This window comes from Seriola dumerili, unplaced genomic scaffold (assembly GCF_002260705.1).
Source record: "Seriola dumerili isolate Sdu_G_001 unplaced genomic scaffold, Sdu_1.0 BDQW01000331.1, whole genome shotgun sequence".
Lineage (NCBI taxonomy): Eukaryota > Metazoa > Chordata > Actinopteri > Carangiformes > Carangidae > Seriola > Seriola dumerili.
The window spans coordinates 316,914-381,043 of NW_019174586.1; the positions used below are offsets into that span (position 1 = coordinate 316,914).

Sequence of the window (64,130 nt, forward strand, 5' to 3'; positions counted from 1 at the left end):
GAGCAAGCAAGAGAGGAGGTGGCAGAGAGGCAGAAAGGGGGAGGCTGGGAAGGAAAAAAAAAAGAAATGACAAGAAAAGACTGGGGCTATTTTAAATCAATGCTACTGTTCTCTCAAGTAGCACAGTAAAAGTTCATTAAACTTCTAGCTCAAACAAAATCAGCTTCATCTATTTAAATACTGGAAGTTGACATTAAAGTATTAGGTGGCTCAGTGACCTACTCACACCTACACATTCTCCACCTTAATCTAACAGTCAAACACCATGTAACAGCTAACCAACATTTGCCGTATTGTCACCAGTTGGCCTCAGTTTCAACACTCCAGCACATTAATTCTTCCCCTGTCTTTTATCAGTTGTATTCCTCCCACTCTCCATCTACCATCAGCTCATCTCTTCCATCTAATCAGCTCATCTGGCTCCATCTCTCCACAGGATGATCTCCCTCTCTCCAGAGATGAAGAGATTTAACTTCACACAAATTAACAAAGTGGGAATAGCGGAGGGAGTGAATGAGAGGTTGAGATAAATGTGAGAGAGAAAGAGTAAGAGAGATGAAAATGGGGAGACTTGCATCCAGGTCACACCACCCTGTAGGGTAGAACCTATCCTCTGTCTCATAAACACCCCTTCCCAGCTTCCTTCATCCTTCTATCCATGCCCTAACACTTTTTTCCATTAACACACGACTCGGAGAAACATGTGTTCCATGCCGTCTGCCTGTCTGTTCTATTATTCATGCAGTTTAATGCATGCCCAAAGTGTGTGCATGTGTGCGTAGCTCATGTTAAAGAGCAGGAACGTGTCACTGCATGTCTGAAGACCAGCTGATGTGTTGGTCACATTGAGCTTTCAGTGTTAACAGTGAAAAAGCAGCCAAAGAACGTGCATGTGTGCGTGCACATGTATACCAATATGCACACAAAAAGCACAACTTCACACAGCAGCATTAACACGAACACAATCACGAACACACTCTCTCTCTCTGTCTCTCTCTCTCACACACACACACACACACACACCCACTCAAATTCAGACTGCCAATGAGGCACATGAGGAGTGAAAGGAGTCACATTAAACAGCCAAACTTGTCCTGTTTCGCTTTCATAGCCTCAGTCCATTTTCATAATGCATTAAAACCACCGCTGAGAAGAGAGGGAGACATGGGAGGGAGAGGAGAAAGATGAGGAGGGGGAAGGAGACACAGAGAGAGAAATGGAAAAGGAGGGAGAGGGGACAAGAAACATTCTCAAAGTAATCCAAAGCTGGTGAATGTATGGGGGTGCGAGGAAACAAGATAAGGATGAAGGGAGTGGAGGAGTAAGAAAAGAGAACTCATCTCAGAGGCAAGATATGGGAATAGAAAGTGTCTGATAGAGGCACAGACAGATTAGGGAGGTGGATAAAAGAAGATGGGATGCACTGATAAAAACAAGTAAGGATGACAGCAAGAGAAGGGGAAGATGATTTAGTCACAAATTTTGACTGTGTGTATTATGAATGCATGTGGGTTTCTTTATGTGTGCATGTGTGTTTGTAGTACTCTATGTTGGTTTGTGTGTGTGTATGTGTGTGTGCTTGTACAGTGGCAAGGGGCAGAAGGTTCTCTGTTTCAGCACCAGCAGGCTGATGAGAGTTTGGGGCCAAACAGCCTGGAGGCAGAACTGGCCTTGTTACTCTTCTCTCTCTCTCTCTCTAACACACACACACGCACACACACGCACGCACGCACGCACGCACGCACGCACGCACGCACGCACGCACGCACGCACGCACGCACGCACGCACGCACACACACACACACACACACACACACACACACACACACACACACACACAAGACAATCTCAAATTTAAACCAAAGCTACCACCACTGCCGAGGATTTTGAACAGTGAACCTCACATATTAATGATATGGTTAACACATTTTAACAACAGTAAAGATGTTAAAATTTCCAGAATGAATGTTATAAGTAACGAATGTTAGTAATTAATGCATCTTGGTTAAATATATCTTTAAGTCACAAGACAATTACTGTACTAATCAATACTAATCAAAGAGCCATTTCTGTGGGTTTGTCACCATGTCCTGGCCTGGTAAACCCAAAGCTCCATTCCAGGATATTTTTGACACTAATATTGAATCCTTTGATCCTTGTAATGTTGAATAATTTCTAGTTTCTAACTAGCATCCTATTCTTCAGCTTCAGCTTTGAGCTCATTGTTGTGGTTAATCAGATTGTACCAACGATGTCCTACCTTACCAACTCAGACGAGGACTATGATATCTGGTCGGGACAGAATATTGGGGGACAGAGTAAATGAGTCGCTGAAGAAAGTCACAAATATCTAACAACCTAAAATGATAATACACTCCATTTTGTAGGGAGTGGTCCTGGGATAAAAGGCAAATTTGGAACATCTGCATATCAAGTGCCCAGATATACGACTCCAGTGAATTCCCCATGTCTCTGTTTGCTGCATGTGTAAACATGCTAATGTTTGCGAGCACATTAGCTATAAGAATTTGACAAGCTGACAGAATATGGAGGTTTGGTGTTCTGAGACAGTTTTGGAAACTTTTTCAATTTAGTACAGGATAAAAGTCAACTTGCAAAGACTTGAAACTTGCTTGAGGTATATAATCCATCACAGCTAACACTATTCCTGCTTATTTCCCGTCTGTGACAAAGTTACATTATTGTCATCAGTGAAACTGCAAGTGTGATGTGTTATGACTTGGAGAGAAGCTATCTAAGTCACAGTAACTCAAATTATCCTTACATTATGCTTATCCTATTGTTTGTCTTCAAGGTTTGATTTTCTGACAAAGCCTCTGATATGTCATGAATATATTATTGTGTAGCAACCAACTCTAAAACCATCTTTCGCCAACATCACTGTACAAATACAACTTTGGCAAAAATAAAATTCATGAAGTTTACTGATGAATGACTTATCTAAAACAAATTTAAAATCGCTCCAAGTACATTTTTATACCCTGCTGGAATAAGCAGAAAGAAACAGACGCCTTTAAGGTAAGAAAACGAAAAAAAACATGAAAAGGGATTTTTTATGGTATATGATTTTTCAGTGGGATAAACATGCCGTGCACCCAGTTTGACCTATTAAATGTCTAATAAGCTACAATCAAATCACAGACAGACACCAATTAGAAGAAGTGACTGTCTGTTTATGAGTAGGAAAGGGAAGCGTTAAGGAACCAGTCGAACAGGGGCTGAGGCATCCAAAAGCCTATTTCCTCCAAGTCAGTGGTGTGAAGGCTATCTCACACACACCTGACAGAGACAGAGCGCTGTCAATAGTGTCAGAGGGAACAGGAGAGAGGGAGGGCAGCAGACAGTAAGAAACAAAAGGGGAAGGAGGGATAACTAGGATGACTATTGCTTGTTTTGATTCAAATACTTGTTGCTCATTATGGGAAAACCTGACAGAAAATGAGTTGGGAGAGGCGGCATTTTGTATTTTTGTGTTAAGTGGGCCGACAACTGAGAGAGGCATAGTGTTATAAAAGCACAAAGCAACCAAACGCTAAAAGTTTAATCAGGCATTAATAAAAACAATATCATTACTGTCTGCCTAAGGATGTATCAACACACACCTCACTGAACATGGCAGGCGGGCACACACACACAATTAGAGTCCACAAAACACTCACACAGACATGTACAACTTCAATGCCCATTGGATTTTTCCCGTTTTTACTCCATCTCCATTTCCCCCCTCCTCTCTATCCTCCTGTTTTTTTTTTATTGCCTTTCATCTGCCAATCTATCTTTAAAATCATTGTGTAAGCTAAAGCACAAACAGAGTATGGGTATACAAGTGCACACACTTCCTCAAATGAGCAGCTAGATGGGAGGAGTGAAAAAGCAGGAAGACTGAAAGCATCATCTCAAGGACAAAGGTACGCCACTCAACTCTTGTCCGAAAGCAGAGCTGCTTCATACAGCAAAGGGGCTGAGACTTGAGTCAAGCAATTGTAAGTAGAAGCTCCCCAGCTGTACTCTTCACAACAGAAATAAAGAAATACTATGAAAAATGGGAAGCCAGACACAAAATGGACATCCATAGTGGCACACCTGAATGCCGTAGCCTTCTTGAAAGAGTAGCAGAGCTATAGAAATCTCTCACACTCTCTGTCTTTGACAAAGCTGGGTTGGAAGGATGAAAGCACTGAATGAAAGCCTACACAGGACCTTAAAAGACAGGATAATGGTGGCACAGAAAGCAGAAAGGAGTTGCAGAAAACAAGGGCAAGGAGAAGACTGAAAAAGTAATTTTATGGATGTCCCTTGAACATACAAAAGGAGGCAAGTTGAAGGGAAAAAAGAGTGTGGGGATGGATGAAGAGTGAGTGGGAGAGGGTAACAAGTAACAAGGAGGATAGTAAAAAAGCAAGGCAGCCAGAGAAAGAGGGAGAGATGGCAGAGGGAAAATGAAAAGAGGGAAAAACTGAATGAGAAAGTAATAAAGTCAAAAAATCATAAAAAATGACTTTACTTTTCTTTCTTAGTTCTGAATAATCCGTGCCCTATATACACACTCAAACAGAATGAGATATGTGTATGTGCACGCATGTGAACGGATCACGCACCGATAACATTACACTCCTTAATTCCTAATTAATCCTTCTAAACTGGATTATGGCGCAGAGCATGACAAGGCCAGGATTCCACCCTTCGCCCCGTTGACTCTGTGTGTGTGTGTGTGTGTGTGTGTGTGTGTGTGTGTGTGTGTGTGTGTGTGTGTGTGTGTAATGTCACTTTGCTGTTTTTCAGCTTAAGGTCTCATAAGGCCGGCCTGTCCTCGGTTACATGATGTTGGGAAATGAAGCTGACAGTGTCTGTGGTCCCCTATGACACAAACACTCATATACACGTTCACTTACACTCTCTCACACACATACAATGCCTCTTGTACACATACAGGCGTACACACATACACAATTGTGCAAGGAGTCCCTAGACTACAGGTCTGGAAACACTTATGAATTATTGTGGTGAGTGGCAAGAACTCTTAGCATTACTTTACACATTTTAAGTAAGGACTCGTGGGGGATATGTGCTTACTCACATAACAGACACATATCCCCTGACACACACACTTGTCCTGGTTTGAAAACTGCCATACAAACTGTCCCATGTGGTGTATTCTGTATTATACTGCAGTCTGAAATCAAACCAGAGGGCTCTACAGACACCAAACTAATGAATTCATTTTATGTTCCATAGTACTTTGTAGACAAGATGACAAATGTGTTATAAAGCAAAATAGCTTCAATTTGTGTTCACTCCTAAAATTTCTTTTTAGGGAAGCCTTGAGCTACATACCACCAAGAACAAACTATGTGGTTAATGTCCTGAGTAAATCCTGGTAAATGTACACTGTTTTTGATACCCAAGAGGATGTAGTAGTGATTGCAGCATGATGTACAAATGTGGGGTACTAAAACTGGAGCAGGATATATTTACAAAATGTCATTAACTCTACACACGGCTATGTACTGATGTGAGAGTGCTGTATGCTAAGACACAGCCTATATAATCACAACATTATTGTGGATTTTGAATCTGGCCAGGGACCTTTCGCACACCACCACCCTTCTCTCCCCACACTTCCCACACTTCCCATTGCTCTCCACTTTCAACTGTTGACACTTAAGGTTTTTGTATTTAAAAAAAAAAAACCTAACTACTGTGAAATTCCATTGCTCTATGACAGAAAAGGCAGGACAAGAAAACAGACATGATGCAAATAGTTTTCTTCATAAATGACCAAAAAGTAACAAGTTCTGAATAAGATGTAGCTGTTTTTATTGTATTGCAGTTGTGTCATGAGCTTACACTATACAAAAAAGTACCCAAATTTTTGCTGTAATATACAATAACCCATTTGAGGTGTAGTTGGATGGATGGATGGATGGGTGGATGTAGCAGGGTTACAAAGGGATAGATGGAGTGAGTTGGGGGGAATTAGCATGCTTTCTTGCGTTCTACGCCTCAGTGGAGCACCACAGGGCTTGTTGATGCCTCTAAGTGCTATGCAGTATTAAGTAGACAATCTCTAAGGAGGCCCAGTGGCAAAGTGTGTGTGTGTAGGTGTGTGTGGTGTGTGCTGACTGACCGCTAACTGTGTACAGTTAAGTACCAAGCCCTAAATAACCTATTTGGGAAACAGAAAGAGGGAAGGGAAGTGGAGAGATTCTGTGGAGAGCCAAACATTGTAAGAAGAGTGAGGCATTAAAATGCTTGCTGTGATGTGTTCCACCCCTCAGAGAGAGAAAGCATAGAGAGAGAAAGACGCAGAGCAGTAAGAGAAAGAGCAAGATTAAGAGGCGGTGAAAGGTCTTGTCCAGTCTGTTTTCTCACATACTGTATACTGACTGAGAAAAGGGCATACAGGACACACATGTTGATCTAGTCACCTTTTGCTAAGAGCAGGAATGTCATCTCTCCTGCAGAGAACCCCTACTGTAATCAGCTATTACAACAGCCAGCAATGCAGTCGGTCACTGTGACCAACCTGAGCACCTCAACTCTTTGTCCAGCTCTCTCATTTCACCTTTTCTTGCTCTGAAGCTATCAAATTTAACTTAACTCAGTTTCCTCATTTTACCTCTCCTCTATCGCCATCACTGTAGTCGCTTCATGTCTCTTCACCTTTTGATCATTTGTCATTCCTTCATTCCCTCCCTCAGTGCTCTTTTCAGTCGTACACAGATCACTCCTGTCTCCATTCGTCCTTCTCCAGGCCTCATCCATTCTGTGCCTCTCTCCTTCACTCTGCCCTCAATAACACCATCCATCTTTTCATCTACTGAACCAAGATTAGTGTCCATCCATGTGTACCTTTGACTCAAAGCTCTGTGCTTTTTCTCTAAATAGTATATGCAAGTTTCTAAAGTCACATTAATGATATCTAGAATAAATTGAGCGGAATTTAACAAATAAACAAGATCAATACAGAAACTGAAAAGCTTACTACTGAACCTTACTATTGATAAATACTGACTACTGACCTACTAGCTTCAGAATTCAAATGTGAACCCACCACTCTCCTCTGCCACGTTATGTTTTTGTTTTTTCCTGGCAAACAGTGCGCTGGCCTTCATGTCTGTTTCCTTCAACTGGCTTCAATCAAGCAGCATACTTGTTATCATCAATCCAGCTCTCAAAAATTTGCACTTTCCCATAGTGGCGGCAAGCTTTTATCTTTCTTACGTTAGCCAACTACCTTGTGAGCCAACAAACAACTGCTTAGTAACTTTCTTTTAAAAACAAGCTGCAATGCTGCATCGAGTGCTACCCACATTCTTCAGAATGCGAGGAAGAAAGGGAAAGCAGAATGTTTGTAGTTCTACTGAGAGGCCTTACAGCCCTGAATATCCTTAAAACGTAACTGCCAATAACACTTTAATTTTAAATTTCTGTTGAGATGAAATTCAGTTGAAAAGAAACCTGTCTTTATGGGCAGAATACATCACTGTAATGACTTAAAGTCATTTTTAATCTGCCAATACTTTTTTATACATACTTTTTTTATCTTAGTATTATTATTAGTATTATTTTCAATGCTGTTATGGTCTGTTGCTCTTGCAGTATTAAACTGCAATCTTCTTTGAGGCTAGCAACAGTGAGAGAGGAAATCTTCAGAGAAAAAAATCAACATGAAACTTTGAAAGCACAAACTCTCTGGGTTCTTCAAAAACTTTCCAGAACAGACTTAAAAAAACCATTCTCAGAGAGATCTTTAGATGTCTCCGGCGTACCACACTATTCACACGAACAGACAGGAGTTGCTGTTGATGCCATGTGCATGCACAACAAGTCCTGAAAGGTTCACTCTGCTCGCTGCACATCTACAGTGTAACAGTTCTAGCAGACAAAGCACTTCTAAGTTCAATACATACGAAACAAAAACCAGAGACGGTATACATGCAAAACATGTGACTCGCATCAGTTATAGGCATCGTATGTGCCATGCACTGTAGCTTGTTATATGTGTAATTTAATCTCAGTTGAAATGGCACTGCTTAAAGTCCTCCATATGACTTCTTTCTGCTGTCATGGTGCGTCATGGTTGTACTGTCTACACTGGTATTTCATATTCTTGTCCCAGTGAAACAAGAAGAGGAAGATTTGGGGTTAGGCAGGGATAGTTTTATCTCTGAAAGTGGTCAAAAACAAGCTAAGAAATATTTAGAGAATTCAACAGGGTATTAAGTCACTCCACAGGCTTTGAGGTTTTGGGTGAAGTTGGACTCGAAATTTCAGGCGCAGCCAAGCTCTACGGCAGCTCTGAAACGGTACAACTCCAAAGCCCACTCACACTGATCGATACTAAAAGTAGGAACTTCATTCACACAATGACAAATTACTCATCTGCTTTCCCTCTCTTTTTCTTTCACTGTCAGTCCCTGATGCCCTGCTACCATCACCCTGCTTTGCCAGTCTCAGTTTCACCCTGCAGTTAATCTGCTGGGTGAAGTGATGAGCGCTTGGGGAACCGACAAGAGGAAGATGAAGGAGATGAAGGAAGAGGGGAATGAGAGGAGCGGGGAGGCGATGGGGAGTGAGAGATGGCCATGCATTATTGAGCATACAGAGTGGAGTTTTTAGGGGATAAATGTGAAAGCGTGTTTAGGGACAACCTTTTCCTTTCTGCCTCCCCCCGCCTTCTCCTTTCCTTCATTCCTTGCCCTCCCTCCAACTTTCCTTTCCCCACGAGGACGGCCACATCTCTTATTCAGTGGGGAGGTTAAAAATTCAAAGCTAGGAGGGAGGAGGTGGAGGGGAGAAGGAAAGAGAGTACCTGAAAATGGTCAAAATGAAGGAATGTCTTAAGGGAGTTTTCTCAAGTGCTAATCTAGAGAGCTCCTTGCTTTGATTAGGCATGTGCGTGTGTGTGTGTGTGGCGAGGGGTGGGTGGGTGTGTGTGTGGTGGGGGAAAACGAGGACGGGGGAGGCAGATGAATAGAGAGGGAGAGGAAGAGGGAGCAGGAGAGGGTGTAGACATACACTTTCATGCAGTGCAGTGTAGTGTAGCACACAGCATGGTGAAAAATTAAGGTGCCTGCAGGGTGAAGCAGAACCCACGTCTCACAGAACACGACACATGCAGATACTGAGTAATGGAGCAAGGGCTTCAGCATGCAAATACACACACACAAACAGGCTGCTATAAGCACAAACACAGGAGCAAATCAACTGTAACTGACCAAGTAGCATATACATACAGCATAATTTTACTCACATAAACTATGCATACAAGTCTAAGTTCTTGTGCCTACACATTCATGACACACAAACACATACATTTTAGTCCACATACACAGGCACACAGTAACTGGCAGCAGATTAAGGTCAGAAAGTGGAGCATGGCCTGGTCCACCAAGCCTTGTAAATACCATCGGTGTCTGGTGTAAATGCCACTGGGTTATCCATATTACACACAGGCTCCACTGCTAGAGACCTGGGGCCCTGCTACACTGACTGGTGGCAATAAAATATGGGCAGGTTACAACACACAGACACACAGACAGACAGACACACAGACAGACAGACACACACACAGACACACAGACAGACAGACACACACAGAGACACACAGACAGACAGACACACACACAGACACACACAGACACACAGACACACAGACACACACAAAGACACACACACACACACACACACACACACACACACACACACACACACACACACACACACACACAGAGCCTTGCCAAGTAAGGAGTGCATGCACATACATATGGATATAAACAAGATAATGTGCACCTTAAGAAAGTTGGGACAAGTGTGTACAAAGTTTGGGTGAAATTGATAGTTTTAATATGTGTGGTTGTGTGAGAACCCTGAAGACACGGTCTAAGCCATCAGCATAATGAGGAAGATAGTCTAATAGCACCCTAATAACTCACTAGCTAGCTAACACCGCATCAGTAGCAGCTTAAGGCTACTGTTAAACAATTCGAATGAGATAGAAGCTTTGGACTTTAAAAGGACACTTTCAAATGCCTTTGTTGCAGCCATCTATCTTTCCTTTTCTCATTTCACAGCTTGCTTTATCTTCACTCCCCCCACCCCCCACAAGTCTTCCATCATTTTTCTGGTTCTATCCCTCGCTCATTGTCTCTTTTCATAAGAACCCCTTTATCAGGCAGAGATAAGAGAAGAGAGGTGAGGAAATCAGGAGAGAAGAGAGGAAGAGGAGAAGAGGGAAGGGAGATGGGGGTTAATGCTCCTATCTTGTCAACTCGATCTTTGAAGTTGTTGCTCTTTACCGCTCCATTTTTTTAATGTATGATATCAGTGACATCAAAGTGGGCTAAGTCTCCTGTGTGTGTGTGTGTGTGTGTGTGTGTGTGTGTGTGTGTGTCTGTGTGCGTGTGTGTCACTGCCCTCAGGGATAGGTAGCTAATATTGCAAAAAATAAACAGAGGGGGAGATGCTGCTGCATGGCAGAAGAGTCAATCTACACTTTTAGCAGCACTACACTTTGACTCTTTCGTCTCCTCTCTTTATTTTTCTCTTTTTTCTCACGATAAACATGCTTTCTATGCTTGTCATAGATACGGCCTCAGTAAAACTTCCCTTCCTCCACAACCCATCAATACCAAAATTAAAGCACCTTTACCTTCAAGAACACTGACGCTTCAGAAACGCTGGCATGCACACATGGGTACACACACGCACAAAGCATACATATATAAGAAAAACAGAGGGGGAGGAAAAAGAGTATGCTGCTGTGACCAAGAGGAGCAAAACAGAAAGGAAGAGTAGGTGGAAGGAGTGTAGGTGTGCATAGATATATCCCTTCATCCCCCATCTCTGTTCATGTTTTTTCCCTCTTGGCCTGGGTGAAAAGAGACAGAATCACGAACATTGGGGATACTTAGCATCTGTAACAAGCTTTTGAGCTTATCAGCCAATCCCTCAATTAAACACACACACTCACAAAGATTACAAATGTACTCACAAGCACAAAAACACATGCACACACAGAGGTTCTCTCAGCCCCTGCTCAGCTGTCATATCACTGGGAACATTTAAATGGTAATGGTGTTGGGATGAGAGATTGGAACGCTGGCTGGCTGACCGACTGGCTGGCTGGTTGGGAGAGGAGCCAAGTGAAGCGAAGAAGGCCTATTCCGTTTAAAAACAGGATAATCTCCAGGAAAGAGAAAAGGCAGCAAGGAGATTAGGCACACACAGCGGTAATGCTGCGGCATGAGTACACAGCTCATTTGCATGTAAAACAGAGGAGAGAGAGATGTAACGAGGGAGGGATGGAGGGAAGGATGGAATGAAGAGAGCGAGTGGGACAAAAGCATCTGCGAGTGTGTGTGTATGTGTGCGTGTGAGAGCACGCTTAATGTGTATGCATAAGTGTATGCTTCTGTTTGTGCATGTGAGTGAGCTATTGCAGTTGGCAGTGAGAGCCAATGTGAGCACACACAGATGTGTTTGAACCTGATAAGGCCTGATGAATGAGCGTCGTTTTGCGGCTGTTCCTCAACCATAAAGAGATGGTGAATGAGGGAACGCTTGCTATTGCCGCACTGAGAATACACACCGAGGCTTAGAGAGCAAGCAAAGCCAACCTAATGCACTGGTACTGTTGAGGGCTTAAGAGGTATAGTTAGTATTTAAACTTAAGCACTGGTACACATAAACACTTAAATGTACACACAAACACACAACAACAAACACAACCTATAACCATCCAATCTTCCAATTACAGGTTATAGCTGCATATTGAAACGCTAGTCTATATATGGGCTATAGGTTCTGTTTAGATTTATATATCTCAGAGAAACCACTGTACACAGACCCATAGTCATCCAATCGTGTGGCCATTTGTTGGTGGCAAAAAGGTGGGGAGAGAAAATGGGGATCAGAGATATAAGTGGAGAAATGGCTGCATCCAGAAATGAAATGAATAAGGGAGAATAGAAGGAAAGAACAGTGTGATATTTTTTCCAGCTCTTTCTACAGCATTAGTGACCCTTGCATTAACCTGCTTCTCCTTCTGTAGCCCCAGCCTGAATACTGCATGATTTATTAACAAGGCTTGCTAGTGTGGGCTACACAAGTACAAACATACACACAGAGATGTACACACACTCACAGAGAACTTATAACACATTACACACAAGCTTTTCAAAGCCAGTACTAATTCAGCACAAGCGTGCACAAACACTCTTATGGCTTAATAAAGTGTGCCCATTTCTCGTTTAGTCATATAAGTGCTTTATTAGTACATATTTTAAACAGTCTCAGGAGACTGCAGCTCTGAGTCTACACATCCCATAACCCGATATATAAAACTCTCCCTAATTATACACAATTATACACGAAAAGGAACACACACACACACAAAGAAACTCACAAATGCTTCTTGGCTGTGACCTAGAGGGGAAGCAACGGTGGGAAAACAAACATGATGGAGGAGGAGGAGACAGGGAAAGGCGATCTAACCACTGAAGTGAAAAGCAGGGTCTTCCCTTTTCTCACCTGTAGTGATTTTCAACAAAAACTTGCAAGTCATTTATCAGGCCTGTGTGCCTTGTAACTGACCAAAGGGTAAATCTATATAGACAATATTTCATACAATCACATAGATGACATTTTGTATCAGGTTGATCACAGTAAATAACCCTGCAGTGTGATTAAGTTATTTCATTTGCATGGAAATTCTTCTTTGTCTGACGATGACCTTGAGTCAGTGCAGTGTAACAAAAACAAGTCACCAAATGTGGTGAACCCTGTTTAGCAGAAGATGTAATGAACTAATGAACAACATGGCAACAGTAGTTCCCCCCATGCCTCTTGGACTTTTATTGTTAATATATTACATCTCTCATCTCTTTAACTGATTGGTCTACAATTCAAGAGAGGCTCCAGGCAAGCACACACGCACACACACGCACACGCACACACACACACACACACACACACACAGTAGACTGATTGGTGAATCATTAAGGTGAAAAGTGAATGGAATAGACCCAAGATTAAACTGCAACACAAATACACGTACATCATACACACACACACACACACACAGAGACACACACACAGAGACAAATACCTACAGAGAAGGAAATTGATTTCTTTAGAACATAGGGAGATCAAAAGACTTGTTATAATTGGTTTGTAAATGTGGCTGAGCTCACCCACCCACTCTCTCGAACACATACAGCGGTATACAGACACCCTTGCACTGGCAAACATGCATTCATCTGCAATAAACTTGTCCATATTATCATAGGAAGCAAATGTGTTACAGGAAGGTTCTGTTGCATGTGTAGGTGTGTTATTCAGCGGTGCCCAGTGGATGGCATCACAAAATGCCTCCTCTGGATAGGTGGCTTGGGGATCTCTCAAAAAAAGATAAATGAGGTCGCCTTACTACAACAGACCACAGAAACACAGCGACAGAGACTGAAACACCAAAGAGGGAAGGGTGTAAAGGCTGGAGAATTGGGATATGAAAATGATCTTCCCATTATGAGGATTAATAATCATATATGCTCCTGGCCCTTTTCTCTTCTTTTCTCTCCCGAATCAAATTAATCACCAAGGCTCCCCCTAGCCCAGCCTTTCCATCCACTCACTTTTCTTTTTTCACCCACCTCCTCCTCTCTCCATCTCTCACTCTCATTCTTTCACTAATTGGGCTATCTGAGGTGCCGACTTCAAAAGGCACCTGCTATCAAACACAAAGTGAGTCTAAAAGAGTGAGAAAAGGACAGTTCAGGTTATATATGCCCTTATAAGATGAACAGTGTACAAATTCTTGCATTGTCACTATCCTCCTGCACTTTCCAAAACAACTTTGCATTAAAGCAAGCTCTGTTTGGATTCTGTTCACCTGTTATTATTACTATGATTACAATTATTATGATTAAAAGAAAGAGAGAAGAAAACAAATACTACAAAGTAGAAAACATACATAAGCACTTTAAAGTGAGGGATTAAGAACCAGTAGCTTAAGGGGGAATGTGGGGATAAGCTTGCCACCTGAAACGGTATACACTACACTAACTGCTTTACAGCCACACATACTTGCTCATGTCAACAACTAGGATGTTTATAACTGCAAATAGTCATATCAGGTCTCTGATTGTAATCCCTTACATCCACAAAGTACAATGATGGGAAAATATAATAGTCTTTTTTTGCAGAGGAATCCAGTATAAAAGCACAGTTCCTCCACTACAAATACTGCAGTAGAATCTGACTGGTTACATACTATTAAATTCCTGTGATGGAGATTAAAACTGAATTTTTTCATCACACAAGCTGTAAAAAAGTACAGTGAAACAGCTTGCCATTATCTCAGATCCGATCAGTTCAACCACATACAAAAGCTTAGTTACAAGACATAACTGAGATCATCACATGTTTTCTTTTCAAAAGGTAGTGTTTAGGTCAAACAAAGACACTCACTTAACCTCATTATGATTTATCAATAGCACACAAATTGATAACCTGGACCACAGAGGTAAAGCTAGTAGGCATCCTGCAATAAAAAAAAGAATATTTCTCATTTCCCATGTTAACGGCTTAGTTTGGTATTTCCATCCTGGTGAATAAGATGATCAGCAGCACAGTACTACTAACTCTGACCTTGGCTGCAATAGTTGTTTGCAAGGCAAGTTAAGCAGTTCGAGAGGAGATAGGTGAAAGGTATTGAGGTAAAGAAGACTAGACTAGAATAAATCAAGTAAGGTGGAGCTTTTCTCTAATTGCGATCTGTTCTTGTTATTGTCTTGCCTGATCTTTGAACCACTGTTGAAAACATGTAGCAAAGTAGGCTCAATGTTGCAATACAATTTAATCAGGCAGAAGGCAAAGGTATGAGTGTGTGTTAAACTAAAATGAGCTAAATGAGATCAAATGAATTGCTACATTTAAAAAGAAACACGAAATCAACCTAACACCACTGAATTTAGAAAACATTTAAGAAATGCTTTATAATAAATTTGCTGTAGATGATAAAAGTTTCATTACATTGACAAACAAACGACAGATAGTTGATGCTTAGCATCTGAAAACAGCTTCAGTGGCTTTTGGGGATGTAGGATGAGGTCTACTCTTGATAGGGCAAAATCCATCTTAACATGACTTAGTATCACTTCAACTAATACAAGTAATTCAATTATAATTTGATTGGATTGTGGGCTGCATTAGTTAAGTAACATTCTGACATGCTCAGTTGCTGGACAGAGTCAGGAGCATGAACGATAACTGGCCGGAGCTTCACTTCTGATATAAAGACATAGAGGGTGAAAATAGAAATAACATAGATAAAGAGCAAAAGATAAAATATAAGTACACTGCTTGTATGTGTGTGTGCCAAAGTGTGGGATTGTGTCCACGAGAGCCATGTGAAGCCAGAAGGCGTGTCTCCCACCATCAGCTCACTGCTCTTCTATGGAGCCTCCGAGGTCAGCACCTCTGAACCTGCCTTGAGCACACTACCCCCCCTCTGTTTTCTGTGTGGGTGTGTGTGTGTGTGTGCAACCCCAGTTGCGCTGCTGGGCAGCTGATGGAGAGGAGAAGGAAGGGTCAGGGAGGGTCAGCGGTGGCTCGGTGTGGTGTCGGTCTGCTTTTGCTGGGTAACAAGGAATGGGAGGCACAAGAGTGGGGGGGGTGGGGGGGTAGGATGAGGATGAAGAAGAGTGAAGCTGGGCTCCCAGAGGTGAGGGATAAGGAGAATGATAGGGAGGTCAGGAGGAATGCATTAGGCCTTGAGCTGTGTATTTAAGCAAGAGAAGGACGGATGAGGGGTGAAGGGTCAATCTGCAGAACCAGAGCTGGTAGCTTATTGAGCATGTGCACATATACAGCCACAGACACACATACAGTATACACACTATAGTCACAGTTTGGGTCAGACTACACATGAGCACTCACAAGCACACACACAAAACATAAGATGCCAACACAAAAGGTCAGGTATTTACATGCTCCTGGTGGGAAGAATCTTCCAAACTCATATAATGTCTTTTCACTGCTACGAAGATGATTCTCAGATCTACCTCCCCCTCAATTCCCAAAATCAGGACGATGTAACTCGATTTCAAAACTGTCTCCAAGATATTGAAGACTGGTTGACTAATAAATTCCTTCATTTAAATAAGGATAAGACACACCTCCTACCCAGCTTCTGCCAAAGTAGAACCATCTCCAGAATTAGGCATTTCTAATCACCCTCTGATCTAGAAAGTCATTCATGCACTAATGTCATCCAGGCTTGACCATTGTAACTCCCTCTACTTGGGCATCCCTTAGGCTACTATCTCAATTCAAAATGCTGCTGGCCAGTTATTAACAAGGTCCAAGAAAGGAGATCACTCCTATCCCTGTCTGTCTTTGTGAACCACTTTGGTACAAAATCTGTTTACTTTTTAAAGTGCTATATAATGAAAATAAAGGTGAACTTCAATGAAATCCCAATTCTGTTTCAAATAATGTTTTATTCCCAACTACCAGACTTCAACACATTCAAAACACACACAGGAAATCAACAACACATACAGAGTAATAAACACCTGGCGTCTCCTTTTCTCTCTCTCCCTCTCTCTCACACAGTACATCCACATGGGCAGACATACAGACAGGTGTGGGCCTAGGAAAAGGCCACGGTGTCTTTATAGTCAGCGCTCAGAAAAGGTTATTAGACATCAACTGGAACAGGCGGCTGTCTCAGCCAATAAAAAGGGGAGGCGTGGGTGCACAGGCCAAGGGGGTGGGGGGGTCAAATTAAGGAGTGACAGGCGGACGTTAGGACTTGCCATACAGGTGAATGCAGATGGGACAGCTGCCAACATTGACATTTACTGACATCAACAGCTAGCATCAGCCATGTGTGCATACACACTTCTGTTTATGTATATGACATGAGCAAGAGTCTGTGTGTGTATGTGTACTGAGACTGAATCTGAAGGTCAGATGGAATTATATACACACCCACACACACTGTCTGTCTGTGAGTTCCTGGTGTCCTGGTTATGATATGAATATGGAGGAGTTAGAGCAGAAGGCTCAGTGACACTGGGACAAGGTGATAGGAGTGGGCAGGTGTGCGTGTGTGAGCGTACGCCCGTGTGTCAGCGCTTTGTGCCAGGACAGCAGGTGGCTAGTCAAAGGACATCAGTGACCTTCTCCTTATCCCTCCCTCTATCCTCCTCGCTTTGTCCATCTCTCCCTTTGTCCCCAAGTCCCAATTCATCTCACCTGGATGTGAGCACTCAGTCTTTGGACAACAAGTCATGGGCACATTGAGAAGATGAACACACATACAAACACGGGTGTGGGTGGTTTATTCATGAACTCGTGTGAGTTGCTGTTTTGACACAGCGTTACTGAATAATGTAAATGTGCAGCGTGTCCTCCAAGCAGAGAACGAGAAGGGTGAAAAAGGCTGAAGAAGATGTGTGAAAAAACAACTAAATGGAAGTGTGTGCGTGATATTCTTACCTTTAGTGGCTGATGGAAGCAGAACAGGAGGATTGAAATAGATATGGAGTTGGGGAAAGAGGGGAGGGACGTGGGAGAGGTGAGAAGTAGAGAAAGACATTGCTTATTACTGTGAAACACAACATGATAACCACAGTAGTAAAAAACACACAAGACACACACTCACTCTTTGTCTGCGAGGAGAAGGTCAAGGTGAGTTTGGCAAAGAGCTCATTGTTTTCAAATTGCTCCTCTTTCGCCTTGGTCCAGAAACTGTTCTCAGAGAGGTCTTCAGGTCCGATCTAAGAGAGTAATGCCAGTATGTACAGAGAGAGAAAGAAGGAGAAAATGAGAAAGAAAGAGATGTATTGAATCTGTTAGCTAACCACATCATCAAATTGACTCAATCTTCCAAAAATGGTCATCTGTGCACCTGGCAAACAATGAGATGAGCAGATAAAGAAGTTGACAGAACAAAAGAAACAAGAGGACTGTAGAAGGAAGAGGCAGCAGTGTGGTAGTAGAGGGAGGGGACAAGGATGGAGGAAGGAAGGAAGACACAAAGAGAAAAGGGAGAGGAGGAAACAAGTAGTCATTTTCTCTCATCTTCGCACACTGTCTCTACCACAAGGCATACTGAGCTTCAGAGATTCACGCATAGAAATGCTAAGAAATACAGGGGTTTCCACTTTCTTTCCTCCCCTCTTCTTTCTGTCTTCTCCCTTACGTGGGTGCTCTCTCTGTATCCCTCTTTGTCTTGGTGTTGCACTCTCTCTCTATTCTAGTCACAAGACACAATTAACTTTGTATGTTTTTCCTGCACTTTCTGAGTGTTCTCATCAAGGGAAAAGACAAAGAGAGTGAAATCAAGAGAGCGAGAGAGAAAGCAGTGGTAGTAAATTTACAGATATCAGGCCTTTCATTATGGACAAAGCCTCAGGGATGGGGATGTAGGACAGAAAAGACAGAGTAGGGAGAGGAAATGTGATATTGGGATGAGCTGAAAGAGCAAGCAAGAAAGCAAGAGAGCACGCAAAGAGGAGGATGAGTCCAAGCCAGAAAAAAAAGTTAATTTAAATTACAAAAGAATACTGTCCTTTCTAGCAGCAATTTAATTATCTTTCAGTGGTGCAGTTAAAAGAAGAAGGCTTATTAAAAAGCAATTTCTGTGACATCCTCGTCAAACACTCTCACCAGCTAGAGAGACAGAGAGAAAGAGAGAGGGAGAGAGAGAGGGGAGAGAGAGAGAAGCTAAATGCTGATGAAGTCTGCTGAAGCCATTAAACAGTAGCTTTAGGCTAAAGAAAGACAGAGGGCCGTTTTGATGTTTTAACCATCACAGATGAGAGGGAGGAGAAGAACATGAAGCACACAGTCATGAGATACACGTATGCATGAAAGTCACTTTAGGTCAGAATCTCACTGTTAAAGCTCCATCTCACACTGTTGCACACACAAAGCACACCCTGGGCTATTTCAAATTGTAAATTGTAGAACTTGGCATGCAAAATTTAAATCATGTTTGAATTATTTACAATAAAATCCCTACCTGATTTTACATGGGCATAATGTTCAGAATATAATGAGGAGCTGAAATACAGTATGAACTGTCTCATTTTCAACACTGGTGTGATTTTTGGCATTCAACAATTTATCTTTGGAAAAAAATTTATTAGCTAGTTAGGAAAAGTCTGGAGATGCTATGGGCTAATTCAACCAAACATCTGTACCCAGCACATAAGCAAAATGTAGAATCTACATAGGCATAAGATTTTTTCTTTTTCCACAATATTTTTACATCACCTGTAGACAGCTGACAATTTTGCAGTAACTCTTTGAATATTAACATATTGAACCATCCATCTCAGAACTGACCTTGCTCCAGTTGGCTCTCTTCAACTGGACCTCAGGCTTGTAATCCTTCTTAGGTTTGAGCCCATAAGGCAGTGGAGGTGGTGCAGGCGCCCCCCAGCCTCCCATGCCAAATGGTGGAGGTGGAGGCATACCTGGGCCTGGCGGTGGAGGAGGGATACCAGGTAACCCAGGTGGCGGCGGTGGTGGTGGAGGTCCCATCCCAGGTAAGGGAGGAGGAGGTGGTGGTCCTGGCATGCCAGGAAGAGGTGGGGGTGGTGGAGGTCCTGGCATACCTGGTAAAGGAGGTGGTGGAGGAGGAGGAGGAATACAGGCCTGACCCGGTAGAGGAGGAGGAGGTGGGGGCTGGGGAAAAGGTATGGCTGCATAGCCTGGTAGGGGTGGAGGTGGAGGTGGAGGGGGTACACCTACATTTTGGCCAGGGAGAGGAGGGGCAGGTGGTGGAGGGGGTAAACCAGGTGTTGGCACAGGAACAGTAACTGTGACAACTTTAGTCTTGGCCTCTTCCAGGTCCTTAGATAGCTTTTCAATCTGCAGGGAAGTAAGGACACGGTACATTATCATTAATATTGATTACCATCTACCACTGGACATACCATTGTATATATTCAAACCATATACAGTATAGTAATTTATCATATAGCATGTCTTGACTGTTATTTGTTGTTTATTGTTTTAATTGACATTTTGTATAGATTTGGCAATTTCCACCATTTCCTATGAATAACCATGCCAACAGAGTGATTAGGTTTGAGAGAAAAAAGAACAAAAGAGGGGGAAAGAGTAACACAGAGAGGGATTAAAGCCTGGGCAGGATTGAGTTTGGGGAGAGAATGGAGAACAAGGCGCAGAGAGAAAAACATAGCAGGGGGGAATTAAATCCACAGAGGAATTCAAAAGAAAAAGTTTTTAAGAGGAGGACAAAATTTTATATTAAAAGTGAGGGTGAATAATTTTTTTTTATTTCAACACTGAAATACTGATTAAAGTATTTATATCAGCGAGGCGACAATTCTTGAGAAAACTGTGCAAGTCATTAAAGTTAGACAGCTAATATTGGGCTGTGAGAGAAGGACTTGATTGGGAACCTTCTATATGTGATTTAAAGAGTACATGTATAGAGAAGTTTATTTACAGTATGTGTTCTTAGGTGTGTAAAGTGTAAACATTGTTGATGTGTGAAAGAGTGTCTGTATGCAGAGCAACAAATTGTGCCGTTTCCTTGGACTTTGAAAAGAAGACAGTAACAGACATAAAGGGCCTCCGAGGCAGGCTTTCTTATTGAGGCAGCAGATGAAGAGTTGGGCACGGCATCACACAGAGGAACAGTGAGAGATCTCTACATGTGAAGAAATCTTCGATGGGCAGTGCCTCAAACACAGAAAGTGAGCCATCTTAGTATGAGAAGCTTGTTTGAGGCCTGGCTCGTGATGCTGTTGATGCTTTGGACAACTGTGTGTGCATTTGTGTGTGTGTGTGTGTGTGTGTGTTTGAGCTTTTGCGTGTTGAGAAGATGACTCTGCTGGCATTAGCCACTTTGGATGAAGCTCATTTTGGAAGCTGTATAGTTCTCTTACTGACAGACAAACACACACACACAGACATAGAGACACACAGACACACACACACAGAAACATCTTCATGTGGTTATGAGCATACATGCACAGAGGCAGACGGTTCTGGGTCACTTGGTATGTTTGTGAGTTGGGGTGTCACTGTGAGGCAGAGTCCAGCTGGTGTGGCAGCAGGACACTGACAGCTAAACAATCCTCATCTTTGCCTCCCTAGTGTATGTATACACACACACACACACACACACATGCACAGGAAACCCTGCATGTGTATCTGGGCCTTAAAAAATTCTGTTTGTCCTTAGAAAATTATGTTTGTCCTATCTCCATCCTTTTCCTTTCTTCTTCCTTTAAGTCACTCTTTATACTCCCATTCCCCCACTTTCCATGTTTTTATTGGGTTTCTTAATCTCTAAAGGATTTGGCTTCTTCTCACAATATGCTTTTAGATTTTCGTCTTCTTTTCATGCCATGCTAGAAGTTGGCTAAATCATTTAAGGCCAGGGGGCTTCTGTGTTTGTGTGGGTGTGCATAGATGTTGGACAACTTTTGGTACTTAGTCTTCTGCGATATCGTATTTCTTTAGGCCTTGAAATATTTTACCTCTTACAGTTTTAGCAGAAGTTTGTGTTTTGTGTGTATGTATTTCCCGGACAATAAAAAATAAAAAAGATTGATTCAGTCATTTGACTCCGTTTATATTCATTCTGTACTAATGTTGTGGTTCTTTTATGTTTACAATGGCATGAAGTAATGATCGGAATACAGCCCGAGCTAGTCAACATGCCACAAAGATTCTGGAGGTATGATACTGGGTTCAACTCACTTTCAATTCAGTGCATTTGGGTATTTACTTTAACCCTTTAAAATACACAGTTCCATCCACGGGACACTTTGACCTTGGTAGTGCTACTTTAGGTGTGTTTTGGTCCATAAAGGACAACCTTAACATTGTTTAAAGGCTCTAAGTCTCCTGATTCCATCTGTGTAAAGCATTTTAGGTTTGTTGTAAAGTTGTCACATTAAGCTTATTGATTCAATACTTATTTATATATACTTACTTATATTACAACAATGCAAATACCTCTATTTAGATTTTGAATTATTTGAATTAAAAAGGCACTGAGGTGCTCATAGACAGGTAGGTGTATGTGTATGTGTATGTGTCTGTGTCTGTGTCTGTGTCTGTGTCTGTGTGTGTCTGTGTGTGTGTGTGTGTGTCTGTATTTGTGTCTACCTGCTGATTCAGAGAGCTTAGCTGTTGTTGTAGTCCCTGGTTCTCCTTTTCTCGCTCCTGCTTAGAAGAGGCCAGCTGTTCTTTCTCTTGGCTCAGATCCCGTAGCTTCTGCTCATAGTCACCCTCCAGTTTCTTCAGCTCCACCTGCAACTCGTGGCGTGCTGTCAACTCTGTATCCAGCTATTAAACATGTAAAGGGTCATAGAGAGGGACAGTCTCAAACACACTATCATAAAAAAAGTTCTAGGAACAGTTTTTGATGACTTTACAATTCATGCATAGCATTCAGTTTTAGGGAGCATTAGTTTGAGGGCAGTAAACAATGTTTTTTTGTTTTCAGATTTCACTCAGGTTCTAAAACAATATCCCATTAGTAACCTGACTGCACAGATACTGTGCCACTGTTATGAAAGTGGTGTCCCTGGTATGTTTGTGGAATGAATATTCAGCTAATTGTGTGCAACTTTTATTACTTATGCAGTACAACCAGTGACCACTGCATCAACCTGGCAAACAAATCTCTTCCCCTTTACTTGGACAACCTCTGGAGAGGCAGCACAGACTGAGTGGACAAATAAAACATAATAAAGTGGTTTGCATTTAGTAGTATCATACGGATACCTGAGGAAAAAAACATGTTTTTTTGGAGTAACTGAAAAATCCAATTTAAAAATATAAATTCAATACTGAACAATAATAATAATGATAATTATAATAATAATAACAATTTTTTTTATAATGACTATGTAGGAGAATTGCTTAAAACCCTCCAGGGCCATTCTCCAGGTAACATGACAGATTGTAAGATAGGAGTATACTCATGAATGCATATCAATAGTTTACTGTCAATGTTATCATAACCCGGAGAGGAATCTTTTAGTTTGAACCTCATTCAGTAACTGGTAAAAAAAAATCTAAGTTTTCATTCATTGGAGAATTCATAAACTGAAGTTTCTGGGTGGAATTGTGCAGAACAGAGTTGGACCAACTACTGAGAAAAAGCTATTAATATTGTTGGCAATTAATTGTGGATCAGTGATAAGACCCCAATCAGCCTTTAATTCATTAGGTAACTGCTTGTGTTTATTCTTTTTGTTGAGGATACAATTAATTGTTCTCCAAAACAGGGTCATGTCATTTTTGTGTTTAGATAATTCAACATTGCAGTAGTGTTTTTTTAGCTCCTCTGTTAATGTGGTTTATTGATTTCAGTCACTTTTAAATTGGGCAAGATTAAATGTAGTGGGACTGAGGAGATATTTTTTTGTACGATCTATGTTTAGTATTCAAGGATTTCAGGATGGTTGAAGCTATCCACAGTTTTGTCAGTTTATGATGAGGTTTGGGAGACATCAATCTAATAGAGAAGCACAGATCATAGGACTGGGAAATACATTCTGAAAACAAAGCAAAAGCCTTTTTGGATCTATGAACTGTAGGATATCTGTCCATGGATACCACTGAACTTTGCTATATTTACTTTAGTAAAGGTTCTCTTATATTTAAGATGCAGTGTAAATGTAGGCTTATAACATTCCTTGAATGCTATTAGAAAGATCTGATAGTGATCAGTAATATCCCTACATAGAACACCTGATTTCAGATTGTTACCCAACAAATTTGATATTGTCTATCAGGGTGGCAGAAGTCTCTGTCACTCTGGTGGTTGGTACTGTAATCATAGGATGAATATAATGAGAGCACATTGTGTTAATAAAGTCCTTAATTAAATTATCATTCTTATAGTTTACAATATTTATAGTCAGATCACCTATTAAATATATCATTATTATGTCCTGTGTGTCTTTATAGACCTGGCTAGGGATGAGATATCAGGACACAGTATCAGTTTTTTGTGAGGCTGCAAACATTGATATGAATAAGGGAAAAGTCACTTTTTAATTTCCGGAGGTCAACAGATGATTTAAATTCATTCTCTCTGTAGTAATCAGATATTATGAAAGAAACTTGTTTCAGTTGAGCAAAACAGTTTGTGTCAGGGTCATTATTATATAAAATATTGCATGTTATGGAATCCTGAGATTCACTTTCTGATTGTTGAAAAGTATTGGAAAAATGGTCAATCAAAGGTTCATTTGCCTGATCATATAGGTCAGTATTTCCCCATAATAAGCCAGAGTCTGATATAGGGAGGTTTTAGTAAAAAGTGTCAGATTTCTTGAGTGGAGATGATGTCATGGTAATTTAGAAGGGAGAAAAAAAATTGTTATACAGTTGTGACCTTCCTGATCGTGCTGGCAAAAATTCACCGTGTGGTTTTAGTCATCTGCTGAAGCTTTCGTGGTTTAACCACCAGTCTAAAAACAAGTCTTCAAAGGCCATTTAATTTTATAAAAAAGTAATTTAAAAGGGTGATTAGGGAGAACTAAAACATTTCGTAAAACATTAAGTAAATACAGTCCTGACACCACCAAAACACTAGGGTTCTCCAGTGAGATATGGGAACAGTATGCTTGCATGCAGAAGCTTTTAGCCTTCCTCTTGAAGCTGCAGAAGTTCCCATATCTCGAAGACCTGTAGAAGCCATTTCCTGCAGTCTAGTGCTTTCAGTTTCATTGTATAATTTACACTGCAAATTAGTGTCAATTATTGAGTTAGGATGCTTCAGTGCACTTGTATGAGCTCACTTCTCACTTCCATTTTAAAAGACTTCACATCCATGAAGAAAAAAGAGCTAAAGAGACATTTTACACCCAGTTTTAATTTCCAAACTTTCATAAATTTTCAAGGATTTTTCTTCTAGGACACTTGACAAACAGGATAAGAGTATTTAAACAGATGAATACATGAATACACAGACACACATGACTGTTTAATTTGCAGACAGCAGATCCGTTACTCTCGCTGTCAGCGTCCTGACAGCCTCATCCTTAATTCCTGCCAAAGAGACTGCCTGCAATTACCCCATCATGCACAACTGGCACTATGGTGTGTGCGTGGTCAACGAAAATGAATCCAAGTGTGTTCATGTAATGTGTATTTGTGTGGATGTACGTGTGTACATGTGTTCAGTGGCTATGAGCCTGTGTTAGAGTGGGTGCGCCAGAATGAAGGCTAGTTTCACCTCCCTCTTTGCAATTATCCTGTCACTCGGACAGAATCATCAGGGTAGCAGCACACTGCACTCAAGGCATTTACCCCGATTGCTAGCCTGTAAGAATATTTGTCTGCTGGTTGGCTGTCAGATAGACATGTGTATGCTCATTCTCTTACTCACCCTCTGTTCCCCCCTTTTTCTCATTTGTCATCTCATGTCAGCCAGACACTGGTCACATTAAATTTCAGTACGATCCCAAATGTGTCTGTGTGTGTCAGAGGGAAATGTTAGCTTTTTTTTTCTATGTATGATTTTCTGTTGTGTCTTTATGATTGTAATAGCTTGTGTGCTTTTGGGTTGACAAGTAAATATGTCTGTGTGTGTATAGCATGCTATTGTTGTGTATGAGTGTGTACGGGAGTGCTTTTGTGATTCTAAATGTGAATAAATTGGTGTGTATTTCACCTTCTTCCCCAGCTCAGTGGCCTTGGCCTCACTGGTTTCCACCTTGGTCTGGTCCACCATGTTGTCTGTGGGCAAAGAAATGACAGAAGGAAAAGACAGAGAGAGAAAAAAGGTAGATAAGATAAGGGCTTCAGATAACGCACCTACACACATCTAACCGTAAAGTCATCTGCATCCACATGCTGTGTGTACACATACAGTCACAGACACACAGAGTAAGCATTCTATTATCTTCCTGTTTTTTTTAATAATAAATAAAGTTGCATCTCATTACAATAGGATGCTGTCTGTTGCATGCTTCTTCTACACATCATTACCTTTAAAGCCTCCTATAAACCTCTGTCTATGTGTATGTGTGAGAAAGGTTTTCTTTTACATTTTCCTGTATGTGAAAACTATCTCACACCACTTTTTAAAATTCTTATATTTACCCATTCTTTTTGGAAAGACTGTGAAAAAAATAAAAGAAAGACCATATAACAGTCTGAGAGTAATCCATTATCACAGAATCAGCTTGGCAGAGGACAGGGTTAGAAGGACACAGACTAACCAACGGGGTACTTTTACAGAATAATTGCAGGGTCTACAGGTGGTTCAGTGCCAAAGGGCTTAGCGAGCATGTGCAGTAAAAGAGCTAATTAACATGAAGATGAATGCCACAAAGTCACTGGATCAAAGACAGCTAATCATGATGCCCAGGAGGGGGATCAAGCAGATAGATCGCTGAGATAGAAGAGCTGTGAAAAGCTAAAATAGAAAAAGAAATTACATAAACTCATAGAAAACAGATTCATACAGATTGTGAGATAAAGTGCGAGTCTTCAGCTGTGATGAAAATATGGCTAGTGGAAAAAGTAGTTGAAACTATGCAAGACTCTGTATATCTAGATAAGCTTGTAAGCAAGGCAGAGCAAAGTAAGAAATCTATTTTGCGAAAGAGAAGGTTTTACCACATAGTAGAACCTCACAATAATATGCCAACCCGCACACAATTTCAAAGTGTGCATTTGTGTTCGAGTTCACATGGTTATTGGATGTGTAATGGGGGGGGTTACTTCTGTCATGGTGGCTGGGCTAAATGGGACAAACTTCGAATAGAGAGCACTAAGGGAGACAGAATGTGGGGAAAAAAACTGTGCTGAATTTCAGAGTTCAAAGAAAAACACTAAATAATGCATGCAGGGCAGAATTGGGCTGCTTTCCACCGATAATAACTCTGGCAGTCTTAAAGGAGGCCAGCCAGCCTGTGTGTGTGTCAGGACGCATTTAGAAGCAGTGCAATTAGAGCCTCCTGCGGTGAGCAACGGAGACCTGCCATAAAGGAGTATTGAACTCTTGAGACATGGCCTGCACCTCCAACCCTGCTCTGGTTTAGCTCACAATTGTCAGCAGGTGGTTCACAAAATCTATATGCAGATACACCAGTGCGCACCACTTCTCACCAGAATGCTTATATTTTGGTGAAAATGTAGCACTTTAGGTTTGTATTCAATAGAGAGTGACAGGGGATGACATAGATCAATGGCCATCGTAATACATTCTTGATCCACAGAGAAAAGTCTGTGTCACCGCTGTAGCTTGTAGGGATTTTGTGTCTTCCTCACAGGAAGTAAACCATAGGAGGTGCTTTAAAGACACATGTACCTGGGTATGATTGACTTTTATTATATTAATACATTCACCACCAGTGCCTAAGAGTTACCATCTAACCAATCTAAAGTTGTGTGTCAGGGATCAAATATTGGAAAAGAAATTTCACCTACTATATTGTGAAATCAGATTCTGGGATTGCTCAGACTGACACAGCTTTTATCTTCTTGATAAAATTCATTTAACACCACCAACTTATGACTGTAAAACCTGTAGCACAATTTAGCCCACACTAACGCACACTCCCTCTCTGGCTCCACCTTGTGGTGCTTCTGGGCCACTGTACATTTGACCACCATGTAGATAGCCAATGTGATATGCATTCTGGCCAAATTCACTTAAACTAAATCACATAGGGCAAGTATATTGCCATTGAAGTAACATGGTGATTAAAGTGGGGTAGTGAAATACCTTGAAAGTTTCAACCTGCACAGTACTGTGCAGCAATGTTTGATTTTTCCAGGCCCATGTGTATTATGTGCATGTATATAGCTCTAAATGTTAAGGGTGTTGGGTGATGGGCAAGGCAGCACCATGTACAACAAGCAAGAAGAAGAGAAAGACTTGATCATGTGTGTATGGTCTGGTCAAACAACTCACCTATCAAGCCTTCAATGTTGAGGCTAAGGTTACGGCACTTGAAGTCAGGGTCTGCTCCATTCCTGTGCAGCACAATCTGAGCGATACACTCGTCTATCAATTTGTAGTACTGAGGCCTGGGAGAAGGAGTGGCAGATTTACAGAGAGATGGATTAGGAGACAGAGAGAAAGAAATGGAGAGAGACAGGGGGAAGATAAGACAAGAGGGATGGAAGGAGGGTAACAATGGAGAAGGAGAGTTTATATGTGGTGCTGGGAAAAAAAGAGATAACTCAACATAATCTCACATAATCTCAACATACTTTGCATGTTGTGTCCACAAAGGCAAATACAGTATATGTATATATTTTATAATACCAATGTATTTTACATTAACAATGAATCTGGCATATTATGTGAATAGAAGGTGGGACTGACAAAGAGCAAGTGGGTTCATTTGTTCAGATACATTTGTGAACACGCATGCTTTGTCACTCTGTCTGCAACTGAGATTGGCTGTCTGTGTGAGCATGACAGTTTGAGTTTCTTGTCACAAAGATTGATTGTGTGCAACTGTGTTCGTGAGGGTGTGTTGGTGTATGTCCAGCGCTCCGTCTGATCAAGCTAGCTTCAGACAGACACTCAATTTTGGAGGTGTCTTATTCCCTGACCCCATTAGATGCTGCCAGAGTCACAAACTCAACACCTTATTTATTCTGTCTCTCTCCCCTCCCTCCTCTGTCTCTCTTAGTCACCCAGCCTTTGTCTAACACTTATTCCAATCATTCACTATGTTTCAAGTTTTTTTTTTTTTCCTAAAGCTTAGATTTATTCATGGAGCGAGAGAGACATCTAGTGTCATTCTGGAAAACTGAGGAAAAAAACTTAATACTTGTATTTGACTATATCCAGAATCCTGACACTCTTTATAAAAACAGATTAAATCCCCAACAAATTAAATCTAAAAATTAGATATATTAGGAAAACGGTTGTTGGTAGGCATGAGGCTATATACATTTTGACGAATACTAAACTGAATACATAGATGTCAATGGGTTTTTCTCCTTCTATTAAGCCCTTAAAAGTTTGTGGACACGCATCGTATGACTATAAATATGGCCAAATATATGAGTGCATTTGAGTAAATTCCCTGGACTCCATCTCAAGTCGAGATTGAAATAGAGCAAGACCGAGAATGAAAAAAGAGCAAAGCAGCAGGTACTCTTTCATTCATTCCCACACAAATGCTAACCCTTTCATTTCCTGTATGTACTTCCCTCATTCTCTCAACATCTACCTAGCAATTTACCTCAACTCTCAATTTCTTCCTCATTATTGTCTCACCCTCCACCTCCCTTCTCTTTTCATCTCTGTAATTACCAAGCTGTATTTTCTGCCACTCTACAGCTCTCCCTCCCACCCTCTCTTCCTGTCTCTCTGTGGAGTCCATTACAGACAACCTCTATTGTGTTTCATTGGATCACCTGGATGGAGAAAACAGGAAGGAAAGAAAGGGTGGATGAAATAGAAGAGGGAGTAAAAAGACTTCAACTAGGACCAGATGTTTGTACCAGCCTTCCTTTTTCAATGCTCACAATTTATTCTCCAAACTGTGCTAAAAATACACAACAATTTCCTGCCTGTCTGATACAATCAAGACAACACTGGACAACACAACTAATTCATCTCAAATATGTGCATGCCTACACATGTTTTTGTGCGTTTTGCCCTTTTCAGTGACATTTCATTAAGGGAACCATTCTTGTGAAAGTGAACATACTATATGTGTGTAAATGTGCACACACTATCTGCTCCCATCTTGTCATTCAATCATTCTCTCTTCCTCTCTCCTCAGTTTCCACAGCTAAACCCCTGAGGGCTTTGGAAGACACAGGGAGAGACATTAGCATATTTCTGGTGATAAGAGGTCATGGTGCTCATCTCATCTCAATGGACTTTTTTGCATGCATTAATTTCAGAGCTTAGCGTCGGTGCACTAAAAAACAAACAGCAAATGAAGGGAAGGGCTAAGAGGAGGGAGAGCTGAATGAAGAGTAGGCAACTGAAAAAAAAATTGATTTTGGCATTTTTTATGACTGCATGTACTGCAAGTACTATGTAGGAAATGGCAGCTTTGCATTGTGCTTCATGCATCTTTTCTCTGTCCACTTCAGAATACTGTGATTGTTATTTGTGTGCTCTGCGTTATGTCTTCCTGTATGTTGTTTACAGTGAAGTATGAAGTGATCTGATGATGTAACAGACATGAATTTTTCTTTTTATTTAGCTGAAATACAGCCACTCATTGAGAAAATTGTAACAATTAACCTTATTCTAGTTTTTATTACCCATAAAAGACAACTGCATCACAGTAATGGGACAGCAGTGACAAGTAAATCCCAGATGATACAGTTTCTAGTCTCTTATCACAATGTGTGTGTGTGTGTGTGTGTGTGTGTTACCTGGCGTAATAATCACTGCGGATCAGCAACAGGTGCTGCATCAAGGACAGGAAGTGGCTTTCAGCTTTGGAGTCCTTAACAGTGTTGACCAGAATCTCAAACACTTCCCTCACATCATTGAAGCAAATAAGTTAAGGCTCAATTAGCACAATAATATGAAGACGTTCAGACAAATATTAAAAACACCATACAAAACATGTTCAACATTCACTATAGCACAAACCGTGACAACTTTGGATAGTCTTGCACCAACATTCACTGCATACAGTATATTACATATATAAGGCTTGGAACAACACAAGTGAACACTGTTGTTTGTGAACTGCAGAATTTCAGTGATATACAAGTCAGACAGACACTGAACTTGTTCATCTGATAATCTATGCTGTAAAGCCACAGCCACAGTGTGATGTAATGTATCCCTAACCAGCCTTATCAGACAGGTATGTTTTTGTTTTCAGGGGTCTGAAGACTTTTAAATGCACTGCATGTGCAGCCAGTCAGACAAGCAGACTGTGTTTACACAGGATTGGGTAAACCTGGGAGACACCTTGTGTTGAAAATTGTAACTGCATGTCAAAAGCAGCAGAAGGCATTACAGCAGCTGGTGAAATTAGTTTTTAATCCATTTTTGAAATGTACACTTTTACAGTATGCTTGATTCTTTTTACTGAAAACCTGGCATGTATTCACAAAAACATCAAAGTGTAGAAGCAGGAACCATCAAGTTTATATGCGACAATAGAAATCAACTCTTAAATAAGCAGTTCCTATTGTTCTTGTGTACCTAACTCGACTGACTCTTATGTGTATTTATAATAATATAATGCTAATTGGCTCAGATGAATTTTAAATGTAAAAAAGCCTACAGAAGGTTACACTGGCTCCCTTGAGCCAGCAAACTTAGCTTATTGAATATGGAAATATTCATTTAACCTCTGTCTTAGAAGAAAGTGGTCAGGCTGATTATAAAGGGGAAGAAAGGAGCAACCTTTTGTGTAAATAACGGACTTATTTTTATAATACATATGATTCTATATACGAACAATTTATTATAAAATTATGAAAAACCAATCAAATTAAGGTTTTCCTCTCGCTCATGAAGCTAGCAAAGTAATGTAAAGTAAAACTATGAACATACTGATACTTTTCATTTTCAAAGTCAAAAAGTAGACCTTGAATTTCTGCAGAGGGACATTTTTTCCAGTGGAAGGATATTCCATCTCAATGCGGATGTCATCAAGACGTGCTTTGAGGTCCTCAGAGTCATCCTCAGCCTGCTCATCAAACACGTTAAGTTGCACCCTCAGCTCTTCATTTTCTATCGTCCGCACCTCCTGCAGAGAGAGGGATAGGATGCAGGCAGAGGGATGAAAAGGCAAGAGGGAGAATAAGAAGAGTGTGACAATCAAACATTGAGTTTGAACAGTTGAGAGAAAGTTTTTACAGCATATGAGTGTTCGTCAGCCAGTCGGCAAGACAGAGGCATCAAGAGGGAGACAGACATGAAGAGTAAGGCTGTACAAATGTGTGTTATTGGAGAGTCATTCTGAGAGAAAGATCAAAAGAGTGGGTTTTCTGTACCGTCAGCAGGTCTCTGAGTCCCAGTCTTAGCAGTTCAGAGCGAATATGGATCCTGAAGTCCAACTCCTCTCCTTGGCTGATCAAGGCATTGATTAGCTGCATGCAGCCACCCTGCCAAAAACACATCATACTAGAATTACCACTTTGCCACTTTGTATACCTCCACCAACTAGTAAAAGTTTCAGTTTATATGTCTGTCAAGATTCATATATGTCAGCAGAGCTCAAGTAGTGCTGTTTGTCAAACAAAAACACACAGGGGGATTTATAATCATTCAAGTATGTGTGTGAATCTGTAAACGGGATATACCTTAAGAGCAATGTTGTGGTTGTTCATGCCAGCAAGGAGAGGCTGAAATCTCTCAATGTCCCGTCTCTCAGCCTCCTCTGTAATGGCCTCCAAGACACGTTCATGGCTGTAAAAAATAGATAGTTGTGTATAATAAATTGTTGTAGCTAAATTTAAAAAATACAAAAGTAGAACATTTGCCATGAAAAAATAATCATAAAGTACATTCTGTTGCTTTATTTGACAGCTAGTCAATGGCGCACTTCAAGACTGTAACTACGTGTAACAAGACTTGTGTTCCAAACTTTAACTGTGGGGAAGAGTTGGAGATGTTCAGCTTATTATATGGCATCATGTCAACCTTGCACTCATGCTTACAGGTTCTCAGAATGTTGCAAAATGGAGATGGCAGACAGCAGCTTGACAGCATCCACCATCATATGAGGCACTGCAGGGTTGATGGCTCTGACCAGCAGAGGAATTCCCTCATCTGACTCCAGCATGGATTTTAGACCATACTAAAGGGGAGAGAAAGGAAGGAGGTAGGGTTTAGGGTTTCTTTTCTGCAGGCAAGAGGAAGGCAGAGCTTTCATGGTTCAAGTTATAGTGTTGACATCAGAAGAATGGGTCTCTTGGTCGAGATAGAACTTACTCTGACTAAAACAACTTTGTCAATGACATGCATATATTTATTTTTACATTATTGGTGTAACAATCTGACAAGAGCTCATACTTTTAATGATTACCAACTATAGTAAGTGTTTTTACTATAGGTTGTTATTATGGACAAGGATTAAACTAAGCCTGACAAATTTTCTTTTTAGACGATAGGTATTAATACATCCAAAATCTAATACTGACCTATATTTTAAAGTTTACAAATAATTGACTAATCTTCATTAATAAAAGTAAGACTACCTTCTTATCAATCTGATTTAAACCATTATTGAACAATATTTGTGTTCTATCAATTAACCTGATGTGCTGTTTCAAAATTCAGTTTGTCTGTACCTTTAAGTTTTTAGTTGTTATTACACTGATCTTAGCTTATCAGAACTATGTTGCTTTAAGATATAAAAAGTAGTGTAGCATTTTGTCTCTCTTAGGCACCGAATGATTATTAATTACTGATATATAATCATTAAATATAATAGATTTTGAATAGATTTATACTGGTTACCTAGAGTTAGACACATCAGTGCACAAAATACTCTGAGGATTCTCATAGCTTATCAGTGTCTGCATTCACTGTAATGAGCAGGCGAAAGTTATGCCCTCTAGTGGAAGAATTGCTACACTACAACAAGGACATTAAATGGGCTAATGACGCTTCTATTACAAGTTCTACCGAAGAAAGGATGAAGTATTATGATGTAAGCAAAGAAAGCAAAGAAAGTGTATTACCTTGTTGTTCATAAAGGCTTTTAGACATCGAATGATCTCGTGTTGGCATTTCACTCCGATCATTCTAGTTGAAAGGAGAGCAGACACACAGACAGATATTGCAAACACATTGCTAGAAAGTACAATATTTAGATCCTGTGATTTAAGTGTCTTACGGGTACTCGTCTTTCTCATCCTGTAGTTTCCTAAGGAGATTCAGCAGCAAGGCCAGGCCCTCATCTCCAAAGTTCTGCACCCAACTGGAAATGACAAGACCACATGATAAGTACACCGTTTATTTAATTTTCACGTTTCATCACACACCTTTTTCCCTTTGGCATTTCCCATTCCCGTGGGATATATTTTGTTTAATTTAATTTGGCTATTTTCTGTTTTAAAATCTGGATATGCTCTTGTACATGCTAAATGAGAAATGTATAATATAACAAATTAATGGCAACAGTGACCCCAATGCTTCAGGGGTATATACTGTATAGTATTATTGTGACGTATTTCCATAAATAAATTTCATTATGCTTCACATTTGCTGATTGATTTGTTAGATTCTGTGAGGTTTCACTCATTGCTGTACTAACTTTCTAAACTTTCTGGACTAACAGGCCTGTGTTGTTAATTATGTTTGAGTTTTTAAATCACAGTGGATTAATTGCACGTCTTAACACTGATAAATTAAGACTCTGTAATGCCAAAGTCAAAAACTATACAAACTTATGTGAATTAAGTAAAAATATATATATAACAGAAAATAATGTTTCATGTAAATAGTTCACCTGTGTGAGCGAATGTTTTTCATTGTCTTTGCCCCCTTCATCAAAGTATTGACTAAAGGCTTCTTTACTAGCAATTGAAACCTTAGTGAATGGGTCTGTATCAGCTCTGTATGTCTAAACACTGCAATTTTTATGATTTTTCTTTGCCAAAGGCGCAACATCTATAAAGTTGCATGGTGATCATGAAAGATGACCAGCAATTTTTAAGTCCTGCACTAAGTCTAAAGTGAATTGTGGTCTGAACTGACTTGGCCAGGAGATTGACAGTTATTCAAAAGCAATTCCTGCACTTAATTGGCTTAGTGCTCTCTTTTATATGCACTGTGTGTATCTGTATGTAAGTATATGTGTTTTACCTGACAGGGTTGTTATTGAGTGAGACTCGAAGGGATTCCAGACAGCCCAGAAGCTGTGTGTCTCTGCTGTCTGACTTTAACTCCTGGATGTACACCAAGGCTGATTTGGAGCTCTCCTTCTGGTTTTGGCCCTAATGAACAAAAATAAACACACAGCAGGCACACAAAACACAAAATCACTTTGTTTTCTGCATTTATAGTTCTCTTCTTGCAGGTTTTAATTGGTTTTATTTCCACAAGAAAGCACAACGGGAAGGCACAGAGGGCAACAGTCAAGCTCAATTGGAAATGTTGAGTTGCAGAATTAAATGGCACTGTGTGTAGGAATTTTCTCTTAATTAGCTTATTTCACAGTTAAACGAACTGTACTAGCAGCCATTAGTGCTTGGTTGTGTAGGTCCCTTGAGCTACTTGCTTTTGGCATATTTAATTATATTTCACCTGCTGCTTTTGAAAGATTATTTAGCCAACTACAGTACAAGAGGGGAAGCTGGTCCTACCAATGATGTTATAATGTTTCGTTGATTCTACATTTCACCAATGAATACATTTTTCTAATGTATATAATATATCCAGTCTGAATAAGGCAATACTCCAATCTTCTGCATTACATTATTCTGATCACTTTTTTTTTTTTTATTTAGCCTTAAAAATACTCCTGTCTGGCTTAATTGCATAGTTTTTTAAGTGAATATGACAAAACAGGCCCATGTGTAGCACTGTCTACTTTGCATAGGACTACATGGCATGTAAAGGTCCACGTGTGATGCAACTTGTGTTGATTTTCCAACTGGAAAAAACAATTTGTATGCAGCTGTCTGCAAATTCCCTTCAGCACACTGTATTGGCACTACTTATTTTGGTACTGACAGCTTTAGATGTGTGGAGGTACTGAGAGACCATCTCTCGCTTGATCATAATGTCCTTCGCTCTTAGAGGCTGCTGCTTCTCCTCATTCAGGTTCATATCCACCTGGAGAAAGACAAGAGGAGAGAGAAAGGAAGAAAAAGAAAGAAGTAGGATGGAGGGATAAACAAAGTATTGTGAGACAAGGATATAAAGTAATTAATAAACAGAAAATATCCTAAAATGGAGTGTACAATACATTTGAAGAATTACAATAAGGTGTGTCAACCAGTCTTTCCTAAATTGGACACAAGGTAGATAAAGCCACTGCAAGATAATAACAGATGCCTTGTTTAAATGTTTGAGCAGAGGTGATTTAAGTGTGCTAAGATACTGAGCAGAATTATTAGATGATACTACATTACTTTGAGACTTCGCTTGACGCAAGAGATTTATTCTTTGTGCTGTAAGGTAGTCCTTCACAAAACATTCTACTATTTGGAGCAAACATACGTAAAGAATAAACTATCGCAATGGTTTTTCATTTACATTACACTATCCTTTCAACAATAATCTAATGGTTTTGGGGCAATTCTACAGAGGCATTATCCAGTAATTGATTATGTATTTGTGTGTGAAATTTACAAAGCACAAGTTTCCATGGCTGTGCAGGTGAGATAATGAACAGGTGATTCCTTGAAAGCTGAATTCCCCACATCCACCCACACACACGCCCACACACACCCACACACGCCCACCCACACCCACCCACACCCACACACTTTTATGGCCTCTCTCACCAGCATCTGTTCGAAGAGCTCCAGGACGTATTCATCAGAATGATCATGCAGCATGGCACTCTGAGGATTGAGCTCATAGCTGGCAGCTGAAGAGTGACGCTGACCTGGCATATGGCCGGGCTTCTCCTTGTCCTTTTTCATCCTCATGCTGGTGAAACGCTCCAACTAGATTAGCAAACAACATGACACAGGTTAGAGGAAAGAGGTCAGAGTGAAAAACTGCAAAGTGTAATCCATCACTGTTGGGCCACAAAAATGAGGTAGCAATCCCTCATCAACTCACATTTTGAAAATAGGCCTACCGTCTTAATACCAATGTTTAATAGTTATTTCTCCTTTAGTTTTGGGATGTTGTATTTTATACAACAGTAGAAACCTTTCAACAATGTGAGATGATGATTAGAGAGGGGATTAGAGACATCAAAGGTTTTTGCAAACAAACATTACCACACAAAGTTAACAAGCAGTTGACACTGATGGGGAATTTCCTCCCCTCTGGTTTTAATGACTTTGTGTGGTACATTACCGACACTTGCTCTGACTATCATTTATTGCAAAATGAAAAACACTGAAGAACATCAACTTTTGGGTGCACGTATAGTTGGCAAATACTGACATAATGACTATCCATGATGATTAATGAAAATAATCTGTCAACACCCTCCTGTTGCAGGCACATGAAGGTATCACTGCTCTATGTGCCAAGTATTTCATGCTGTCAGTGTGCATCTTGAAAGCATGCACATCCAATGTGAGTACAGCACACGACAAAACACAGATACTTAATAACACATGGTGGTTGTGGTGGATTAGGTATGAGACAGACGGTGACATGACATTAAATGGATAATAGTGAGTTCGTTTATCAAAAGGCACAGTGACAGATGGTTGAGTCAAGCACACAGGTGATGGTGGTAAGCCGTAACAAACCTACCTCATCAGGAATCAGCCGTTTGAGTTTCTGTAGAGGATGAACGAATGAAAGGGAGAAATATGCCACGGAAGGGAAAGAAAAATCAAACAGACGATAGGGAAAAGCAGTGACAAGAAGGGAGTCAGATGGAGGGGGGAAAAAAAGAAAGAATCAATTAGACAGAAATCATTTACGACAGGAACCAGATCCAGGAAACTGTCAGTTTCATGACATGTTTCATGAGTAATTCACAGTAGGACAGAGAGAAACCCTGCAAGTAAAAGACTGTGATAACTCAATCCATTTATTCATACACATTTCTAGAGGACGATTACATCTAAATTGGAGTAAAGACAGTTGAGTTAATTAGGACATTTGGAAGGTAATTGCAGGTGACTTGCAGTGAACAGTCATCAACAGTCAAAGGTGGGTCAGAGGGGTATAGATAAAGTTGTACAGGGGAAAAAGTGCCACCATTGTATCTTAAATAATAAAAAAAAACACACACATTAGCATGTCTTAGCCACTAGATGTCAGGCTACACCCAATAATGTTCCTGCACGAAGCCCAGTCCAATCAGCAGTACCAATTTTAGACCAGATAAACATGCCCTGAGAAGGTTTGTGTAGAGCACATAACACAAAAATATCTACTAGAATAAACAGATTAAGCAAGTATTAAGAAAAACCCAAAATGAAAATTGTTGTTTTAAAGAAATTAGAAAGAAGTTAAAGGAGGATGACATACACATTTCCTTCTTGATAGCAAATTTGCCTTGTATTCAAATTTAAAGGCAAGCTGTTTTCCATGTATTTTGACAGAGGAATCCAAAAGGCATAATGAAGCTACAAGCGGTAAACTATGTCAACAACCTACAAGACAGATCAGTCTGGACAAAACACCCCTTGGTCTGACATCAAATAGTATGCAACCCCGAGGGGGGTGGTTTGAGCTGCAATGGTCTGACAGTCAAGTGGTCACAAGGTCAAACATAGAGCAGGGTATTCATCAAGTCCTCTTATTTAAGGACGCACACAAACAGACTGAATACAGTGCTATTCACAGGTGTTTCCCCTTCTCCTGTTGTTAGCTAGTCTTTATAGTTCAGCTTGTTATCAAAGTCTTTTGATTTTAAAATATTAGTAAATTCCAGAACTTTAAAATTGAGGTACAGGGAATAAGAAGGGATAGCATGCACAGAAATCAACTGTGGTGTAAAACAACAGTTAGAGAAAATGCTTTCCATTTCCTTTAAATTTTTTTAAAGTGAAAACACGTGAAAAAGTCATAACAGGTTTTGCCAGTTCCTCATCTCATCTATCAGCTCCTCTGCTATGTACAGCTGCAAAGATAAACTGGAAGACTACAGTACATTGCGATTCGAGTTTATCAGTGGCCTTCGAATACAATTTAGGCGAAGAGATCGAAATGGTCATGTCTGGGTAAATTAAGAATCAGAGATGGAAACCATAAACGGGTTTACAAATTTGATAAATAAAGACATTTTATTACCATCCTCATAAAAAAAGGTATTAATGATATACTGTGAAAGCAGGGTTGCCAAAGAGTTCATTTATGATATTAGGTGCTTCTACAATTCTCAGGAGGCACTATGTAGACGAGTTGTCTTCTAAATGTACAATACTACCCACAGCATCAAACCTAGTCTTGTCAAGTAAAAGTGCTCACTTTTTGGAGGCCTTTTTTAGCCATAATGGCAGGTACTGAGAATAGTCTTTCCTGAAGAAAAATTCCTTCAACCTGAAGGCTCATATTACTCATATAAGTGGCCTGTTATTTTTGGTTTAATTTCTCTTTGACCTCTAGATGTCTCTCAGCTCTTAAAATTAGTCTTAAGTGATTTAGTATTCATGTGTTTTGAAATACTGAAGAGCAAAATAACAGCGGGACAAATACAATGCATTGTGATACATTTGTTTTGTCTCTTCTTGACTGCATTGGTGTGAAATCACACGTCTTGCCTACAAGGCCAGGCTATGATGTCCCTTTAGGAAACCCTCCGTCAGGAAAGATGCTTCAACAGTTATAAAACATCTTCACCCATGCCCTAAAAAGTTCTGAAGAGAGCACATACTATAACATCAACAAGTCTTTCATCAACATAATTAGGGGGCACATTAGAATCATAAAGAATCACATCAAGAAAAATGCCAAGCAGTAACTTGGACATCTTTCCAATGTTACTATTAATTTTGACAGGACACTGTAAAAACTTGGGGTTGCACTTCAAAATGTATCAGCTAATGCTTAACAACTCAAAAGGATTTAAAAGCAAAGGTATATTATTTTATGAGACATTGCCACACACAGCAATGCCTCTACAATACTGCAGAAGATTGAAGAGGGACAAACAAGTATCAAACACGTAGTATTACCAGCAGATACTCAATGTTGTGGTATCAAAAATGAAAAAGTGGTTATGAAGCTTTCACTCATATGTTCTATACAACTGATGCTCACACTTTTAATGCATTTCTCTCAAATACTGTGCAGGTAATAATAAAGCAATAATTCAGGATTTAACAAATCAGTTATTCCTTAAGCAGTTTTCTCTGGATCCATGTCAGCATACGCATGTGTGCAAAGTGTAAGCCTGCTGACAGCCTTCACATCCAAACAAATCATATCAAATGAACAAAGCTGAAAAATTAAATGAATAGAGGTTGCAATGAGATCCACTGCTAACAATGCAACATTTGCAGGCTTTCGTTACAATTTAACCGGGCCTGATGCTTTTACATGGCATTTAACCAGGGGTAAATGATGTAGGAAATTTGATGTGTTATTTCATTGTTCTAATCCAGGTTTCAGGTTTAAGCCAAAACTTACTATGGCTGTCTCAAGGTGTACAATTTAAACAGATGGCTCTTCATAGATTTTATAACAACCTTAGTGTAGTTATCATGACTTTCTGTTCCCTTGTGAAGGGATGTCTGTACACCTACAATAAGGTGGGCTGTCCCTTTACTGCAACTGCCACAGCTGGACAAGTTAATTGGATATTCTTCTGTAGCAGGGGAGTAAGAGGTAAAGAGGAAGGACAAAGAAAGAGGGAGACAGAAAGAAGGCGCTCTGATTATGGGGGGACAGCAGTCAAGAGAAGGATGTTTCCGCTTACACAGCTGCCATTAAATAACAGACCCTCAATCCATGCGCGCACAGGCGCGCGCGCACACACACACACACACACACACACACACACACACACACACACACAGGCAGCAGACACACACAAGCAAATGTTGTGGTGCTATTCAGCCCACAGAGCGGAAACATACAGCTGACAGTAGGTACAGTGGATTCTGGGTAATCACATGAGAAACTGAATATGAGTATGTCAGGAAGAAACCTGTAGAGATAGATGGGGGAGGAGGAGCAAAAAACATTCTTGAATTTAACAAATTTCCGCTCTTCAAACCACAAGTACAGTTAAGAATATAAGCAATCATTGACAAACTCTACCAGTGTTTGAGTCAGGACTGTCACTGAGACAAAGTACTGTCTCTTTGTCTGAGGGGAACCATAAAAGCAACAATGAACCACTTCAGAACCACTTTCAGAACTGCTCTGAGTGCCTAGGCCTCCATTAAATGGACAAGCTAATGCCAGCTATGTTGCAAGTACTAATTATTTATGCATATGGCTGGGTGATACAGTTTAATTTAATACCACAATATTAATAACAGTTTTTTTCTGATACACAGTATATCACAATATGGCAATGAATGCAAATGTATGTATCAAATAACTGTCTTTCATATCAGGTAAAACTCTTTAAAACCAAAGCTTCACTAAATTACTGTTAGCTTTTAATTACAATCTGCTTGGAATAATTAAATTGAATTAACAAAAAGTTAATCAACAACTACTGATGGATCAAATGATTCATCAAGAAAAAATGCCAACTATATGCAAGTTCCAGGTTCTAAAATCTATCGAATGGCTGCCATTGACTGTTTGTCAGTCAAGCTGAGTATCTTTGGGTTCTAGGCCGTTAGTTGGACACAACAAGCAATTCAAAGACATATCCTTGGGATCTAGGAAATTGTGATGGGCCTTTTTCACTCTTTTGTGACATTTTATAGATCAAATGATCAGATAAGATTTCTTGGAAAAGTCAGCTCCCTCTACAAGGAATCTGAAGGTTTTTGTCTTCTTTTGGCCAAAAACGAAAGCCATAAAACTTCTTGATTATAATTCAGAGAGCTTCCCAAACACAGGCAACCTGTTAAATCAGTTGATATATCTAATTAGCTACAATGAGCTGTGTAGATGAAGTGGGGCATGTGACAGGTTCCTACACAGTTTCAACAGTTGCAATTAAGGGGGTTTTTACAAAAGTAAGAAGGGTGGTGTACTGATGGCTGCTTTGCAATGTTCTGTGCAGGTCAACCAACCAAAATACCCCAAAACAAAGCCCTTTTCAAAACATCTACGCACTCCCAGACACACATCGAGTATATAAACTGTAAGTGTTCCAAAGGGAACATAATTACACTGACATGAAGGTAGCAGTAAAAATAAGGAGGGTGGGTCGGTGAGTACTGTCTGTCTGTCTGTGAGACCAGACAGCTGAAGAAAACACAAATCAGGAGAGGCATTTGGCTTGTGACAGCTAGTCACACACACTGGCTGATGTTTTGGTGTGTGTGTGCCTACCTACACCTACCTGGGCATACATATTTATCTAAAAGGACTTGAGAGTAGTGAGAGATATTATGTAAATCAAAGCAAGATTGAAAACTGGGTAAATGCAGACTAGCAGAAAACAGAGTGACCACTTTTTCAGGCAAATGTATGAAGCAGCCACAGCTGATTATTCCAAATGGAGGCTTACTAGGTTAATAGTTGGGCAGCATAACGTAAAAAGTACAATTTGTCAGACAGATATTGATGCGATAAGGATGTGACATAACTTGTACACGCCTTTGGTTACAAATTAAAAGGGCACACAAAGAGCGCAGTCCTACACCTATGCCAATGTCAAATAACATGTACCACACTTCAGACAAAAAAAAATAAAAATTCATAGTAAATGATCTGTAACCCTACTTGTATCCTGTATCATTAATCATTCCTGGGAACAAAATAATATAAATATTGATAGATTTTTTCTTATAGGTTAACTCTAGGTTATCTCCCGTTTCTAGAGCTCCCTGTATACTACTAATGGCACAAATACCAATACCAATGTGTTCACCAAAATAAAACAGATCAGCTATGAAGTCAACTTTTTAAAATCTGCAAGGCCCTAGTAGAGTTGGGAGCATTCACATTTTCTTATGTGACTAGGATTATAGCAGCTGGATGGTACACTATATCCTGGAAGTGGTGAAGCACTGGGAGAAAGCCTTTGCAATCAGCTCTGTTTACATGAAAGAACTAGGGGTCTTAAAGGTCAAACTTTAGCTTGATTTACATAAACATTTATTTTGTCAACATGATTCACTTATCAGTGACCACCAACCTCAAGCCGTTCTTATTACTGTAGTACATTTTGATGGTTTTGATTCTGTATCGGCTTCATATGCAGTTTAATTTGGGCCTAGTTTGGTCTTACTATTTAGCTTCCAATAAAAACATCCACTGTCCAGTACTAAAAAAGAATATATACAATACAAATGTTATCATTCATACCATACCACACTCTGTGAAGTCAGGACTTCAGAAGATATTTATACAAACAGAGAGAAAAGAAATGTCCTGTCTCTTAAGATGGTTGTGTGATTATTGCACTCATATTTCTGTATGTGTTTTTTGTTATTTGTAATGGGTAACATTTGGGTTGTAACATTACTGTATGAATAGGTCTGGCAGACAGAGTTGGATGGGGGAGGGGAGTATAGGTGAGGGAGAGGGGCGTGATGGTTACTTGAATGTGTGGAGATGACAGGTGAGATTCTGCATCTATGGAGTGTGGTGGTAAGGTGAAAATAAGGTGGTAATGGAGGGTAATGGAAGTGTGGAAGAATGCACTTTGTTCCTAATTAAAATGTTTTGAACAAAAGTGGATGTAACATCTGGATTTCATATCTGAAATCCTATGACCACTGAAATACAGTGCAGTGTGTGTGTGCATGTCATCTTGTAAACCTCGCAGTTTATATTATGAACAACATTGCCATGGCTACATGCTATCATACAAGGCGAAGCAGTACTTGGGAGGCACGCCCAGATACCACTGAAGAGTTTCCTACGTATTCAGCTGAAACAGGAAATTGCCAACAACTCTGACATATTACACACTCACAAAGCTGCTTGGTTAACAATATTACATAATTAATATAAATATATATACAGTTGAAGTCAGAAGTTTACATACACTTAAGTTGAGGTCATTAAAACTCATTTTTTTAACCACTCCACAGGTTTTCAGCATCTTTGCAGTCTGAGCAGTATAGAAACAGAGTAGGAAAAAGGCATGGCTGTGACTCAGGTGTGCAAAAGCTCCATTGTTTAACCACTGTTTTCATTTAGGTTTTCTTTGTCAAAGAAAAAAATCTGGGATTGGACAATTTGAAACCCATTCTTGATTCCCATCCCTAATTACAACTTCCAAGCAACCTGTGACAAGGGAAAACACAAACACTGACAAGAGAGAAAAAGAAACAGAGAGGCAAAATTAAAGTGTCCCACAACAGCAAAGGCAATGCGGTGAGGTTTCTAACCCTAAGAGGTCAGTGTCCCATTACACCATACTGAACTGGATGTCTTCCAATTCTTTCACATCCGATTTTCTCTAAGCTGCACTTTTTAATGCTCCTACATGCCTCACTGACCTACTGACTCAAGATCCATTTGAGTGCACTGACTGTCTATGTGTGAGAGATATTATGATTGTATGTCAGTCATAGTGGGGCATGTTTGCTGCATGACTGCTCCTCGTCCTTGGTCTGTTGTTAATAGGGACATAAAACCCAACCACCCCCACCCACGCCCACTTAAAACAAGGGAGGCCACTGTTGACATGTCCCTCTTTTGGCACCCTCTTTTTCTGTCTTCTCAAACTGACTGAACAAATTTTGAATACTATCCGTCTCCCATTTCATTGAAATTTGAATATTAGTTATTAACGGTAAGTCCCTAGCTGTTTTATTATGGCACAAATAAAATTGTTGAAGACTATGCAACATCAAGGCCTCATGCACACATACTGCCAGACCAGGCAGTCCAGAGACACTGTCCTGCGCACAAACACACATGCATACACTTTAACAACTCAGTGCTATCAGCAGCCAGGCTCTATTTCTTGCGACAGAAAGAGCAGTCTTTCACTGTCACACACCTGAGCATATACACACGCAGGTTTCATGACAACCTGCTTGTTAAGCACTGAATGTGTATTTATTTTTTTTTGATGTACATGTTTTTATTACTTTATGAGTGAGAAATTTGTATTTTTCCATTAATTTATTTTAAACACTCCAGAACTCTTCTGTTTTCTGGCAGTTCAGCCTTTTAACACATGGACATGGATAAGATTCCATAACAAGATTCATATGGAACATCCCTTTCAAGGTATTTTTACATTAACAGTTAAAGATCCATGTTGATCCACATGGAGCATTAAAAACAGGCTGTTACGAGAACTGATTAAAAAAATTCTCCACACTTCATATCTGCAAAAGTGACCAACCTGCAAATCACTTCTTTGTTATTTAACAGACCAGGTTCAATTACATATTCTCTTAACGACCAGCACCATGTGGATTATTTCAATGTGGATTATTTTGTGTGTTGTACACGGCAGCAGGTTGTGAACCTGCAAATCAACAAACCTTCACACACTTCTTATCTAGTATATACAGTATATACTAGGATGCATGTGTTTAGGTGGGTGCAGGTTGGGCCACGTTCATGACTTCAGCCATGTATTAAAAATATCAGATCCTTCCTTGGCAGCCTAAACCTCCCTAACCTAACTGTAGAACAACGTGATTCATTAGATGCACCCATCACTGTGGAAGAGATTGTAGAGGTCATTAAAAGGCTACTATCTGGTTAGGCCCCTGGTATAGACAGCTTCATGCCAGAGTTTTAAAAGTAGCGCTGGCCCCAGTACTTTTGGATATGTACACAGAGGCGTTCGAAACTGGCATCCTACCTTCCTCCCTGATGGATGTAGTTGTCACTGTTATATCAAAGAGCGGTAAAAACCCAACAGACTGTAAAAGCTACAGGCCCATATCACTGCCTGGCTATGATGAACAGGTGTTGTCAAAGCTTCTATCCAAAAGGCTTAATAAAGTTATCACTACCCTGATCCACATTGATCAGTCGGGCTTTCTCCCCAAATGCATCTATGCTGACAATATCAGATGCCTAATTAACATTAAGTTATATAATTCCCCCCCAGCTGCCATATCTTTGAAAGCAGAAAAGGTGTTTAACAGGGTTGAGTGGCTCTGTCCGTTTGACACACTGGAGTCATTTGGTTTTCGCGATAAATTCATCACCTGGATACAACTCCTGTATATCTATCCTAAAGCCATAGCATATATAAATATTTCAAACAATTTGATGGCACAACGTGTATTTGCATGTATGGAAAAAACCTGGCTCTATTTGCAATGAAATGTCATCCAGCAGGGCGCTGTTTTGGTCAATTATATTTCTACGGTTTATCATGTAATTGACTAAAGATAATATATTTGTGATAACTTTTTAACAGTATTGTAAACCTTTGTGCAGCATTTTGGCATCTAATGATCCTTCACACTTCCCAGAGTTATAAAAAGTGTAATCTCTGCCTTTACCCCACTATTAGTGATGCATGCAACTTATTTTTAAGCTTGGTGACTGGACGCATCTTGTTGTAGTGCTCACTGGTTGTCAGTGTTGACTTTGACTAAGTTTGGGATACAGTGTTAAACCTTAGAACCACAAACCTTGTCCATCTTTTGGACTGATGGGTTTTTATTCCAATTCAAGCCTCAGAAGTGATCCACCTGCTGTTTACAAAATGTACTGTAAGAAGGAAATTAAATCATTTTTATCATCTAGCCCCTGAACAATCAAACAAACTCTGTCCACTTTGTCACTCTATGAGGATTACCAGTAATGGCAAGTTACAAATATATTGTCATAAAGTTTACAAGTATGATTAAAAGTGAACCAAACTGCATAAACAAACATGTACTATCATAGATAAACTAGGCTCTACAGTACGGTTAGCGCTTAACTTCTAGCATGTATAAAAGTCACTATACATTGTATGTATACATGCTTAAATTATGTGGGAAAAATATATTCAAATTATATTGTCCAATTATGTATAATAATAAACCCTAATATGACTTGTAGGTAATATCACTCACCCTGAAGTGAGTGCTTGTGGGAGAGCAAAGCCAAGGAAACAGCCAAACAAATAAATATGCACGCATGAGCAAACGACAAAGATCAAATGTCACACATCAACAACCACACAAAGCTGTGTATAGGAAACAATGGGAGGAGGGCAGATTAAACAACACAAGACTACAACGAAACCTATAATTTGGAGAGGAGCAGGATTTTACAAATGGGTTTCACAAATACCCAATAGGGATATTTAAAGGAGGTACATTTGAGTCACTGACAAAAATAGCACACAATTCAATTACACCCTCAGAAGTCATAATGCATGTCTATGTTTATGTTTATATAGGTCTGGAAAAAAATAAAGAAATTAAGGGCAACACTATCTACATCTCCATGCAATATAAAAGTGCAGTTCATGATAAGAGAGCCCCCGCCATAACCAACTACAAGCAGGTTGTTTATCCCCATCATTCATAAGTAACAAAATCGCAGCATCAAGCCAGTGTAAAGAATAACATTATGCATGACTCCTGAAATGTCAATACAGAATACAAAATGATGAAGCTGTCAAGGTTTTTAGACTGGGTGAAGGTGAAGTTTCTTTTAACTTTGTGGAACTTTTAACTTGATAAGGTGTCAACTTTTTCCATTTATGTAATTCCTGTTTGAGCAATAGTAACGTTTTCCACAGGTTAAATGCCATTGCTGTCACCTAGCCTGATGCTGTAATGCCTCCAAACAAGCTTTAACACTGCAAGCTGATTTCATTTCTTGACTGCACGTGTCATGGACCTCAGCTTACTTTGCACTTCTAACAGCCATTTCAATAAGATAGAATAAAATTTTTTTAAAAACTCTGGTAGTGTGGTGTTAGGCCTTCAGAGTCATTTAAATAATGTTGTATTCTGAAGTAGAGAGTTGTAGAAGTGATGAGACTGCCACACAGACTGCACATTTAAACTGTTCCACCTACACACATCATCTCCTCACAAGCGGAGTGGAGCATCTGTAAGCACACTTTACAGTAACATCTCACACACACACAGACACAGTGTGTACAAATCTCAAACTTTTACCTCCATCTTACAACAAGAACTGGTAAGTGTCACCCACAGACACGCATTCTCTCTACCTCCCTCGTAACCTCACACACTTAGTCCACTGTACCAGCACACAGGGAAGTGGCTAATGCGCATGCATCATCTACTGCTCCTACTGATGACTGCAGCCTTCTGAATCAACAGAGACAGAGGCAGGGTTTGTTCCTATGTTGGCTTAGAGACCCAACAACTAGCTCATTACATACCTATGACCTGAGACAGGCTTGTACAGTAACTGAAGAAAGAAGGAAATGCCTAAAAAGAAACTGTAATAAGGAGGAAGAGCAAGAAAAGTTCTTTATGAGTGTCAGTCGGCCCCTGTCTGCGGCTGTGTGTAAAGCCATACTATTAACTCAGGCAGAAGCTAAAGCCCCTGGATCACAATCATGTCTAATAGAAACCAATACCCAAATAACAACTATGAGCTTGAACCAAACAAGTACCATCTGGGTTTTAAAAAAAAGGGAGAAAATAACACTACACTATCTCACTTGGGAGTGTACAATTGTAGTTCAATGTAGTAAGTCCATGAAAAAACACATACAGACAAAGCCCCAGAGTTCTGTTAAAAAGAGAAACTCAAATACTGCTCAACTTTATTTGGGATCTATCTATATTTAACAATAACAGATTCTATTGCCTGTGGTCTGACACTGTTCCATCTACTCATTAGTTGACTATGAGTACTAAAGCCTCTGCTGTTCGTCAGCTCATATAGTGATTACAAAGTGAAATAACAATAGATTTCAAGTTACATTTTGTTTTGTGCGCTCGTCGCCAAGGCACTGCAGGGTGTACATGCGTGTCCAGCAGCTAAATTGCTTCCACAGCCTTGAATGACCTATCATACCCACTAACAGGCATAAACCGTTTTCCTCCACATACTCAGCTGTGAGAGCGGCTCGTAGGCCTGTGCTTTTTACAGTCATTGTGTTGAGATACATAAAGCAGTCGGAGATTAACTATAATCTGTCAGAGGGAGAATAGGGAGAGTCACAGAGGAGGACCGACTGTAATCCTAACTAAGGCCCCCACACACAACAAATGCAACACACAGTCAAGAGCATTCATATCTGTAAAGATCAGTCTACAGGTCTGTCAATCCAGCTATGTTAAAAAGACAGAGTAATTGTGTATATATAATGGGAAACTCCCCTCACAACACTGCCTTCTTTCGCTGACTAGCTGATATTGAGAAAGACAAACCAAGGGCATCACCCTCTATGAGCATTTATGAATAAAAGACCAAAATACACATTGTGGTAGCGTTGCGCCCAGACAATGATCAAGGTAACTACTTATCTTTTTTAAAGATCACATCATCATGCTTGTGCTGTCTTAATCATTTTTAGAGTAACATTAGCTAAACCTAACTAGTAACTGTAGATAAAACTTTATATTTACTTCTGAAAAATAGGCGCCATTTTGTTAAAACCAGCCACGGGAATAACCAAAACGCATCTTAATAATTGTAAAAACATTATAAAAGTAACTGAAGCATTGTTGGGCTGGACTATATCATACAACCAAAGCCTTTTGGTTAAGAACAACAAGTTTTTAAAGGGACATATCTCTGTAGAGGTGGGAATGGTGCCTTGCAAAGATTGTAAGATTGCATTGTAAGATTCATCACCTATGCACAAATTTCCTGAATGAGGATTCAGAGCACTTCCCATCTTAATAGCCAACTACTCTTCTCTGTCTAGCAGCTTTTTTTGAGTACAGTGGGCAGCCTCAAACAAGGTTATAGTGCCCCCTAATCTGACATCAGAAAGGTGTAGGGGGAGGGGTTTCCAACGCTATTTGACCATCCATCAAGCACTTCTGACGAAGCATACTGACATCTTAAGAAGCAACACATCTTGGCCAGCTCAGTCAGTTTTATCCTACTGCATTTACACAAAACTTCAGACACACACACAGGAAAACAGGTAAACTACTGACTGGTCTACTTATCATAAAATTTGAGCCAGAAGCTTATAGGCAGTGGACCATGAGAAAATATTAACATGTTTTGTAAGGTTTATTAAACCAGGAAATCAGCAAAACTTGGGGGAAAATACCCATAAGCCAAAACATATGTGCTTAAAAATATATTTCTCATGTCAAGACGATATTTGGCTAGTTTTATCATTAATGTAATAATTTATTATTATTTGTAGAATTAAATTAATATTAGATTTAATTTCCTTGCCATATTTTCAGGACAGCATCACACCGACACACACACTCCGACCAGCTCTCTGTTATTGAAGTGCTGTTTGTTGTGTGTCGTTGCCGCACTGTGAATAAACACAAGGGAGATCGACATCCAGACAGAACACGTCACTTAGTTTGATTTCCTAGCCTGCTGTTTCTCATGTTGTACATAGACTTTCGGTTCTAACAGAGAACGAGAGATTATTACATGTAAATACTTACTGTTGTGTTTGTAATAACAATTTAGTTTGGTTGTTTTAACATAGCTATAACATGCATTTGTTATCCTACTGTCAAAAAGTGCAGAAAGAGAGAGTGGTGAGCAAAACTGGATACTTTGGTCACTCCTCTCTTGCTGATAGGAAAACATACCACCATCATCACCCTCACTTGATCATATCGGTTATTGGCAATTGCACAAGGCGATGATAAGACAATCTGACTATAGATAAGTTCTCAGAAACCTTACATCCAATTTGTGATGGCCATTCTGCGTTCACTGAATCAAAAAAATTCCACCTTATCAGGCTAATTAACAGTCCCAAACTGGACAAATCGCCATGTAAGCCAATTAAGGTTATCACAACAGTACTGTAAAACTTTCTTACCTTTTCTTCTTATCATACATAAAAGTAAACTTTTTTGACATTTCATTGAGCAAAATAATTGTTAGAGTCTGACTCAGGGCTGAGGTCACAACACTTCTAGAGGGGTCACATAGGTCCTACTGTACCTCTCACAACAAAGACCACTACCATATTTTCTGGTTTATCCAGTGATGTTTTAAGGATTCCACTATCCCTTTAGAACAGAGGTGAATGGAATTTAATTTGTTGTGCTCAAAGTATTAGTAAAGATTTAATTTGAAAAGCCCAACAGTGGAAACAATGCCCTGATTACTCAGGATAATACAATTACTCAGTGTTATCCATCTCCACTCTCTGGAATATTTCGAACCTGTCCGTTAGGCTCCAATGATAAAACTCTGCTCTAAGTTTTAACATCATCCAGGCCTCTAAAACATCCAGGCCTCCAAATTCCTGAGAGACGGCTATGTGTATGTTCGTAAACATTAAACTGGTACCTCCTTGCACAATGGCTGGAAAGGAGGGAATGAGTGAGATAAGAGTATGCAATAATGGGGATGAATAAGGAAGCATCCTGTTCGCTATTTTTGCACAACTTCCTGTCACAGCCCACAGAATTTGAGAAATAATATAACAGGGTGGAAACACTGACTCTCTGCGCGTGTGTGTGTGTGTGTGCGCGCAAGTGCATGCTTGTACATGCACACATTCACAACTAGAAAGAGTAAGGAGAAGTAAGAATTAACAGTTGACAAAATGGGCGTGAGAACAATAACACCTTTGAGATCAGAGTAGTTTGAACACAGAAGTCACTTCATATTTTCATAAAATTCCCTCTTAGAATACACAGAAAAGCCAGAAAAGCCAGAAAATTGCCAGAAAAGCACAGAGGGGACTGTTTAAATAAAAGACGTGGGAGTGACCAAAGAAAATGAAACACTGTCAGCACTATCCTGTTTATTCATTTTAACTGAACAAACTTTACACCTAGTGAAGGCTTTCAACAAACATCTAGGCAGGTGAAACTTACTGAGGTAAATATTCAATAGTTCCAAGAAACATCTGCACACAGACACTTGTTGAAAGTAGTTCTCTGAGGAAGGGGAAATAAGCATGACAAAGAGTGACATGCAGAGAAACGTTGTGTTTCCTCTAGAGCCTTTCAGTATCACGCTATACAAGAGTGGCGACAGACACACCTCTAAGTAAGTCCATAAGACATAATGTTGAGCAGACACATCACAAAAAATTGTCAGCTGCACCATCTGACAAGGACAAGAGAGAGTTGTGACACAGTCAGAATATAAGTTGGCTAATGACTGACCCAACCCCTCTCTTAACCTCTCTTCCACATTCATCATCCTGTCACTGTCTGATTTGCATAGCAGGCTGAAAGTAACGTATCTGAACGGTTATCTTATGAAGTGACAGTGTGACATTATGCCAGAAGCAGTAGCAATTTTATTTATTTTATATTTTATTTTTAACTGATTTCCTCTTTAAGCATGCAGAATGCCATCAAGAGGGATTGGACTAATTAGACAGCAACACCAACTCTGCCCTCTGTGATTTTATTCTTGGTGGTACAAAACAGACAAGCAACATCTTTTACCAGCTGCGTGGCTGCTCCATTAGTCATTCAGTCACAAGAGCTACTGCTTACATAAAGTATATTAGTTACTAAGGGTGGGCAATATGGATTAAGACTTCTTGCAACTAATGATTATTTTCATTATAAATTAATTCCTTGATGATTTTTTCAAGTCTCTTGAATGTAAGAAATAGTGAAAAATGTGAGTTGCAGTGGTAGAGGGATGATCACTGAAAGTATGAAAATGTTGTTGCCTGAAGTAACATGCTAGTTCCGCCACTATTACATGAACACACTGACACTACCCATCTGTGAAATGTATAAAAAGCTAGACAGCCACCAGGCACTTGATGATTGTAATCAGAATACACGGGCTAGATAAGTCAGTTGTGAAGTGTGAGTCAAATACACATCTACATCAACAACCACCCAGGTGAAGGTGAAGGACCATGCTAAGTATGATATGTCTGTGGTGTCGTGACTCTGCATTCCTCTGTGTGCCTGCCTCAACAAAGTGGTCACTGGCACTTTTATTACACGACTCAGCTGTCACATCCAGTGAGAACAGGCAAAGCAGAGCAAACCAAACACAGCCCTCAGCTGAGCCAACAGTGGCTGCTCTTATCTGTGGAGTACAGTAAGAACAGAGTAAACAGAGGCCACTATGCACTTTAACCATCACACTCACCCATGGAGGATTCTTCCAATAAGCATTTTTGTTCCATCTAATAACTGATGTCTGAGCAGAATATTAGTCTAACTTGAGGATGAATGACAACTGCTGTAAGCTTGGTATTTGACTTTAACCTTTCCATACCCATCACACCACCTGTAACTTGCTATTATCACTGACAGCATCCCCACTTATACACATTTTCTGCTTTCTCTAATCACCTTATCTGCATTTCTCTTTTCTGACATCAACCTTTCCCTCTCACTACTCGTCCAGTGTCTGCTCACTCATGGCTCAGTTGCTTTCCCTTGCTCCGCCTTGCTCTCTAAAATACTCCTGGTCACTCCGAGCCAAGAGGCCCCTGCCACTAGCAGTCCATTAACCACTCCAGTTTCATGCTGGCACTCAGTCATCCTATTCTTCAGTTCACAGTATGCTCTTCTTCCCCTGAAATGTAGAGAGCAGGAAACTGTGTGTCTGTGTCTGTATAGTGTGTGTGTGTGTGTGTGTGTGTGTGTGTGTGTGTGTGTGTGTGTATGTGTGTGTGTGTGTTGGGGGAACAGAACAGACATGTATATGTATATATATATATATATATATATACACACATACATATACTGTACTGTATATATGTAAAAAGAAAAAGGGCAAAAGGGACCTACTGTACACTGAAACAAATTCTTAATTGTTCAACTTGACTCAGACTACTTGAGTCAGTGACTTAAGAGTGGTGACTGGCTTAATTCATAGCGATACCTTAAATTAAGCATTTGCTGAGGTAGTTCCCCCAGGAAGTAGGTGCACCGCTGCACAAAGGCATATGCAGGCTCAAGTTTTCATGCTTGAAGGAAGCTGCACTTGTATTTGCTATTAATCAGACCTTTACTGATCAGCACCAACATGTTAACCTGCATTCAACAACTAAAACAGTGCCCGCTGGCAACATGAGCACCAAGCCTCGATAAAACACCACATATAAGTAAGACAGATGCAGACAAAAACAGCTACCTCATAATTTCACTTAATGATTTTGGTTGCTCTTGTTGTGATCGACGGTGCTTGAGTGTATTGTGGTTTTCCACACAAGCTGCATTACTATAATTAAGGGGTAGGACAAATAATCAGTATGGCAATATATGACAATATGGTCTCAAGATTCTAAAGCTGGCCATCTCTGTGTACCTCACAATTTGATTTTGACTATACTACAATCCATTACAAAATGATTCTTGATGCATCTTAATGTTTTATTTACACCAATTTTCTTATTGCAACTCTTATTACACATTGACAATACCATAATTATTCATGATATGAAAAAGTCAAATAAAATCACTTCTGTTAACATTTATTAACATGACAGCAGTAATCCAGCTGGTAGGTTGAGGTTACATGCATGAGCAAGTCAGCATTTTTTCCAACTCTGTGAATATTCAAAGAGAGAGAGAAATATGTGCCGCTTGGACATTTGCTTGAGGGTTCTCTTTTTGGCATCAACTACAACAGGTGTGTAATGTGCATCTGTGTGTTAGCTTTAATACTGTAAGTTACAAGTTACATACTTCATGATGATAATTACATTTTTTACAATTATCAGAATTGACAACATTCTTTCCAAGTGCAATTTATGTAATGCAAACCATCCCCGAACACAGCTTCAAATCTCTGACAGGAAAATTCTGGCTCAAAATCCAACCGATGTCCTTATCACAAATGGGAATTTTAAATGCAAATAATGAATTTAAATAACCAATAAATCTGAGAGAAATGTCCCATAAGCCCCAAAAGAATATGCCCAAGTTGCACAACTCACTCAAAAATATTGGTTAGAGGTCTCCTTGATAACCAACATTCATTATCAGGTCCTGAAAAAGTCAACTTCTACTTGAGAGAATTCAGCAAACCTTTCACCTACAAAAAAATCAGATAACTTGCCAAATGCAACAAGATGTCCCTGAGCCATAATCTGTGATCTACAAATTCACCATTTATCCCAAACAACTGTCCAAGGCAGTGATCCCTGGCTAATCCACACTGCGTCTGCCTGCTGAGCTCAGCCAGCCTGTTTATGTCAACATCATCCATGGATGCAGATCCTCTCTGTCCCTCTGGGCCTGAAGAACACAGATAGAGCTTCAGGGAGCACAACTAAAACAACCTGCTTTCAGCTTCAAACAAAATACCTGGGTCATGCTCTGCTACAGAGGTACCTGTAAGCACAGTGAATCATGTCAAGCATTCCTGTTAAACATAACTACAGGTTACATACGCTAAAACCAACCAGTTTAAGAACTGAGACACACGCAAAACAGACTGACAAGCACTCAAGTGTACAGATATTTACACACAGCAGGACAAAATGACTTCCAACCAGTACACTTTTGTGGGGTAGAACTGTAGTAAACATTACAGGGGTTGATGTTGGGGTAAGGCAACCAACATTTAGTCTCGCACAGCCAGCAAGGTTAAGGTTTTGATTTCACTTACAGAGCTACGACCGTAGTTGTTGTGAGCTCCAGTAAAACGTTCACTTTTCACTGGTGTGTGTTTGTGTGTGTCAGAGAGGAGAGGCCACAGGCCAACCAATAAAGACACCAAAACGGGGTAGAAAACATTAAGCGTGTTTTTTTTTTTTTTTTGTGGTTCACTCTGGTTGTTTATTGCACATGTTCATATTGTGATGACAATGAAAATACGATTCATCGGTCAGCACTAATGTCGACTGTGTGATCCAAATCTTAATCAAAACTTGCCATTTTCAGCGTGTAGGTTGCTAACTCAGAGGCTGGTGTTGTACGTATTAGGGGATTTTGAAAACAGTAACAGGCAGAGGAAGTGGAAAGGGAGGAGAATGCCGCCTGTAATAGGCACCCAATGGCAGCCTTATACAAACAACCTACATCCAGTGAGTCAGGCAACATTTGATGTTGTGAATGATGATGTGGCAGAATATAGATATATTTATTTTGGTGAAACGAAAGTACAAAAATGTCATTCTGTCATTAATTCTGCATGCTGCAGAGACCCATAGCATTTGTCTTAAGTCACTTAGTGGCATTATTCCAACAACATAATGCATTTAAACAAACAAAAAAAAAACATCCATCCAGTCTTCGATTAATCCAGAAACTGTGACCATGTCTAGGAAAAGAGATGATGACTAAAGCTGGATAACCCACCCACACTGCTTCATTCAGTCTTCGACGACACAATGGAGATACATTCACATGCGGATGATTTTGGCTTGGAATACCAAATTCCAATCTGAGTGGAAAGCACACTCACACGTCACCAAGTCATACATATCACATGTGATTATCACTGGTATGTCTGAGAAGAGTCGAAAGCAGAGAGTGATGAAGTTATAGATAGTTGATGGATGAAATCACACTGCAGATCAAGTACACCACACATAATTCTACACTCCTTTACCTTTGTCTGAACTCTGACCGTGGTGTAGTAAAAATTCTGCTAGAATAGGTTCAAATTTCAGAGTAAGTGGTGTACTGAAGTCAAGGACAGACCTGACTAAGATGGGAAGTGTAGTTAAACACACAGACATACACTCATGCTTTGGCTTTGCTTGGCAGACTCTCACTCAAATATAGACTTGTGAACGCAGTGTTATCTCAGGACATTGCACAATCGGTTTCTGTGTATGACTCATGTTTACTTATAACCCTACCTAAACCTGTGCATACATTAAAACTACTATAATACTATACCGTTCACCACAATACTTTCTTTGTTTTCATCTATTTATCTGTCTAGTCCTTGAGACAGAAATTTGTTTTCAAAGGCTGAAAACCTAGGTCTGCGTAGACAGACTATATGAATTTTCCAGTTGTCATCAAAAACATGCTTTTAACAAAGACCAACCAACCTCGTATTCCCACCGTTATTCTCACTGCTTGGCATAGGTGCTATTAGGCTCATACCCAGGTGGTACTATTTACATAAAAAAAAGTCTGAACAAACTGTTCTGAATGTAACTGTGTGTTAAAAGAAAAGAAAGTTTGTGTTCATTCCTGTCAGCATGGCTTAAACGAGGGGACTTCTGAACAGCCTGACAAGTCTCTGAAAGTAAGTGTGTGTGTGTGTGTGTGTGTGTGTGTGTGTGTGTGTGTGTGTGTGTGTGTGTGTGTGTGTGTGTCCGCACATTTCCTGGAGCCGTTTGATCAGTGACCAGATGTGTCTTCCGAGCATCGTCTATGGTTACCGCTTGTCTGTTTGTACAATATCAGTTTTCACCTGTTGCTAGACATGGCCATGGGGTTGAGTTACGCAACAGTTTGCTCTGGCTTACGACAGACATCAACACCAGTGACTCCCTCTGCTCTGCTCCCATCAAGATGCCACACTGAATCACATGCTGACACAGCCAGGCAGACACCACATGACGTCACTGTGATTAAGTCACCATGAGAAAACTCAAGGTCCCAGTGCCACACCTTACCACAGAAAGTTTGTTCATTCACCTGGCATCATTCAATTCAAATGTTTTCGTTTTATATAATAATCAAAATATGCACTGTCTTCTCTGGAGTAAGGAAATACAGCAATAACTTACTGTCAGATAAATTACATTGTTGATTTACTTTTCCAATTGTTGTGAAAAATAATACAACCTCAGTCTTGACTTGTTGCAATTTGTCAGGACTGCACAACTTGAGGTGTATTGCACAGTGCATGCCTACAAAGTTGGAGGGCCAGCTACTTCCTCATACACTGACACTTACTTTGACATAAGTCGTGAGTCCTACAGGATAGACATTTCAAGCTCTATTGACAGCTGGTGCACAGCTTTAGAGGGTAAAAGTAATTACAGGTATGGAGGCAGTTTGTTGCTTCGTAGCCTCACTTGAAACATGAGAAGAAAATGTAACCATCTGTCGTGTTAGGTGCAAAACTTTTGAGCCCACGTACCCAAAACAGATCATTAAAGTGCAGTAAGTGTAACCTGTGGGATACTCACAAATTTCTTTTTCCCATCTCCATCCTCATAGTTCTTCTTTGATTTTTTATCCTTCTTTGGACCAGCAGCTGAGGCAGCGTTGCCCGTGTGTGGATCCATATCTAAAAGTTAATCCGTTTCCTTGAATTGGGTGTCAAAATAAACCCGTGTGGCGGTAATCTCCCCGCTCTAAACACAAAGAAAATGTTTCCTCCGACGGTGTTGTCTTAACTTGAAAAAAGCCAACTGTTCCCTTGGGCCTATGCTACTTGCCTGGCTAACTAGCCACAATTAGCACAATGCTGCTAATGATTTGGTAGAAAGCCAACTACACCGAACGAACCCCTCGCTAAACCGCCTGTCTCTACCACTGAAGGAGGGAAATTCAAAGCACAGCCCCGTGTCTCGGGACGAAAAGTACGGGAACAACCTGTTGCGTCAACAAAATACAAACGAGGACGTTACTCTACTAGTATCCACATGTAACACAAAGTGAAGCTTTAACAATAAGAATTAAACTCCATAAAGTATGTGGCACTAGATGAGCTAACGTTAGCTGTAGCTAAGCTAGCTTGTCTGCTACAGTAGGTAAAGTCTCCGTAGGCAAGAAAAAAAATAACTCCACTCTTCCCACGAGTTGTTTCGGTGATAAAATCACAAGCGGCGAGTCGGCGTTACGGATTATTTGGGTCAACAATGTCTCCCAAATTAGTTTCCATGACTGCTACAAGTTTAGTTAACTTTTTAACTCCTGAATGACAGCGGGGAAGTGACTACGTCTTTGGCAGTTGAGGAGTCTTCCTGTTCTATTGACAGTCCGGTCAGAGCTGGTTGGGAGGAGCCTGAGCTCTGCTGCTACACCTGAGGACTGACTGCTCCAACCTCGGGTTCAGGGAGCATCAGAGCTATATGACAGAAGTACTGACTGATACTGTAATCCAAATGTAAGACAGTTTAGAGTAAAAAAGACTACCATTGCAAGTTAATGTTTTCATGGCATCATTATCTAAGGCTTGTGCTTTACACAACACTTGATGTAGGCTAACAATGTATTTGATGATAATTGTGTCATAATATACAATCTAAAATCCAGAAGAAGAGATGAAGGGAAAAAAGGTCTAAAATCCTCACAGACCTTCAATTAAAATGTTAGTAGAGCAGTGCAGTAGAATAACTCACCACCAGCAGGCAGCACAGACCATTACTGATAGTTACTGATAGTGGCAGCATCTAGCATGATGTCTCATAGTAGGCTTTCTGGCATTTGGATGATGATACTATGGAGTTATCAAATGACAACTTCTATCACAGATGTTTGACTGCAACAGGAACCTCTATACACCGAAGTTCAACCAGTTGGTCATATTTGAAATGGCCTGAGTAGTTTCACAGTTCAGCATTAAAAATCAGTTCAAGGGAGAAAGGCTGTTCAGGTGCAATTTGAGCAATAACCTAGCTTATTAATTTTTTCCAATAGGTGTAATTCATGTATCAAAAAAAATCTCCATAAGAGAGAGTCTGTGGCCTGTAATTGAAGACTACTGTGGTGTAATCTCTGCTATTGCCCTTGCAGTAGGAGAGATTACAATACAGAGGTCTAATAAAACCATGTTAGAAATAGCTTCTCTGGACACACATCTCTGTGTCCTTGACTCTTAAGATTAGATATAGACTTGACAAGAAAACCTCTTCTCCTACAACTAAGATTTTACACAAGTATTTCATTGTATCTCATATATGTGAAAAAGGAATTTTGCAGATGGAGCAGCATAACATCTTAACTATGCAAGTGTTACAATAATTATTATTAAAATGTAGGTGATCATGAGGAACTTTATCTTCCTTACTGAGCCAACAAAAGTGATGCTGCTTCATTTCTGTCCCTATTTTGTGCAGGTGTTTTTGTATTTTGTAAAGGTTTTTTTTTTTTACGTGTGGTTTGGCAACTTTGCTCTGTACTGTAATCATTCTATGTGAACAAATAATCAGAGTTGGGGCGCCACCAAGCGGTTAAAATATAAACGGCAGGCGCTGCAGTGTCACCAGAGTTCATACAGCATGTCAAGCAGTTAGAGTAATGAACCAATAGGAATCAATTGTTATGTAGCCTACTTTATATTGTTCTCTAAAATGATTTCTTTGCTTTCAGAAATGTGACTGGAACCGGGTGGCATGGCAAAGAATATTAAAATATAGGCTACAAGGCAATTGCAGCAAATGACTGAATCAAGGAGGCACATAGCCCATTCTTCTGAATGTGCTGAATAATCGACCCAATTCTTAGCAGAATGTCTTCCAAATAACAGCTTTTAGTTGGTCAGTCATTGTCAGTCATTACGAATCCAACACTCTGGGCCAATGTGCCCCCCCCCCATACAATACCTTATTTCAGTGCTTCTCAAATCCAGAAAATATTTTTGATAGCGCACCATGTGTTTAGCTCACCTCAGCGGAAATTTACATCCCAGCAGGATTCAGGAGTCACCCAGTGAGTGCTCACAGGAGTCTTGATGATTTCAAGATATAGTGTCCAGTACTTGAAATGCAGTGTTTGCCTAACACAAACCTGTGCGTAGACACATTGCACGCACACACACAACCACACGCGCGTGCACACACACACACACACACACACAGAGGCACAGGATTACAGAGATAGGCTCATCTATCTGCCTTGGTATGTGAGAGATGTTTTCCAACAACAGGACTGGAGAGGATTTGCGCATCACTCGTGGCACTGAAACCGACAACAGTTTGGTTTATCGCACAGGTCTCCTCATATACAGCCTCAAGTCTTCATTCTCCGGGATATTGGCGCTATAAATAGTGGGGGAGAGGTTAATTAAAAGAGAAAGTGCAGGATAAGGCTGGCAGCCCTATGGCACTCATATACGCCTCTGCGGACGCGTTAAATGATTAACAGTTGATCCTTCAGCAGCTGCAGCATCATCTTCACCATGGCGATTCATATAGACGAAAGGACTGCACTTCAAAGTACATTTCCTACCTTTAGTCTGTCATTTAATTACCATTTTACAATGGACAAAATAGGGAAAGTGTATGTTGATTGCATCATTTCACAAGACAAGACAGTTAAGTTATAGTCATACAAAATATATTATATACAAACTGCTGTAGACCCTTTCTATGCTGACATAAGTCACTTTTAGGGGAAAAAAACGTATCATCTTATCAGGGAAGTACGGTGGATTTGGAATCAAACTGCAGGTCAAATTTTTAAGCAACTACATGAATGAATACAACCTTGGGAATACACTTTAAGGGAATAAACAATTTGTTTCCAAAGTGCTTTGCGGGGACCACAAGGGGGTTGCAGTGGACGATGGATTGTTTCACAATTAATTAATTATTACAAGAAAATATAAGTCACTCATTTTAATCAGGAGTTAAACTGTTATCTCTCCACCTGCAGCAGGCACATACACACCACTTATCTTCTTAAAAGCCCCCCGTGGTCTGAAGGGCTATCTTTAGGGGACGGAGCTCTGGGCCTGGAAGTGAAAAATGTGGTCAACATTTCACAACAATCGAGCCCCCGCCAAATCATGTTGTTGGGGAGTGCAGGTTTTTTAGACCATCCACTGTGTCCAAGACAACTCATAAAGGCAACTACTTCGTGTGTCCAGTGGTACGTGCCGAAGCAGTTCAGGGGTGACCAGTTAGTCCTTAAACCTCCAAAGTATTTTCACTACAGACTCAGAGTCCCAGAGGTTTGTCCTGGCGCTCTCGCCTTACTTGTAGGAGGAACGGGCCTCTCTCAGTGACCTGTCATATGGCATGGAGGCGAAGAAAGAGTTCCGGAGCTGGCAGTTGATGAAGAACACAATGAGCAGCACCAACAAGAAGAGCAGTAGGCACATGACTATGTAGGTGATCAGGTCCGGTTTGTGCAGCTCGCCCTCCCGGAGCCCGCCTCCACCTCGCCCCGTGGTGGGTCTCAGAAGAGCCGCCACGCTCACCGAGCCCCCGTGTGAGGCGTTCAGGGAAGAGGGGGCGTGTGTGGAGGACTGGGCCATGAGCACCAGGTCGAAGTCTGGGGTGTCGGTGGAGTTGAGGAGGATCTGCCTCAGCATGGCGCCTTGCGAGCTCACCGGCTGCGTTGGTCGGCTGCAGGATGAAAAGACACGGAAAAGGTTATGTAGCCTACTGACCCCGTGTTTGTTCTGCCTGGGAGTCCTACTTCTGATGCAACAACACCGATAAAAAAGGAACCAGGGGCGATTCCCGTGTGACAAATTTAGAAAAAGCATAGGAATATAAAAATCTAGTGTTATAATTGCAAGTAAAATAGACTACTAGAATGTCTGACAAGGTCACTGATAAACCCAGTCCAGGTACACAGATAATCTACACTGATGAAAACACCTTAAAATTGGCTGTAGTTACTGTGAAGAACAAACTATATATTCCTTGAAATAAGCTACCACAGGACTTTGTTATTTTGCCGTTATTTGGACGTAAACGAACCAAAGCACATGGTTTAGTTAAGACAATCACTTACTTTGTTGTGCGCTGCGAAGAGTTCCGCAGGTGAGCTGGGAAAGACAAAATCCCGGCTCCGCATTCCTCAGCGTCCCCGGCTCTGTCCGCTCCAGTCCCGACGAGGACGCGCAGTGGAGAAGCGGCGGATCGATGGCTTCAAGTCTGCGCCCAAAGACCATATGTTACTGAGACAGATATGAACGCATCGTCCCCCGTCACATTAAACAGAACTGGTCAAATCCAAGTGTCAGCGCACATCAGGGTCCCGGTAAAGGAACAGCCTTCATCACCAGCCTCCACTTGTTGGCGTTTAGATCCAAATCGTCCTGCCACGCGCGAGGTTAAGCACAGACTGCGTTATACAGGAGGCTACTGTGGCGACATCCAAATGACTCTAGGGTCTGTCAGAGGAAGTGAAGTTCAACTGCATCGCTGGTGCGCACACATGTCCTCTTGTGCGTCGCGGTGCGCAGTACAACAAGATCGCCTTTGCTTGTGCGTACAGGGCGCAGAGGAAGGGCACGCCGGATCCTTTGAATTTCCAACCCTTTGTTTGTTTTCCAACCACCTCTGTTGTTGTATATCCGGTAAGGGGTCGAAACGTGCTGGATAGATGCTACCGATGTTCGGCCCTCACGGGATCACCGATCCAGTGTGACTAAAATCAGACGAAAGGAAGGATTAAGCACACAGCACAGCAGCACACAGGGTCGTGAACAGCCTCCCGTCTTCGCCATGGGTTGCGTGTGTATGAAGAGCCGAGCGAGCGAGAGCTATAGAGAGAGAGAGATAGAGATAGAGAGAGAGAGAGAGAGAGAGAGAGAGAAAGAGAGAAAAAATTGCAGATCTGGAGTGGGGAGGAGGCACGTCACCGGGTAGCAAGAGTCACAAGAGAAAGTCTATCTATCTATCTTTCTATCTATCTATCTATCTATCTATCTATCTATCTATCTATCTATCTATCTATCTATCTATCTATCTATCCATCTATCTATCCCTCATATTATTTTCAAAGTGATGGGAGAAAGTTGACTCAGAGCCATTTCTGGACCAGTGTGGGGAATGTCTCACACTGGGGTGATGAGAGAACAGGAAAGGGTGTGAGATTGGTGAGTGTGTGTAAGAACTCATAGGGGCGATTAAATCTTAGAGAAGGTCTACCAGGTAACCTATTGTCTGAGTCTTAAGTGCTTGACTCATCCGAAGCTACCCTCTGTCCATTTACTTTATGTAAGACTTTTGATCAAAAAGCAACAAAACTGCAAAAACCCTTGTATCTCTTTTATGATCTGAACATATGAACATACATGTGTTTGCTCACTGCGAAATAGATATGGCACTGGCACTGGACACTGAAAAAAGTAGGTCCTAAAGATGGAGATTTGAAGCCAGTTTGCTCTTACATGAGCATGCATACAAAGAGTCAGACCCTAAAAGCTCTGCCGATCTGTTTCATATTCATCCACACCTGTTCTGTCACATCAGAATGGCTGGCAGGCATATGAGCAAGGACAGAGGGGCACACACACACACACCACACACACACACACACACACACACACACTACAGCATAAATACTGCAAACCACCCTCAAATTGGAAAATGACTTTGATGCCACATGCACTTATAAACAAACAGACAATAAGAATTTTGAAGTGAACAAGTTTACGAGTAACAGATAAAATACCTTGCAGTGTCCTGGTGTCCACATCAACTTTGTATTACAGAATGAAGAGGATTACAGTGGGCCATAATTTGGTGGAATGTGCATGTCACATGGGGAATCTAGATACAGCCTAAAGCCTTGTTTACATACATGGAGGGACAGCAATACTGTGA

General features: G+C 40.5%; 1 protein-coding gene across 1 annotated transcript; it reads right to left on the minus strand.

Annotated features, from left to right (window-relative positions):
• Positions 1 to 17,371: 17,371 nt before the first annotated feature.
• Positions 17,372 to 58,580, minus strand: LOC111232553 (protein diaphanous homolog 1-like). Its single transcript, XM_022760128.1, has 18 exons — positions 57,810 to 58,580; positions 37,385 to 37,411; positions 36,451 to 36,615; positions 35,675 to 35,776; positions 34,805 to 34,935; positions 33,834 to 33,917; positions 33,679 to 33,742; positions 32,653 to 32,792; positions 32,296 to 32,401; positions 31,987 to 32,097; positions 31,621 to 31,739; positions 30,403 to 30,519; positions 27,962 to 28,077; positions 25,712 to 25,776; positions 22,189 to 22,368; positions 19,384 to 19,911; positions 17,696 to 17,810; positions 17,372 to 17,538 (listed from the first exon to the last, which is right to left on the minus strand). The coding sequence occupies exons 1-18, from the start codon at positions 57,906 to 57,908 to the stop codon at positions 17,372 to 17,374; spliced, it is 2,436 nt and encodes an 811-aa protein (XP_022615849.1). The 5' UTR covers positions 57,909 to 58,580.
• Between the last annotated feature and the right edge of the window lie 5,550 nt (positions 58,581 to 64,130).

Coding starts and splice junctions, on each gene's coding strand:
- LOC111232553 (XM_022760128.1), bottom strand. CDS start 57,908: ATGGATCCACACACGGGCAACGCTGCCTCAGCTGCTGGTCCAAAGAAG. Junction 31,740..31,986: donor GACTCAGAGACCTGCTGACG/GTACAGAAAACC, acceptor CTCTCTCTGCAG/GAGGTGCGGACGATAGAAAA. Junction 22,369..25,711: donor CCACTGAGCTGGGGAAGAAG/GTGAAATACACA, acceptor CATGTTTAATAG/CTGGATACAGAGTTGACAGC.